Genomic DNA, 72,089 nt, shown 5'->3' on the forward strand with positions numbered 1-72,089 from the left:
TCAGATCCTTATCTGACGTTTACCCCTCGACTTTGGCAGGCCCAGGCTGGCAAACTCTCAAGGTGTATCCACTGTGTGAGATCTCTGTCGGCAATTCTGTTGTTTGCTTCACAATATCAGTGTTTCTATTCTTCAGGCTTGGTCGATGGAGTCCAATAAAACACAGCCACGAAAACACAAAGAGAAAAGATGTCCCCATCCAGTTAAGGCAAAGAAAGTTTTCAGGAGGACAGAGAAAGCAACGGCCTAAAAAATCATGATAGAGGAAAAACTGCTACCATTTTGTTTTGTTTCGCTGTTTTGCTTAAAATGTTCAGAGCTGCAAATTTTCCGAGAGGTTTTGACATCAGGTTGGGTGGTGGAAAGAAATTGCTGGGGCTGACAGATAAATCCTACTTGGAAATGAGTGTGTGTGTGTGTGTGTGTGTGTGTGTGTGTGTGTGTGTGTGTGTGTGTGTATTGAATGTATGTGTCCATGGGTAACATATTAATGTTTAACTATCTTTTGGTAAGCTGGGGCAAGCCAGTGGTTATGTACCTAAAAATAATGATTAAAATGCTTTCAGCCCTGATGTTTTGTGTTTAGTTTAGAAGGTGTGTGTTGCATCAGTGGTGGTTTTTACAGTTTTACCTTCTTCTAAATGACTTTTTTGTTTTGTTTTGTTTTGGGTCTTTTGTTGTTGTTGTTGTTGTTGTTGTTGTTCCTGAAAGGAGAAAGGTCTTAACTCCCAGGGCGCATCTACCTTTAGCTTAGTGAAGCGATTGTCCGCTGGGTAGTTTGGCATGGTTAGTGCTAGAAATAGGCACAGTTTCAGAGTCTGCATGTGGTGTGGATCTCTTAGGAACTTTATGGGACTATGTGATCCCTACTGGAGAAATTCAGCCTTGAAATGAAAACATTGCTTTTTCGAGATATTAGCATATTGTAGTGGGAAGTACTCTCTCTCTCTCTCTCTCTCTCTCTCTCTCTCTCTGTGTGTGTGTGTGTGTGTGTGTGTGTGTGTGTGTGTGTGCGTGTGTGAGTTTTCCTGTGTGCAGGCAGATGTGGGTATACTTAGATCCACAGGTCAACATCAGGTGGCTTCTTCAATTTCTTTCTGCTTCGTTTACAGGACAGCATCTCTCAGTGAATAGGAAGCTCACTTATTCCACTCTCCTGGCTGGCCAACTAGCCCCAAGCGTCCTCCTGTTTTGCCTCCCCAGCACTGGTCTTTTTAGCTGGGTATGGAACTTGGTCCTCATGCTTATAATCAAAAGACCCTACCAACTGAGCCATTTCCCCACCTTGAAGCCAAACTTAAAAAAACACTATTATTTACTTCATACTGATTTTATCGCTATGCCATATGTTTTGGTTTCTCCAGTTTCCTCTGGAATATCTTTTTTTTTTAAATATTGTTTTTTGAGTTTAGGGTATAAAACCTCATTTCCCCCTACTCTGTATACTGTCAAACTCTCCCAGGTAACATCCCTTCCTGCTCTCTTTCATGGCCTCTTTTCCTTAATTATTTTACACACACACACACACACACACACACACACACACACACACACACACACACACAGAGAGAGAGAGAGAGAGAGAGAGAGAGAGAACCATAACTTGTTCAATCCATTTACAATGTTACTTGCACATATGTAACATGTAACCAGGGTGGACCTTTTGATATGGGATATCTTCCCCAACATGGGCAACTTGTTTTTCTGGCTTTGGAGCAATTCCTGCCTCAGTGGGAATCATGTCAATATGGCAGGAGAGCTGTGTATGGGTTGATCTCATGCTGTGCTCTTTGAATTTGATGGTGAGTCTTGTTCTCCAGGAGACGCTCAATGGCTAGAGCATGTGTGCCTAAGTCCTTAAGTGAAGATTACTGTCTGAAATTCTGAACTCTTCAGGGGTCACCAACGCTGTGTCCAGCCTCACTAGCTGGCCTGGGGAATACCAACTACTCTATTTTACTGTCAGAAAGTGGGCCTTTGGAAAGAAAGATGGACCAGAATGATCCAGGTGGACTCGGTCTTTTATCTTGTCTAGGTGGGCAGTTTAGATGTATTAATTGGCAGTGAATTTATTGTATGGATGTATTGTGGATTGAGAAATTAACATGTAAATCTAATTGTAAAGAAAGAAAGAAAGAGTGAAAGAAAGAATGAATGAAAGAAAGAAAGGAAGGAAGGAAGGAAGGAAGAAAGAAAGGAAGAAAGAAAGGAAGAAAGGGTTTTTTTTTTAAAGACATGGATGCTCCTGATGGCCAGAAAAATCTCTTGGGTGTTCTTAAGGTGAATAGGAAGATTTGGACCTTTTGTTTTGTCTGCTTTTGTAGGGTTTTCTGAATCAGGAGAATAATCATTTCCACAGGTCACCTCAGGTCTCTTACAATAAAAGGTATTTACTTAATTACTTACTTATGTTTTTACAATTAATTCACACATTTTTCTCCTCAGAAAAGTTTTAATCTTGAACTTTAGGATTGAGGGCCCTTGTCATTTATCTCTGGAACAATTCCCATGACTTTTTCTTTGAGCAAGGTTTTGAAGTCTTTCTTGAAAGGGGAATCAATAACATAAGAAGGTTTTAAAACAGTGGAGTATCATCGAACTGTAAATATTAGTTCAAACTCGGAGCTCGGTATGCTAATATTTATTTACCTGAATGAACTTCTTTGGAGGAAATCCTTAGGTCAGCACAGGTGTACAATCCAGCAGTGTCCAGCACCTAGAGTGTCAGTTGCCCTGTAACTATTGTCTCTCATTCTCTCACAACCCAGTCAGAGCTCCCTCTTTCTTTTTCCTGTCCTTTCGTTTTCTCTTTTTAGACAGGAGCACGTGTAATCTGACTGGCCTCGAACTCGCTATGTACCTGAAGATGACCTTGAACCTATGATCTTCCTGTCTGTAATTCTAAGTGAAAGCATTATTGGTCATGTCCAGTTATGGTTCTAGAGATCAAGCCACATTCCCCAGCACACCAGGCAAGCATTCTACCAAGAGAGAGCTCTACAGGCCCCTACTCGATTCCTTTTGTTGGACTGGGAGATGGTGACCTTGGCCTTCCTTGGAAGCAGCTTATTCTTTCTTCCCTTGAAGGCATTTAAGGTAACCTTGACTACGGCCAGCTGTGTGTCCTGCTGTGTAGCACGTGCATAAGGAACTTGGGATGGCTTTATTGGTTATGTCTTTTAGCATTTGCTCTTTCTAGCTGTCCACTCCTTCACTGGGAACTTCAAATCTTTATTAACTGGAAGACAAACAACGGACTTTTTCAGACCTCGAGCTCTCTCTACTGAACTAGTCAGTGGGGCTTCTCTTCTCCAAAGGTGGTCAAGACTACTGTGTACAGGTTTGTAGAGCCTCAGAGGCGCAAGTGTTTCCCTAGCCTCATTCTCTTAGGTTCGGCAATAAACCAGGGTAAGGTGAGCTTGGTTCCTTCTGGGTGAGCATCTTTGTTCCCTCATGGCAGGTTTTAAAAGGATATTCAGTATTGCAGCCGAACAGGGTTTTCCATCATTTAAAAAGGGCTCATTAGACTCTGCAAATTGATGCAGCACACAGAACACGGAGAGGGTCTGGGTTCCCACATAAATTAACTCCATTTCTGCAAGATGGAAAATGCTTTGGCCCCAACTGCCAGCACTACAAACACAGCCCGGCTTGGAAAAAAAACAAGGTGTGCCCACTGTGTCTCTTACATCACCAGCAGTAATAAAAGCACTGTAATTAAAACTGAGCTGACAATTTGCTTAATGATGTGTGAGGCAGGGGAGGAGAATCCAAGTAGGGCCCCCATGTGTGGTTGGCTGAAGCTTCTGCCGTTCCAGCCTCTGCTGCTTCGGCAGTGGCAGCTACTAAGGTTCTGTTACACTTGAGAAAATGGTGACTCATCTGAGAGACCTCGGGGAGGGCAAGGAAGCCAAGCCACAGCCTTGAAATCATCAAGACTCTTTTCACCATAATGAGTTTGTGTGAGGGAGAAGGTACTTAAGGTGCTCTGGAGCCATCCATTTATAATTAGCCAGGTAGAATTAAAAAAAAAAATTAAACGATTCTTCACAATATAATGTAGGCCAATTAACAATGTAATTGGTTTGCTACAGTAATATGAGGGAGGACTTCTAATCCACTCTTGCCTCAGATTTACTATTATTATATAAGGAGAGAGTCTTTTAAAGTCTGAGAGGCATTAGGGTTCAATTGGAAGGGACAAAATGCTGAATGCCCAATGTGTGGATAAGCCCTCTAAATCCAGCGATCAGCCAAAAGTCTTCTTTGACCTTTGACCCCATCATTTCATGACCTACAAAATGAAGGGCCCACCTGCCTGCACTCTACACTCGACAACTTTGGTAGCGTTCTAGAAAGAGCCAATTAGCTAGTTGCTCAGGAATCGGAATCAACCATTGTGGTAGACAATTTCTTGAGTTATTCGTTAATAATTTAAAGGTGCATTTCTTAAGTACTCATCAGCTAAAGATGTGATTGGACAGTGAGTATCAGGAGACATTTTCCTGACACAGGATGTTAAGCATTTAAGTTAAAAAGTTTATCCTTGTGCCATTTCTAAAGGCCAAGCTACCCTTAATTCACAGAAAAGCACTCTACGTTTGTAAGCATCTAAATAAAAATAAATACTTTCATGGACTCTGCCGTCCAGTTAAATTGACTAGAAAGTAAGGGGACCATTCGTGCCAACTTCTACCTTATGAGGGGAACTTAAAAGTTACAATCAATATCAGATAATGTCTTAGGCAGGCAGGAGGCAGCTCTTAGGATCTGACGCTCACAATCCCCTCTGTCCCTGTTTTGCAATCTCTAAATAATCGAATAGTATCAATTTATCAGAATGGATTTCTTTCAGACCAGAACTACAGGCACGCCTGTCTCGTTTTAACTGGTGTATTTCTTGCAGACAATAACTGGTCCTTGGAACTCATGAACTTCGAGAACTCTGTCCTCTGGTGGTTTCTGAGACATTGCTCATCTCCCTGGATGAGGCTCTCATCAAGGCACATCTGGCTAAATACAACACCAAAGCAGAAAACGCATCTAGAGTAACTGAGGATATAAATTTTGTTCACCCCTTGTGCAAACTGGGGTCCTATTTGATGAGATTACCAAATAGCTTATACTCCAACATCAAACAATTCCCCAACTCTTCTCCATTCCCAAGACTGGGATTTTCTTTTATTAATTGAGATGCTACACGTGTCCCAAAATTGTATCAGATGTGAAAATTCGGCTATGGTCCACATCTTGATAATCATCTTATATAGTACATTGCTTTAATTTCATTTCCTCGGCATTTGAATGGTTTCCTACGGGGATTTGTGATTCTCTTCTATGATTACTGTTTACCTTGGACTCTTTTGTTTAATTTGTAACTTGATGGCAATAAGTTAATAAATGTGCTTAGCAGAGCAAATCAATTAAGATGATGGCTTTAAATGATGGTGGCTGGTTGAAAGTATAGGGAAGGAGAAGGATAAATTCTGAGACAAAGAAATTTTGATTAAAAAACCCAGTATGGTTCTTGATGAGTAGAGTGGCTTAGGTAAGTTATTTAATGCCTCTGAGCTTTAATTTTCTTATCCACAAAACAGGAGAAATAAAATAATAGTTATTAATCATTGTGTGAGAATTATGTAACACATGGTGAGTTCAATGGCAGTTGATTGGGAACATGCTGCATGCTAGGCACTCACTGTATTGCTGTGGTAAACAATTTGATTCTCTCTCTCTCTCTCTCTCTCTCTCTCTCTCTCTCTCTCTCTCTCTCCCTCTCTGTTTTTCCTTCCTTTCCTTCTTTCTTTTCTTCTTTCTTTCTTTCTTTCTTTCTTTCTTTCTTTCTTTCTTCCTTCCTTCCTTCCTTCCTTTCTTTCTTTCCCTCTCTCTCTCTCTTTCTCTCTCTCTCTCTTTTTCGTGTGTGTGTGTGTGTGTGTGTGTGTGTGTGTGTGTGTGTGTGTGTATTTCATGTAGCTAAGCTAGGCTCAAACTCATTCAAGATGACCTTGAATTTCTGAGACCTATGCCTGTACACCCTGCCTGATGTCTTTTTTTATTCAACTTTGTTTGTCTGATGGTTGGCCTCTCAGCTAGTACATAGTAGCTTTAAAAAAAAGTTCAATGAACAATTAAACAATGCCCTATTTTTAAAAACATTACTATTCAGAGAGGACTCCAATGCATAATCTCATATAATAAAATATACTAGAATAAACAGCCAGCACTTAACTCCAAATCAGTAAGTATGACAAAGATCTCAGTGGGCATTCCTAGGAGAGGCTGTAATTTTGAAAGTTAACTGAGCCCACTTCCTCATTAAGAGAGTTCATTAAAACTTAGGACCATCTAGCAGATTGACTGACTGGCACTTATTAGGTGTCATGAGCCTGTCAAACAAATGGTTGTTCATGTAAGTATGATTTAATCTCTCCAAATTGTTCCCAAAGATGTCTTGTCAGAGGTTTGAAACTATTTACCAGTGAGAAAAAACAAAACACACACACACACACACACACACACACACACACACACACACACACACACACACACCAGTCTGTTCTTGATAAAGTTCTGTTGATGTCAGGGTCCTTCTTTATCCCAGAAATCTAATGAAGTCTCCTGAGCTCTGGAATGAACAATAGGTCAAAGCTGGGTGCCCAAGAAAAGAGAGAGCTGGGTATAAAATGCTCTTATAACGAGCATCTTTGGAGCATCATAATAGTTCAGCCAGAAACACCAAAACCTACGTATGGAATAATATTGGTACTCATTAGCTCAAGCTTTACTGAACATGGTAGAAATGAACAATTTACTTCTTTGTATGATGGATGAACAAAATGGTGGTGGTGAGGGAAGTGGGGGTGGGTGAGGAAGAGGTGACTTGGTGAAGGAAAGAGGGAGGCTACCAATGCCTACCTAAAACCCATAAATTGTGTACACTCTACACAGAAGCCACAGTTTGTGACACAAAAATTGTCATATTTATTTATTTATTTTATATATTATTATTAATCATATCATAATTTTCTCTCTCTGGCATATGCATGTATATTGTGTGTGTGTATACACACTAAGGTACACACACACACACACACACACCTTATACCACATATGTGGAAGTCAAAGGACATCTTTTGGTAGTTGATTCTTTCCTTTCACCAGGATAAAACACTGGCCACCAGGTTTGGGCACAGGCACCTTCACTCGCTGAGCCATTTTACAACTGCTAAAATTCTTAGCCATTTTGATACAGTTTGATGGCTCCTAGAGTAACTCCATGACAGTGGGGCTGAGGCTGGAGCTTGGTGGCAGAACACTTGTCTATCATCCTCCCTGGCCGGTCCTTGGCCCTCAGAACTCTATATAGAGACAGGTCTGGTGGACCTTTGTCCCTATTTTATCTGGGTGGGACTTAGGACACTTCTGAGACTGCTTCTCCCAGTTATAAGAACAGTGTGTGGGAAGAGAAAGCCTTGGTCCCTGATGAAGGCATGCCATCCTCTCTACATTAGACATGCTTCTAGAACTTTCCTTTGTGGACTCTGGGTTCTTCATCCAATAGCTTCTCAGAAGCTTTGACTTTTTTTTTTTTTTTTTTTTTTTTTTTTTACCTACCTCTGACTCCACTTAGTTATCTGATTTCCCAGCTGCATTTCTAAAGATAGATGGACGAGAAGGAAACTTCTGGCAAGAGATGTGATCGGTTGTCTCCTTGAAGGTCTTTTCTGACCTGCTTACTGAGAAATGGCATTAGCAGAGCCTGCCTCAGGTGAGCCTCTCCCCCTGAGCAAGCCACTCCTGAAGTATCTAATATTTAATTTAAGTAGATGGCTGAAGAAGAAGCATGGGCTGTGACTTATGGGGCAGCAGGCACATTTGTTCCTGGTATGCCTGTTGAAGGGGAATATTTTGAGAGGTTAATAGAAACTAATTGATTTTCTTTCCCTTTTTATTAGATATCTTACAAATGTTAAGTCATATATGGATCCGGATTTTGTTATCGGTAGAGGATTTGTTGATGAAATTAAAGGATTCTTGAAGTAAAATATGTTTTAATCTTTACTTGTTGATCCTTTAAAGAAAGAAAATAGGATTTTAAAATCCAGGGCCAATTTCTACTCAATTATTTACAAGCCATAAGCAGACTCTGCCCTCTGTGTTCCTGCATCATCAACTTCTTCCTGTATCCTCTCCTTGCCATTCTCAATACCATACATACCAACACCATCAGCTTCCGTTTCCTTTCTCACATTCTTCCTGCATTCTTTCTCCCCACCCCCTTTCTTCCTTTTTTACTTCCTCATTCAAAATCTACTCATTGACTGTGAATCTACCTTGGGTTGTGTGTGTTTGTAGGTTGTGTTTATGTGCATGAGTGCACATGACTTTCAAAGTCAGAAGGCACTGAATATCTTTCTCGATTGTTCTTCACCATATTTTGAGACAGCGTCTCTTTGTTGAACCTGGGGCTCACCAGTTTTGGTAGACTGGCCAGTCAGCAAACTTCAGAGAGTCTCCAGTCTCCTCCTTAGTCCTGACACTGCAAGGGGGTGCTGCTGTGCATGGCATTTTTGGTGGATACTGGGGTTGAAACTTAGGTTCTCATGTTTACAGAGCAAGTCCTTCACTGGTGAGCCATCTTCCCACTTAGAATCTGCTCTTTTAATGAATCAATTCTGAAATATTTTGATCTTGTTCTTATCCCATCAGCCTCTCAGAGTTCACCAGACTCTATCTTTCGGGTCTTCTGTGTTTTCTGTCATGTTCCTCTCAGGCTTACAGGGAAGATTCTCCTCTACCATAGCAAATGATAAACTTTCAGAGTGGAGTGAAGATCTTCATTCACAGGAATCTGCCCAGGTATGAAGGGCACAATATTTCACATGTGGAGAATTAGTAAGGAATTGTATTTGACACCCAGGGGAGCTTTTATATTGAGCCCTGTGTGTATGTTATTTCGTACTTAGTTTCTCAAAGGAGAAAACCCATTTTTGTGTTGAATCTTGCATAATTTCCCATCACTCATTGGGGGTGTTTGGAGGATACCCACAGGAGTATTGGTGGGACTTGCTTCTTTTGCTTTTTGTCGGACAGTCAATAAATTCATGGCTTAGGGAAGGTATGCAGCTGTGGAATGACTTGTGGCCATTTTCCTTGGAGAGGTTCAACAGCTTCTACAGAGGAAATTGTGATGTGAGTCAGTGTGAAAAAATGACTGTAGGCCAGATGCAAGTCAGGGTTAAAGCTCTCAGGAATACAGGTAAAACACCACCCAAGCATTTCCTCAAAGCCAGGGTAGGAGGAGCACATGGGTACTTGGACTCCTCCATTGTGGATCCCACCTATGAAATGTATTTCAGCAGTGAAGAGTATGGCTTGGTCCACAAGACCCAACCCAGAGCACACATTAAATGCTGGCATGGCAGCTGATGTTTCTAATCCTAACATTGGGGTGATGGAGACAGGACGATGTTTGGGGCTCAGTGGCCATCCAGTCTAGCCTAATTGATGAGCTCCGGGACAATCAGTGACTATCTCCAAAAGAGGTGACTGTAGCTGAGATTTCCTCTGCCCCCCTCACATATGTGACACACTGGGATACCTCCCACAAACATGCGCATTCATTTATTTAGAAGTCCCAGACCAAGGACCAGTTTCTTGGGGGGTTATTTTTATTTGGACATCTGTAAGTTTAAATGTAAGATGTCTCTTGGGAAGATGTCTCCATCAGGGACAGCATCTTTTGCCTAGGTGGCAGCCTTGGGAAGCTCTCTAAAGTGCATGGGAGAGGATTGTTGTCAAACTAGTGATGTTTTCTTCTTCAAGTCTTCTCTAGCTCTTGGTTGAGCATTGCTAGGACATGTGAAAAAGTGAGTGCATCTGTTTGTGTATCTGTGTGTGTGTGTGTGTGTGTTTGTGTGTCTGTATGTCTGTATATGTATGTGTATGTCTGTGTGTGAATTCGTGTGTTTGTGTATGTATGTGTGTGCATGTTTGTGTCTGTACATTTGTATATGTATGTGTGCCCTTCTGTGTGAATTTGTGTGTTTGTGTGTGTATGTATGTTTGTGTATCTGTTTGTCTGGGTATTTGTGTGTCTGTGTGCTTGTGTGTGTGTCTGTGTATGTATGTGTGTGTTTGCGTATTTATGTGTAAGTGCCTGGTGTTTGTACATGTATGTGTTTGTATGTGCTTATGTGTGCACATGTGTGATCACTTATTACTTAAGGTAAATGATGAAAGTCATCTGTTCTTCCCCTGGATGCTGGGTGTAGAATCTTGGATCAAAGGGTGAAAAGAGACTTATTTCTAGGACTTTCTATAGGTTCTTTTTTTTTGCCACAGGAGGACTGAAAGTGTTGCTCAGTGACTGAACATGCATGAGGCCTTAGATTCAGTCCTCAGAGTTCTACACTCCCCCACCACCCCTGCTTTCAGTAATGCTTCAAAAGTGAACCACTGACTACAGAATGCCCCAGTGGAGAGGAACTTTCCAGGCAAAAAAAGCATTGGCTGAAGGTGTAAATAGGATTCCAGTTAGCACAATTTATCCTAAAGAAGTGAAATTAAAAGGTAGACAATGATCTGCAGGACTCTTAAGAACCACCCAGGCACTGTGGTGAAATATTTTAAATGCTAGCATATAGCATTCTAGACACAAATGGACTCAGAGTACAGCGTGATAGAAATGGGTAAATGATATATAATATGAAAGCATAAATAGCCCACAAATATAAAGAAATGCAAGTCAGAGTAAGAACAAGAGCTTCCGGAGAGAAAGACAGCCCTTAGTATTTACTCTGTTCATACTGAATCTGTTGACTGTATGGGAAAAACCCCACTTGTTTGTAGTAAGGGATATTTGAAGCGATATTTGAAGGGATATTTGATCTGGGTCCAGAGGAAAAATATTTTCTTTTCTCTTTTGTTAGAATTAAAATCCTCAAAGCTAGAAATATAGCTCAGTTGGTAAGGCTTGTCTGGTAAACTTAATGCCTGGGTTTGAGTCCAGGGACAACACAACACAAAGCAGGGTTTGGGAGTGGGGGGCATACACCTCGGCTCCCAGCACTCTGGAGGTGAGGGCAAGAAAGAGCGTTAGGAATTCAAGGTCATCCTTGGCTTCAGAGAGTTCAGGCCTTCCTGGGCTTTTTGAGCTCTTATCTCAACAAACAAACAAACAAACAAACAAACAAACAAACAGGATAAGTCTATTTGGATTAAGCAGATTAATTTCTCCCCCCTCTCTCTACCCCAACCCCATCTGTTTAAGTATTAACAGCAATGCCTCTGCTCAACCTGTCTTCCCCCGCTGAGTTATACCCCAAGCCTAGTTGTATTTTCAAGTCTAGCCATCTTTCCTAAAACAAGTGGCAAAGTTACAATTCTACCTTTAAGAAAATCATTTGCTTTTTTTTCTTTCTGAATCCCCAGGAGACGTCACTGACTATACTTGTGTCGTTGGTTTTCATCTTGTGCCCAACAGAACCTTCTGTTCCTGATCGTTTGATACAGGCTGATTGATATTATCTGTAGAACTGTGATTCGTATTCCTTATACACTTCAAGTAAGCCTTCACTAGCCACTCTGCTCAGGAGCTACACGGGTCTTTAGAGTGGGTCATACTCAGAATTGGGAGAACCACTCAACCCTTAAGTTTCTTCCTGACCCCAATGCCATCCCTTACCTGTCCGTTTTCCATGTTCTTATTAGAAATATGCTTATACAGTTTAAAAGGATATTATTAAAAGCACTTTAAAATGAATCAACTATACTGAGTTCAGGAAAAAAAAGAACAAAGTGTTCTAAAAAGGTTTGATAATAAATGACTGGAGGGATAAACAATTTCACTCTAGGGCTATTAATCTAGCACCTTTCATGAGCCCTAAACTTCTGTAAGCTAAATAAAAATAGCACATGACAGCTTATATTTCTATAGGAAATAACAGAGCGAACAGCAAAGACATTGGGAAATTGCATTTTTTTCCGAAGATAATTAAAGGTCATACTATTTAGCCAAACCATAATCCATCACAGTGAGGCATTGATTACCGCTCCAACCATGTGCATTTTTAATTCCATTAGGGAAATAAAAGACAGCCTTTGAATATGCCACTTTCTCGATACATAGCAAGTCCGAATGGCAAATTACTCCGGAATCCAGAATAGCTCAACAGATAAGCTCTTTCTCTTCAGCATCTCCAATCTACAAAGTTTTAAGTAGCAATAAATTTAACAGCCACCTTCCTCACAATGTGTGGTAATAGCTGCTCTCTGGAGATCTGAGAATGTTCAAAGCAAAGCGGTGCTCACCATTTACCCGCACAGTGAGCTCACAGAGACCCACCACTCCACACACGCCTCCCATCCACGTTTGTCCTGGGTAAAAGCTGGTTTCCTCCAGGGCCCTGAAGCTAACGGTTATCATTCAAATGACTGCAGCACCAGAGTGTGGAGTTATATTTCTAGGCACTGGTGTTGTAATGGCTGTCAAAGAGACACACTGGAGTAGGTTATCTGGCTTCCCCATCTTCTTCAGGTGTAATGTTGTCATTCATTTTGTTAACTCTCTCTTTGTGTTTCAACCCAGAGGAGACCACAAACTGAAAAGTATGCACCAGTCTATTTTTGCTTTCTGCTGGTCTGTTTGTGGGTGTAATTGTTTCACACTTAGTGAGCCACAAATGAGCTTATATTTGTAGAAGGACTTTTTAAAGAGAACAGAGGGGCATTATTCTTTAGAGATTGGGGCATGGCAGAGTGGTTCTTTTACCTGCAGGAAGATGGATGTAGGAACCCATTAGCCAAATTCCTCACAAAAAATTCCACTGTCAATTTCACAAGATAGTGGAGACCAGGCGGAGCTGGAGGGTGGGTTTCCAGAATTTAACTTAACCTGGATCATTGCTAGTAAGTGGTTCTAGATAGTCTTCTAAGTGTTTATAATAGTGATTTGTATGAGTAGTTCTTTCTTCCCAACTCCTTCACACACACACACACACACACACACACACACACACACACACACACACACACATACACTCACACACCTCACACCATACACTAAAATGTCCAGTGTATTAGCAGGTAAAGTTCCTGATCTGGGTCAGGCCAACTTTTATGTATCTGAAAGACTGCAATTCAATTTTTTAAACTATCCACTTCTATAGCTTAACACACACTTTCTATAGCGATTATGAATACTTTCTCTCACAGGAGGTACATATATTTTTTTTTCTTGAGTTTGAATTTGGACTCAGAGCATCCAACTGTCACCAAGGACCCAAGGAAAATATTCTATAACTGAATTAAGCCTGTGTTTTAGCACAAGGCCTTTCAGTGTGGTTAACCAGGGCTGTGGTATTTTGACAGCATCACCGAGGAAAGGCTGAGGAGTGGCTGATTAGGAGCACAGCTCGGTAAATTGAGATAATGCTGAGGGGGCAATCACGCATACTTCAGGGCAGAGGTGATTTCAGGCAGGAGCCACAGAGGAATTTCTTCCTTTTGCAGAACCCTCTAGCAAAAGATGGTGATGCAAGACAGTAGCTCTTGGAGTCTGGAAGTCTCTGTCTTGGTGCCCAGAGCAGGAAGCCTTGCATGGGACATTTAAGTTTTAGCCAGAGGCTCCTCGTCCCTTTGTGCTTTCTGAGTACGCAGGCAGAGGCCTATCTGGGTCATGGGGCTGAGGACGGCTGTGTCATGGCTTCCCTCATCTGGCTGCTCAATGGATTAACTCAAAAGTTGGTGCAAGGGATGTTAAAACACACTGGGTTACTCAGTCTTGGACTTCCTGTTTTCCTTCCTTCCTTCCTTCTTTCTTTCCTTCCTTCTTTCCTTCTTTCCTTCCTTCCTTCCTTCCTTCTTTCCTTCCTTCCTTCCTTCTTTCCTTCCTTCCTTCTTTCCTTCCTTCCTTCCTTCCTTCTTTCCTTCCTTCTTTCCTTCCTTCCTTCTTTCCTTCTTTCCTTCCTTCCTTCTTTCCTTCCTTCCTTCCTTCCTTCCTTTCTTCCTTCTTTCTTTTCTTCCTTCCTTTCTTATCTCCCCAGTTATATGAAATACTATACTCTAAACTAAGGCAGTTCCCTCAGAAGATGTTTTCATTACTCTTACACAAAAGAAAAGAGAGTAGATATTATTACCATAACTGCTGGCATCCTGATTTTTTTTGAGTGTGGGAATGTACACAGTACATGTTTCCTTGTCTTCCATAATGCAAGGGCTAAAGACATTTGTAGATTTAATTCAATTGTGTGTGTGTGTGTGTGTGTGTGTGTGTGTGTGTGTGATGTGTGGAGACTAAAGGTTGGTTATTGGGAATCTTTTTTTCATGGGTGCTGTCAATCTTAACTTCTTCATACTTATATGGTAAGCCTGCCGAGCCATGGCCCCAGCTGTTGAATATTTTTTTTTAATTAAACCTTTATTTCAAAGAACTTGCAAACAAAAAACATGACACATGAAAATTAAGCAGACCCAAAGTCTATATATCCCTGTGAACTTTGATGCAGTGAGAACAGCCCTTCTGAAGCTGGGGGGGGGGGGGGCGGCATGTGTGTGTGTGTGTGCGCTTCATATTGGGTTTTACCCTTTCGTCAGACTTCTTAGACTTAATCATGTCTACCTTAAATCAGCCTTTCTCAACCTCAGATTGTCGTCAATGACAAGATGCTCGACATTGTTTGAGTGGCTGCTTCCTAAATTTTCTTAAGGAGAATGCGTCATTAAGACCCACCTGTTCTAAGTATGTTGGTGAGAAGTTAATCTTAGCCAATCGCACTGGTGTGAGGTGAAATCTCAGGGTTGTTTTGATTTGCATTTCCCTTATGACTAAAGATGTTGAACATTTCTTTAGGTGTTTCTCAGCCATTCGGCATTCCTCAGCTGTGAATTCTTTGTTTAGCTCTGAACCCCATTTTTTAATAGGGTTATTTGTTTCCCTGCGGTCTAACTTCTTGAGTTCTTTGTATATTTTGGATATAAGGCCTCTATCTGTTGTAGGGTTGGTAAAGATCTTTTCCCAATCTGTTGGTTGCCGTTTTGTCCTAACCACAGTGTCCTTTGCCTTACAGAAGCTTTGCAGTTTTATGAGATCCCATTTGTCAATTCTTGATCTTAGAGCATAAGCCATTGGTGTTTTGTTCAGGAAATTTTTTCCAGTGCCCATGTGTTCCAGATGCTTCCCTAGTTTTTCTTCTATTAGTTTGAGTGTGTCTGGTTTGATGTGGAGGTCCTTGATCCACTTCGACCTAAGCTTTGTACAGGGTGATAAGCATGGATCGATCTGCATTCTTCTACATGTTGCCCTCCAGTTGAACCAGCACCATTTGCTGAAAATGCTATCTTTTTTCCATTGGATGGTTTTGGCTCCTTTGTCAAAAATCAAGTGACCATAGGTGTGTGGGTTCATTTCTGGGTCTTCAATTCTATTCCATTGGTCTATCTGTCTGTCTCTGTACCAATACCATGCAGTTTTTATCACTATTGCTCTGTAATACTGCTTGAGTTCAGGGATAGTGATTCCCCCTGAAGTCCTTTTATTGTTGAGGATAGCTTTAGCTATCCTGGGTTTTTTGTTATTCCAGATGAATTTGCAGATTGTTCTGTCTAACTCTTTGAAGAATTGGATTGGTATTTTGATGGGGATTGCATTGAATCTGTAGATTGCTTTTGGTAAAATGGCCATTTTTACTATATTAATCCTGCCAATCCATGAGCATGGGAGATCTTTCCATCTTCTGAGGTCTTCTTCAATTTCTTTCTTCAGTGACTTGAAGTTCTTATTGTACAGATCTTTTACTTGCTTGGTTAAAGTCACACCGAGGTACTTTATATTATTTGGGTCTATTATGAAGGGTGTCGTTTCCCTAATTTCTTTCTCGGCTTGTTTCTCTTTTGTATAGAGGAAGGCAACTGATTTATTTGAGTTAATTTTATACCCAGCCACTTTGCTGAAGTTGTTTATCAGCTTTAGTAGTTCTCTGGTGGAACTTTTGGGATCACTTAAATATACTATCATGTCATCTGCAAATAGTGATATTTTGACCTCTTCTTTTCCGATCTGTATCCCTTTGATCTCCTTTTGTTGTCTGATTGCTCTGGCTAGAACTTCAAGAACTATATTGAATAAGTAGGGAGAGAGTGGGCAGCCTTGTCTAGTCCCTGATTTTAGTGGGATTGCTTCAAGTTTCTCTCCATTTAGTTTAATGTTAGCAACTGGTTTGCTGTATATGGCTTTTACTATGTTTAGGTATGGGCCTTGAATTCCTATTCTTTCCAGGACTTTTATCATGAAGGGGTGTTGAATTTTGTCAAATGCTTTCTCAGCATCTAATGAAATGATCATGTGGTTCTGTTCTTTCAGAGAAGTTAATGCCTTAGATAAATAGATACGTTACAGGAAAGTGTAAAGTCGTAGCTGGTACTCAGTTGTCTTGGGCAAGTGTTTTATTGTTGCTGTTTGGTTTTTTTCTTTAAACATCTGTATTTTAATTTTGTGTGTGTGTGTGTGTGTGTGTGTGTGTGTGTGTGTGCATTTGTGCTAAAATGCACGAGCCACAGTATATGTGTGGAGGCAAGAGGAAAAATTATGGGGGTGGGCTCTCTGCTTCTACACTGTGGGTCCTGGGGAGCAAATTCAGATAGTCAGGTTGAGGCCTTTCTTACTGGTCCTTGGCAAGTTTTGCCCTTTTTCTCTTCTAAGGCTTATTCCTGTCACTGATTAGGATGACAACATTTAGTACTTAGCCTCCCACCTGTTCGCAGTTGTCGGTTTAAGCTCACCCTTTGAGAACAATGTGGAGGTGAAACCGGGTCCTACCTGTTTGTCTTCATTGCCTCTCCTTGTCTTTTTTCCAGAGGTCTTGTTATCTGACTATGGGCAGCAGGTTCTAATCAGCAGAGGGAGATTGTGTTTAAGGAAAATAAACTTTCCAATGCCGCTTACTCAATACCCAGCCTACTGAGAACAACAGCAGCAACAAAGAAACACGCTCAGGGTGTTTGTGAGGAAAGCCTCTAAGCTGAACACCTCAGGAGGTCCGGTGGGCAAGCGATATTATTTGCTTAATGACCTGTTTTCAAAACCTAGTGTATGCCTGCTGAGACAGAGACATGAAAGTAACCGGACTGGTGTCTCATGCATTTTATAGTCACCTGAACGAGACAAATACAAACCAATGCCAAGGTCATACCGCAGCATTCAACCGTCTTCCAAAATTGATGTGGTGGAGGGTAAAGGGTTTAGCATTGAAGCATCACAAGAGTATTAATCATTCTTCGCCAGACAATTGGGTTCTAGAAGGCACATGAAAGCAGGGCATGTAGAAGGTTTAAGAAATCATCAAGGGCTGGAGAGGTGGCTCAGCGGTTAAGAGCACTGACTGCTCTTCCAGAGGTCCTGAGTTCAATTCCCAGCAACCACATGGTGGCTCACAACCATCTGTGATGGGATCTGATGCCCTCTTCTGGTGTGTCTGAAGACAGCTACAGTATACTTATAAATAAATCTTAAAAAAAAATTAAAAAAATCATCAAAATCATCTGGATACAAGCACTGGTGATGGGGAAGAGGCTCTAATGAAAACGAAAGGAAAGAATTTTCTTTTTGTAGCGAGAAATTGATGTAAGGTGAGATGGCTTGATGAGTAAGCGATCAGATACGGGTATCGAAGATGAGAAGGAACTGTGCGGCATAGGATAAAAGATGGCGGGCCCATTGGTGATAAGGGAAAGCCTGGAGCAACAGGTCCTCAGGAAAGAGAGCACGTTTAGTTTTGAGTACGTTGCATTTACAGAGCTGTGTGGCCTTCAGACAGAGATAAAGGATAATTGCGTTAGGGTGCATATTTGAGAGTCAATCCTGTGTAGAATATGGATGTTGATGAGATAGTCAAGAGGAGTTAGTGGAGAAGAAAAGAGATGTGAAGGATGTCCTGAGGGAAACAAAAGATGGCAAAAGAAGGCACTTCAGAGGAGAGGTAAAGGCACGGGCTGCCAGTTGGTGCTTGTTCAGTAAGTAAGGATCAGTCATCCTGTAGGATCGCTGAAGGAGACGGTGGGGACTCCGCCTTTTCGATATTAGGATCCTAACACTTCACATTGTTTCTCACACTCATGGCAGATGCTCAGTGATGCTGAATAATGGGGCGGGGCCTGTGAAGGAAATTCCAAGAGTTGGCCATGGCCACAGTGTCTTATGTCATCAAAAGTGAAGACAAGGACTGGGAGTTGTCCATCAGGTCTGGCTGTCCTGTTATCTGTGAAGGTAGGGGGAGCAATTTCCAGCAGAACGGTTTGGGGAGAGACCAGAATACACGGTGAAGAGTGAATGGCTCAGAGAAACATGTCGACGGAACTTCTCTGCTCTCTCAAGGAACAAGACTGCAAGGCTGTGGAGGTCTGGCAGGTGTTGTTTACCTGCTCTAGTGTGGATGAGGCCCTGGTTTGAACTCCTCCCCCATAATGCATAAAACACAGCATGGCGGAGGAGGCTTGCAGTGACAATACTCAAGAGGTGGAGCAGGAGGATCAGAAATTCAAAGTTGTCCTTGGTATAGTGAGTTCAAGTCCAGCCTGCTCTGCATGAGGTACTGTCTAAAATAAAGAGGAGGGAGGAGAATGGAAGGAAAGAAAGGAAGCCAGAAAGAAGAAAGGGGGAAAGAAGAAAAGAAAGAAAGGAGCTGGATGTGGTGGCACATGTTTGTAATCCTGTATGTAGGAGACAGGTTGTTGACTCTGAGATCAGACTAGTCCACAACAGCGAGCTCCAGGCCAAGGTTACAGGGTGACACCCTGCTTCAAAAACAATAAATAAACAAAGCAAACATTAAAAACTGTACACAAAGAAAGAAGATAAAGAGAAAGAGAGTGGACTAGGAAGAGGAGACACTTATGTCAGCAAATGGCCAGCGGCCCTTACACTGCCCAGGATGGGAGTTCCTAGGACTCCTCTTATGGCCCAGATGACTGCTGCCTTCTTCCTGGATGGACTAGGAGCCCCAGGCTGGCATTGCCATTTGTTGCTCCAGCCTCACAAGCTCAGATTTTATAAAGTTCCTATTTGTGAGTTCCTACCTCCCTGACTTCTAACTCCTGTTGCTTTAGCTCCTCGTTCTTGAACCTCAAGGCAACTGACTACACAATCCTTTGGTTTTTAGAACCATGAAAGGGCAGGAGAACTTAAAAAAAAAAAAAAAGAAAGAAAGCAAAAGCTGCATCTGGAGACACAGTTTCTTTCTCATTATATTTTTATCTCCTTTTCTCCCCGTGTTTTTTCTTTTAATCACATGAAGTCCTTTGAAAGCTGACAACCAAAGTTGTTCTTTCAGAATCTCCAGTGGTTGGTGACAAGTAGAGAAGGTGGGAATATCTTTAGTTAACACAAAATCATAACCCAAAACATAACTTCATTTGAAGATGCTTTAGAGTGTGGAAGAAAATCACCACAAAGTTGTGTTTATTGAAATAAATTTTCAATATCATCATTGTCCTTGTTGTTGTCATTGTCGTCGTCGTCATCATCATCATCATCACCAATCATGGCTACAGAAAGTCACTTCTGCACAATTATATATTGAATTTTGAGCACATTCTTCACCTTTGCTACATTCCTCTTCTCAGCCTTCTCCTCTCTCCTAGTCTCCCTCATTCTCCAGAAAGTGAAACTAATCTATATAAATTATTAGGACATACACACACAAAAGTAATAAGCAAAACAGAACAGTGTACTTTCCCTCCTCCCTTTAATGTTTTTGTTTGTGTGTTTCTAATTTGGGAAGAAAAATAAATTAAAAATTTGTGTGAGTGCCTGTGTACGTTAGATCCCTGTGAACTGCAGGAAGGATGGATGGTGGTGAGCCACTATGTGGGTGCTGGGAACTCAACCTGGGTCCTCTGCAAGAGCAACAGGTGCTCTTAGGTGCTACGCCACCTCTTCAGTCCCCTTGAGTAAACTTTTAAAAGCTAATCAATCTACTAGCCATAGCCATCTACTTAATTAACTGCTAATAACTTCAAAACAGTGGTTTATTTGATTTGATACTGTGTATTCATTGCCACTGTAATTTTAATAGTGGATAAGTTATGGTGTCTATAAATTACAGCTTGGGAATTATTTTCAACTTCACTTTCAGTATTTATTGCTTGTCTGGGCTCATCTAATTGAAAGTCTTTTGAGCCCAGTACGTTAGAACAGACATTACGAGTGGATCTGTTTTAATCTGAAAACACTCCCTTTGCTTCTTTTTTTTCCCTCTCTTTCTTTTAATGTTCAATGAAATATCAGAAACACAGACTTAAGACGAAGTGGTTAAAAAAAGGTACTCTGGTTGTCAACATGATTTATAATGGTAGCTGTCTGTAATTTTATACAATTGAGTCTTCATTGCCCTAAAAACAGGTAAATTAATGTGTGGTTTAGTTCTAACCACAACTCTTACCAGGCCCTAGTTCCCAGGGTTGTTCCATTTCGCTGCCGTCGTCTTCTTCTTCTTCTTTTTCTTCTTCTTCTTCTTCTTCTTCTTCTTCTTCTTCTTCTTCTTCTTCTTCTTCTTCTTCTTCTTCTTCTTCTTCTTCTTCCTCCTCCTCCTCCTTCTCCTCCCCCTCTCCCTCCTCCCCTCCCCCTTCTCTTCCTCCTCCCCTCCTCCCCCTCTCCCTCCTCTCCTACTCCTTCCCCTCCTTCTCCCCCTCCTCCCCCCCCTCTTTCTTCCCCTCCTCCCCCTCCTCTTCCTCCTCCCCCTCCTCCTCCTTCCTCCTCTCCCTCCCCCACTTCCTTCCCCCCTCTTCCTTCTTGCAGGTTTGTTTGTGGCTATGAAACAGCATTGGTCTTAGAACTCTTGATGAGAAAATGGGATTGCAAGCCTGGGGAAGCCACTCAGTTGCTAGAGTGTTTGCCTATCAGGTATAAAGCCCTGAGTTCTGTCTTCAGCATGACAGAACTGGGTCTTGCACAAGTGTAAGTCCTGGGCTTGAAAGGTGGAAGTTGAAGCTAACCTTGGCTACATCACATATTGGAGGCTAGCCTGGGCTACATAAGACCCCCATCTTTCTCTCTCTGTCTCTCTTTCTCTTTATTTCTGTCTCTTTGTCTCTGTCTCTGTCTCTGTCACACACACACACACACACACACACACACACACACACACACGGAGACAAGAAAGAAAAGAAAAGAAAGGAAAGGAGAAGAAGAATGGGGAACAAGTTTACACACTGCCCAGCTGCAGAAGTCCAGTATAAAGAAGCCTGGTTCACTCAGCAGTGGGTACTTTCCTCACTTGGCAGAGGGAGGGGGCCTGTTTCTGCAAGCTCCCAAACCTCACACAGGTCTGGGAACCAACTCCTCCCTTCTCACTCACAGGGCTCAGAAACCTGTTCTCCTGTGGTTTTTGAAGCAGCCAAGGATGGGGAACGCAAAAAGACTTCCCAGAGGAAGTGGTATTTGACCTGGCCCTTGAAGGGTGCAAAGAACTCCATGATGAACAATAGAAGAACAGCTTTGCAGGGCTGCTGGGAAAACAAGAAGTGTCACCAAAGTTTAGGAGAGAAGGTCTCTGGGTGAGGTTAAAGAAAAATGTTATGTGTATGCATCATGCTGTATGTGAGTGAGTTCCATCTGTATTCCAATATTTATGAGAAAGTAAGTACTAGGCAAAAAATCAAATGTCCAGTAGGGATCTAACATTTTATTTTATTATTTTGCTTTGCTTTTTAAAAATGTATTCTTTAGAGACAATTTGTTTTTGTTTTTTGCTTTTTTGTGTTTTTGGTTTTTTCTGTTTTGTTGTTTTGTTGTTTTCTGTGCAGCCCTGGCTGCCCTGGAACTCACTCTGTAGAACAGACTGCCCTGAAACTCGGGGATCTGCTTGCCTCTGCCACCCACGGGCTGGTATTAAGCGTGTATGCCGCTATGCCCCACAGGGATTTTACCTTGTACATGTGAATTACTTTTCAGTGATAAAGTCCCAGAATCCCACCCCACTGTCTTTTGTGCTGGGTTTCATAATTTTATAAAGCACAGCCATCAGAGGCAGAATGCTGGGTCTTAATTAAGGGCATATTCTAAAGGAGACCTCCACGGGATGAGGAAGAAAATGCCCTTTGGTTCTGAAACCAGTCGATCATCAAACACCACTAAGGAAAACAGTGAATCTCTCCAACGCACACTGTGTCATTCTCAGCCAGTCCGCATGTTTAATTCTCAGTCTCGCCTCTTCCTTGGCTGGGAAATAGATCTTTCCAGAGCTCACACTTTTTTGTCTTTTTTTTTTTTTTTCTGGAGCTGAGGACTGAACCCAGGGCCTTGCGCTTGCTAGGCAAGCGCTCTACCACTGAGCTAAATCCCCAACCCCAGAGCTCACACTTTTATATGGGGAAAACAGGGACAGAAAAATAGTGGTGCTCTATCTTGCCAAGATGACTGGGGGGGGGGAGTTAAGATAACAAATCTGACATCCCTGATACATTTATAGTTAATAAATGGTAGTTCTAAGTGGGTGGTGGATTTTCACATTCTATATCTCTAATAAATTAATTACGCTCTGTGTGTGTGTGTGTGTGTGTGTGTGTGTGTGTGTGTGTGTGTGTGTGTCCAGAGGATAGCTCACAGAAGTTGATTCTCTGTTACCACCGTGTGGAGTCCCTGGGCTGAGTCAGGTTCTTATGCCTGACTGCCAGCATCCTTATCTGCTGAGTCAGCCAACTGGCCCTGATTGTCCTGTGCAAAACACTCATCTTCACATTGTGTATGTTACATGTTTGCTAAGTACCTAATGTGACCCTGAGAATGTGTGACTCTTACAGTGGCTTTCAAAGGACAGAGATTTGGGAGGTGCGCGAAGTGAGGACTCAGGTGTTAGAGTCAATAGCGTCACACAGAGGAACAGCATCATCCATAAAGTCCACTTGATAACCGTGTTCCACACGAACCGGGGCGGTATTGGAGGGGGTTCCAAATGGACCTTGACTGATGAAGCTCCGTGTAGTTAAAACTACAAGGAGGAGCTGACCTTGGCAGGCATGTAGGCCATGGGTATCCCATGGAACTAGAAATAAGGAACATGACGACTGGGATTCAGTGAGTAATAAAGTTTAGGTAGCCTCTTTCCTTTTATGGTATTTGAAAAATATATTGATATCCACAATTGCTACGACAAATGATCCCTAAGATGGGTAGCTTAAATAAAAAAAGAATGCAGAGTGACCTGGCGACGCCATTAGAGCTAGCAGCCATGGACGCAGAAGTGATCCCACGTGACTTTCCATGAGTCCACAGTGGAATGCTGGGAATGGAACCCGGAGCTTTTAGTTAGAAGTGGGCATAGACTGCTCTTAGGAATCATCAACAGGCTGGGGGCTTAAGGAAGAATATTTCAAGATGGGGCATCCTGGAATATCTGCATGCATGGAGCTGAAACAGTCTAGGAAAGCAAGGTTAAGGCAAAATAGAATATTGGATCTATACACACAGTGATGGAGTGATGGGGAGAAAATGCAGCTCTGGAGCTCAGGTAATAGAAGGAACTTCAGGGATACAGGGAGAAGCCTGCTTCAGATAGCAGCTGCTACTGCTTCATTATGGTCTGGGTATATGTGCATACCTGTGGTGGTCCTAAAAGGCAACAGAGCCTTTAAAAGGTAGTGCTAGTGGGGGTAAGTCATGGGGGTTGAGCCTTTGTGAGAAGGCTAAAGCATTCCTATGAGACCCTGAATTTGTCGGTGCAGGATTCAGTTGTGATGAGAGAGAAGTTGTGCATTTCTGAGTCCTTCTCTGTCTTCCAGTCTCTCCATGCACGGCTCTGTCACCAGGTTGCCATAAAGGTCTACAAGAGGATAAACTAAGTCTTGAACTTTCAGCCTCCAAGACTGAGCGAAACAAACCTTTTCTTTTTCTTCACAGAGTGCTCGTTTTAGTGTGTTTTTCTGTTGCAATGGGAAAGGGACAAATATCAGTGTGACTTGTGCAAATGTGTAGGTGAACAGGAAGTTCTTCGTGCCTCTAGAACACAACTCACATCTACTTGTGTAGGAAGCCTTGCTCAAGAGCATTCTGGGTAAGCACTGTAAGCTTGGTCCTCCTATCATTGCGTCCCCTGGAATTTCCCAGCAGCACTCATCTGTGTTCACTTTGCTCACCGACATCCACCCCTTCCCCTCCTCCCACCCCTGCCCCATCCACACACGTACCAGAGTGGCTTCACATGGCTGGGAGAATCCACTGGGTACTGTGGATTGGGCTCAGATGCCCACTCAATCCCTGGGCGATCCTACAGAGATCTTGTTCTTTGGTCTTTACTCCTCCCCATCTATGTAAAAATCTAGCAGCCTTATATAACACTGCAAACCAGGGAGCATCCTGGGGTCTGCGGGCCATATCCATCCTGAGGCCTGCTTTTGTATTGAGACGTTTTATTTGATGATGTGCACATGCCTTGATTCACATGTTAAAATACTAACTCCTCACAGAGTAAGGAAGGGGACTATGTGTTAGGTTGAGTTGAGTCCTTCCAAACCAGTATCTCAAAGCCATAAGCCTTGGTTCAGAATGGGACTGTATTTGGATGTGGAATCTTCAAGGAGGAAATTAAGCTAAAATGAGACCCTTAGGGAGCAGTCTGATGCAACACGAGTCATGTTCTTACATAAAAAAAGGAAGTCTGAAACTTTCATTTTTCATCAGTGAATAATATTTGACTGTGTTAATATACCATTTTTCCTGTCTACTCAGCCATTTGCGAGCTGCACAGAGGGGCCTTGGAAGGAACAAATCCTGCTGGTATCTTTACATTGGGCTGCCAACCTCCAATGTGGACCAATACTGTTTTGTTGTTTAAACCATGCAGTCTGTGGTATTTTGTTATTGCACTTCTAACAAACTCAGATTTTGAATAGGACTTTGTGGTATAGTGGTTAATGTTTCAGTGAACACAGGCATCTCCTTGAGATTCTGGTTTTGGGGCTCAGCATATTAGAACCGTACAGCACACACGTCTGGGGACCTGAGTTCAATCCTTAGAACAAGTGTAAAGGCCAAAGGAGAGAACTAACTCTGTAAACTTGTCCTCTGACTACCATATGTATATTATGGGATGTGGGCCTTCACAGATACATCAGAGAGAGAGAGAGAGAGAGAGAGAGAGAGAGAGAGAGAGAGAGAGGAAGAAGGAGGAGGAGGAGGAAGAGGAGAAGGAGGAAGAGGAGGGAGGGAGGGGAAGGGAGGGAGGGAGAGGGAGAGAGGAAAAGGAAAAGAGAGGGAAAGACAATAAGTACAGCTATTGGGTCATTTCCTTTGATTGTGGCATGAGAAAATACTGGATCATATGCTAGTCCTGCCATTCTAATTTTTAAGTTTTTGTGGAACCATTTACCATCATGTGTTTGCTGACTTACATTCCCACTTCCAGTAGATAATGATTGCTTTTCTCCATATAATCAGACAATATTTCCTGAATAGAATACCTCTTGCTTCATGATCCTCCACAACATGGTAATTCTTCTGCCAGTGTGCGCAGGGTAAGCATCAGTTAGTGCACAAATGGGTGAAGTACCTGCTTTGGTTGTTTCCTAGCTGAGAGTTGCTGCTGTCTTTTTCAATGGCTTTATACCAGGCCTCTGAAGCTTGTCCCGGCCTGATCTCTTGCTCTCAGGGTGGCAAGGACTCAGCTGAACAGCAGCCAGTTCAGGCTTTCAGAGCTGCACCTGGAAGACGGAAATTGCCAGAAGCTCTTTCGGCATCACCTGAGAAGTGCCTCCAGATCCACCCACCCTCTGCCATCACCTCCCTGTCATCAGGCAGGACAGGCAGGTTCCTCCCTTGCAGCTGCCTCCTTTCGTGCAGAGGCCACATGAGTTTGGAAGGTGTCAGAGCTAGCAATCCACCAAATGTGATCTCCGACATCCCTGAGGCAGGGTCTGGTGGAGCAACCAAAACCCATCTGGGTTTCAGAAGCCAGAGTTTTCTTGTTAAAATATGAAAGGAGAGGAGGAAGTTGGGGGAAAAAGACAGGGACACACACACACACACACACACACACACACACACACACACACACACGAGAGAGAGAGAGAGAGAGAGAGAGAGAGAGAGAGAGAGTCAGAAACAGAAAAAAGAAACAGAAAGGGACGAAAGAGCAAGAAGGAGAGCGACAGAGACAGAGATAGACACAGAAAGAGACACACAGAGAGATACGTACAGAGACAGACAGAGCTAGACATAAAGAGAAAAATAGAGACAATCAGGAAGAGACAGAAACATGCAGAGAGGTTCTGGCATTTCTAAAACTCAGTATTTGTAACAGGGGAGATAGTTTAGCTAGTAAAATGCTTGCCTTGCAAACATAGGGACCTGTGCTTGATTCCTAAAACCCACATAAAAAAATAGCAGCCAGCAGTCCAGCGCCTTACCTACTTGTCATCCTTTTACTGGGGAGGCAGAGAGAAGTTGGATCCTTAGGTCTTCCTGGGACTAACTTGTGAGTTTCAGGCCAGTGAGATATACTGGCTCAAAAAACAAAGTGACAGCATCTGGGGGATGGCACCCAAGGTTGGTTTCTGGGGTTGTGTGTGTGTGTGTGTGTGTGTGTGTGTGTGTGTGTGATATCATAAATATATATGTATGTATGCACCATGTTGACTTCTAGCTCAGGTATACACAAACATACATACATACACACACACACAGAGTTGCACAGGTACCTGCATACTCAATACGCACATATCACACACACACACACACACACACACACACACACAAACACACACACACACACACACACACAGAGAGAGAGAGAGAGAGAGAGAGAGAGAGAGAGAGAGAGAGAGAGAGAGAGAGAGAGGATTTCTTCTGACATGAAATTAGGTATTGTGGCACTGAACACAGAGGCTTAGTTAGAAACATGGCAGCCACTTACAACATCCCGTGGCCTGTGGCCTTCAGCAGTGGAGTGTTACAGGGAGCTGTGAAGCTTGTCAAGGGGACTTATCTGACCTTTGGCTGGTAAGCTGGAATTGCTTTACGCCTGGCTTCTCACAGACTAATAGCACTTTTGAGTCTAGCTTAGGTTATCACTTCACATCCATGAAATCCATTTCTAAGGTAAAAGGAATGCTTAATTGGAGGAGGTGTATATCCATTTTTAATTAAAGAAGTAAAATAATATAAAACCCCCGATGTCAGATTTTGCTATGGCATCCCACCAGGACCTAGCCACCTCATTGGAACAAAAGGTAGGCATTGCTTCTTTGATTTAGGTCTATCTTGCACGATCCTATAATGGATTGTGAAGACCATGGGAAAATGCCTTTGTCATAGGCTACTCATCTCTTTCAGCTTCTATTTTTAATTTAATTAATTTTTTTTCTTGAGACATATTTTACCCCAAGTGATCTGGTCTTTCCTGACTCACAGTCTTCCCGTTTTTGCCTCTTAAGTGTTGGGACAACAGGTGTGTGTCTCTGTGCCTTACACTATTCTTGTGACCTGTAGATGAGAGATGGTAAGATGAGTAAGAGACACACTTTCTTAAAACTCACCAATTTCTGTATTTAACAAGTAAGGTAAGACATTTGAAAGTTTGCAGCTATAGATGTATCAGGACAGGTGATTACATGCTTGTGAAAGCTGGAGTCTTCTCTTGGTAAATAAACTGTCAATGAAAATTGACTTCTAAGCCAACTGTGTTGACTCAGGCCTGTGATCCCAGCACTCAGGAGGCTTGGGTATGATTGTTGAGAGTTGAAGGCCAGCCTAGGCTACAATAACTCTTTCCATGTCAGCTAGGCTATATAAGAAGACTTTGTGTGTAAACAACAATAAAACAAATCAATATAAAAAAACCCTCTCCCCAAACCTCCCACCATTACCACCAAGCCAAGCACAACCAAGAAATAGGCCATCTGACATCTGTCAGGACACATGAATTCTCTCCAGAAGTTTTCTGGACCTGAGAAAGCTAAGCTGGACTTTTGGTGGGGGTCCTGGGGTTCATTTTCTAGATAGAATTATGCTGGTCGACTCTGCATGAATCTAATCTCTTCTTGTAAAAAACAATGGATCACTGAGTTTCATAAGATCTACTCACCTGCCCACAAGTCTATCCAGCTGCAACAGAGAATCTATGTCCTTGGCGTTCCTATGACTGGTCGATTCTCAGTGACTCTCGAACAGTTGTTGGCATGGTATAAGTTGTGGTGGAGAGAGAGAGTGACACACAGATTTTATTGGTTGGTAAATCAAAAGGACAAACAAGAAAACACTTGGGGCTGGGAAGGTGGCTTGATTGTAAAACGCTTGCCTCACAAGCATGGAAATTTGAGTTGGGCCCTCAAAGCCCACATTTAGAAAGCCAGATAAAGTGGCCCACTCTTGTAATTCTAGTCATGGGGAGATAGAGACAGGCAGATTCGCAGGGCGTGCTGTCTGGCCAGCCAGCCTAATCAGTTAACTTCCACGACAAAGAGACCCTGTCTTAAACTACAAAATGGATGGTGCTTGAGGAGTCACAACTAACATTGCCTTCTGCCTTCCACATTCTGGTGTGCCTGTTCTCTCCAACACTCAACAGCTTCCAAACAATAGTAAAACCTTTTGATCCCATATTGGGATGATGTGTAACCTTTGTCTGTGTAGGAATCGATGAGATAAAATTCTGCAACTCATTGGAGCCACTGATGTCCTTGGTTCAAACATCAAGCCTTTTGAGAGTGGCCCAATTCCTCTCTCATGATTAATGTGACATTTACCTCGAGGACAGACAAGGCTAAAATGGAGCCTACACATACCATGCCTCAGAAGATTCCAAAGAGGAGAAGGGGTTTTACTATCTACATGTAGCCTCTGTATCCATTAACAGGAAAACAAAAGAACAACTGGAGATTTGAGGAAAGATCCATTAAAAACAATTTGATTTTTACTGAGTAAATAGAGAGTAGGCAGTCCCAAGTTCTCTATGGGAATAATTCAGAAAGTGGATCAAAGAGTTAGAGGTGGACTCCCCAGAGAGAGGCAGTGTTCTTGAATTAAAAGTCAAATGATGGTGTATTGTATACTTTTATTGCTGCTGTGATGTGTTATCTGACAGAGGCCACTTAAGGAAAGAAAAGCTTGTATCGGCTTAGAGTTTGAAGGCATAGTCCCTCACGGCCGTGGATGTCTAACATCAGGGTGGCAGACAGCTGTCACGTGGCTTCCACAGTGAGGAGGCAGCGAAGCTGTAGTTGTAGCCGCTTAAATAGCATCTACTTTGTACTTGGAGATAGTCCTTGTGGCTAGCTCATCAGGTTGGCTGGCTGGTAGGCAAGAGGTGAGTGCCCGTAGTCAGCTGGCCACCTCTCTTTACGCAGCCCAAGGCCCCAGCTCATAGAGCCACCAGTGGGTGCCCCAATCCTTCCTCAGTTAAGATTGTGTGGGAACAACCTCAAAGGCATCCAGGGGTGTGACTCATGAACAGCAGTCAGGTTGACAATAACCACAGATATCCATATTAATAATAACTTTTAACATTGTTTTTAAAGCCCCTGTCCTAGCCTGTAAATAACGGAGTCGTGTATTGTTCATGTCTGGTGTAGATCTTTTAAAATTCAGTTTATTTTTTAATTTTTTATTTGCACGTGTGTGTGTGCATGCATGCCTGTGTGTGTGTGTGTTTGTGTGTGTGTGTTTATGTGTGCGCATGTACGCGTGTGCGCATGCGTGCATGTGTGCGTGCCTGCAGGTGCCTGAAGAGGCCAGAGGGATGGTCAAATGCCCTGAGACTCTAGTTACAGGCACTTGTGAGCCATCTGACATAGAGGCTGAAACCAAACTCGGAATCTCTGTCAGAGCAGTGAGTGCTCTTAAAGGCTTAGCCATCTCGTCCGCCCCTCATGTCGCTCTTGTTGATACTAAGGCTTGCTCAAAGCCAGAGAGATTCTGACACACACACACACACACACACACACACACACACACACACAAAACAAAACAAGGTACACAGCAGTCTAAATGACTGCCAGATTTTCCTCTGGCTCCTACAGGTATGCACACATGTACAGGCGCCTGCACACACACATACACACGCATGTACACACACAGACACGCGTGCGCCACAAAAACAAGCCCTAAGGCAAGTTACTCATTTGATTTGTGTATGGAGACAGTGCTAGGCGGCCCAGCACTTACATTCTTGTCTTCTCCTACCTTCGCCTCCTGAGTGCTGGGGTTACAGGTATATGCTGCCTCAGCCAGCTAGATTCACTTAAAGAAATGAATAAGAGAAAATGCACACGTGTACCCACCCACCCACCCACTCACCCACCTCCACTAACAACAACAGCCAAGCACTTCTAAGTGGGACAAGGTGCATTTGGGCTTTCCTCTCCTAAACTGGTAACACATTATCCCGAACCATGTACGGAAACGTGCGAGGTTTGCCTTGATTTCTTTCCTGGTTTGTACCTCACCTCAGTGGTCATGCTAAGAGGAAGGACGACCAACTTCTTGAGTTTTCCGTTACGTGACTCCGTTTGTCTGAAGCTTTCGGGCTTCTGTCCAGTTGCACAGCTTCTTTTCCCATAGGGCAACCAGGGATTTATGAAGAAAAAGACATTTCCACCCCCAGTGTCGCCATATCGCTTCACTGCCGAAATGCTGGGCCACTTGTGCTAAAGGGCAAAAGCCCATTGCATTGCCCACAGTCCAGGGCTTTGGTGGTCCATGAGGAGAATATTGCAGCCTCTGGCAATGGCTGAATTCAAGGGACCAGGATCTCTGGATGTTGCTCAGTTATCCCAAGTCCCTAGTCACTTCACTATTCCCTTCTGAGCTTCTCCTCATGGGGGGACTTCCTCAGAGTCTTGGCTCCTGCACAGGAATGTGATGTTTAGAAAGTCGTTTTCCTGTCCTTATAAACAACTCCATCATAATAACCTGGCTTCTGGCACCAGAGGTTCATTTGAATTTTGCTCAGCTTGGTTTACAATTAAGATTTAATTAGTAAACTCGTCACAAAGACAGGAAACCTCCAACTCTCCCCTGATTCTCTCTCAGGTCTCTTCGAGGACCCAGCCCGTCCTCTGGGCTGCGAGACATTGGCAGAAAGGTTTCTCCAGACGGGGTTATTTATATTACAGCAACTCCAGCATAAAATATTGTCCTTTGCCTTTTGAAAATAGAAGCCGGTAGCCTCAGAATTTGGGCTTGCAATGTCTTTATTTAGAAAACGTGCTCCGGTCATGTTTTTAAACTCTTGGGCTCAGAGAATTGGTTTGGATCTTTTTAACTTCTTCTAAACAGCAGGAACAAGAATTAAGACTAGGAGATGGAGGAACAAATGCCAAGGGCAGACAAAGGGCATTTGGTTTTGTAGTCACGCCCTCAAACCATTTCACAACATAGACCTGTTTCACTCTCATGAACAATGCAAGGAAGATGGCACAACCTTACATGAGAAGGAATAGATTCACTTTTTTTCATTTATTTTTTTATCTGTGTGATATCTGCACTGGAGTCTGTACAGAGTGTGAAGTTTGAGTGTCCATGAACACACATGGGAAGGCATTATGACATTTTCTTATCTATCTACCTACCTATCTACCTATCTACCTGTCTACCTGTCTGTCTACCTATCTACCTGTCTACCTGTCTTCTTGCCTATCTGTCTACCTGTCTACCTGTCTACCCGTCTACCTGTCTACCCGTCTACCTGTCTACCCGTCTACCCATCTACCCATCTACCCATCTACCCATCTATCTATCTATCTATCTATCTATCTATCTATCTATCTATCTATCTACTCACCTATCTTCCTTTCTTTCAGACATCTTTTCTTATTGAACTAGAAGCTCATTCTTTGGATCAACTGGCTAACTGGTGAGCAGAGGCTACTGTGTCTCCCCCTCATTTCTGGAGTTCCCGGTGTGCACTGCCATGCCTGACTTTTCCATGGGTGCTGGTGATTCGACATCAGGTCCTCTTGCTTTCACAGCAAGTGATCTTACTACTGAGTTATCTCTCTAGGCCAAAGTGTAGGATTCATGTCTTCCTAATAATGAACACCAGGAAAGGTTGGTGTGATGGCTCAAGGGGTAAGTGCTTGCTGCCCTGCTATGAGGACTTGAGTTCAGATCCCAGTACTCAAGTAAAATCCAGGCATAGCCATGGAAGAGCAACAACAAGAGGATCCCTGGTGGCCATTTGCCAGCCAAGCTAGCTGAAAGAGTGAGGTCCAGGTTCAATAAGAGCATCTGTCTCAAAAATAAGGTGGGTATCAACTGAGGAAGCATATGAAATTGTCATGTAGCCTTCGCCTGTGCATGAACAGATGAGTAGTTCCCATACACAGATACCCACATACACACACTCCCCCATACTCTGCCCACCCACTCAATCACATACACACAAACACAACACACACATACATAGACATACATACACATACATACATACACACATATACATACATACACACACACTCTCCCACCATACTCCCACATACACATACATACATAGACATACATCCCCCATACTCTGCCCACCCACTCAATCACATACACACAAACACAACACACACATACATAGACATACATACACATACATACATACACACATATACATACATACACACACACTCTCCCACCATACTCCCACATACACATACATACATAGACATGCACACACACACACACACACACACACACTTCCACCATACTCTGCCCATCCACTCTCAGACATACACACATACACAAACACATGTACACTGCCCCGTACTCTGCCTAACCACTCACACACACATACATAGACATATACACATACATACACACACTTCCACTGTATTCTGCCCACCTACTCTCAGACACACACACATACTTACACACACATACATGCACACACATACTCCCCCGATACTCCCACCCACACCTACATAGACATACATACACATATACACACTTCCACCATACTCTGCCCATCCACTCTCAAACACACACACACACATACACAGACATACACATGCATACATACATACACACTCCTCTATACTCTGCCCATCCTCTCTCTCTCTCTCACACACACACACATACACACACACAGAGGGGGGAAGAGAGAGAGAGAGAGAGAGAGAGAGAGAGAGAGAGAGACTACTATGTGGTAATGACATAAGGACAAATACATAGAATTCAGAGATAACTCAGAAGAAAATTAGGAGGAAAGCATTTGCCAGGGAGCTCAGCAAGAAGTGGATGTAACAAACCTGCAGTCACCTCGGACTTGTGAACTTTACAATGGTGGTAGCCCAGGATAGGATATTTTAGCTGGTAACATTTTTTTTAAACTAGGTAAAAGCTGAATAAACTAATCCAGAGGAAGCCAGTGGACCAGAGTTAAGAATTATCAACATGACACTCATAGGACATTGACTTTGACCACATAATCATAACTGCAAGGTTCTTAAAAGACATCATATTTTCTTTATGTTTACTTTGTTAGCTTATGTCCTGGATAGTCTCATTCAATTTCCAGGTTTTTTTAAGGTTAAATATCTAATCTCTTTCTAGAAATCCAATCTCAGACTTACCCGTCACAATCATTTTTAATTTTTAAAATTATTTTGTTTTATTTATGTGTATTGGTGTTTTGCTGTATGTAATGTATGTCTATGCATCACTTACGCATCTGGAACCCACAGAAGCCAGGAGAGGGTGTCAGATTCCCTGGAACTAGAGTTACAGACAGTTGTGAGCTTCCACAGGGGTGATGGGAATTGAACCCAGGTTCTCTGGAAAAGTAGCCAGTGCTCTCGACTACTGACTTGACTCATTTATTCAGCATATATATATATATATATATATATATATATATGTGTGTGCATGTGTTTGTGTATGTGTACATATCTTTATCTTATAATATATTTTATATAATACAAAATATTTTATAATAGATCATACGTAAATCATATAAATATATTCATACAAATAAAACATAAAATAAAATATATTAATATATTCATACTATTCATATGATATATTGAAATTTTAATATCAAATTCTTTACATATAGAGATAGACATATAAAATATATATAAAGAATTCAATAGTTTTAAAACTGTCACTGGGAGGCCATATTCTCTGTTTCTGTGACTTTCCTGGAGTCACACAGCAAGCTTGTAAGCTAGGTAGACCTAAAGCAGAGCTCTGGGTAAACTCAAAGGGAGATGTTATTGGAAGCTGTAAAATCTAGCTCATGATGCTTAATAGGTGTTTCTCTTGGGCAGTCTGTGTGCTTGCTGACCCTGACAGCTTTTATAAGGGCTTGGAATGTGTCAGTAGATAGCACTGTGACCCTAAGCAGAGGAGAGTACAGACCAAACTCTTTCCTGTGGGAGCCTCGTCCACCTTTCTGTCACAGAGAAAACTCAAATGTCACTGTACAATGGCTGGGAAAGCATTGCTGAATGTGACACTCACAACTATTGGCTAGAAATATAGCTCAGCTGTAGAGTACTTGCTGTCGTAGTCAGGGTTTCTATTCCTGCACAAAACATCATGGCCAAGAAACAAGTGGTGGAGGAAAGGGTTTATTCAGCTTACACTTCCACATTGCTGCTCATCACCAAAGGAAGTCAGGACAGGAACTCAAGCAGGACAGAAACCTGGAAGCAGGAGCTGATGCAGGGGCCATGGAGGGATGTTACTGCCTTGCTCAGCTTGCTTTCTTGTAGAACCTAAGACTACCAGCCCAGGGAAAGCACCACCCACAATGAGCCCTCCCACCCTTGATCACTAATTGAAAAAATACCTTACAGCTGGATCTCATGGAGGCATTCCCTCAAGAGAGGCTCCTTTCTCTGTGATGCTCCAGCTTGTGTCAAGTAGACACACAAAACCAGCCAGTATACCTGCCCAACAGGCTTTAGGCTCTAAGTTGAATTCCCAGCAAGGGACAAATTGAGGAGTGTATTAAGTGTTCCAGCCTGCCTGCCTCTTTCTGTCTTCTTTGCTCTGGGTTGGTAAGAGTTCCCACGTCAGAACCCCAGGCTTTCATTCACACTCTAGGTGCTGAGTGTGGCAGCTGATGACGCTGGACCAAGCAGATAGGAACTTTGTAAGGAGAGGGTTCTGTCTACAATGAGGTTGCTCTTCCTGCTGAAGGGGGGAAGGAACCAGAAAAGTGGGGAGCTACATAAAGAGCACAAAGTAAGGAAGGAGGCAAAGACAGAAGTGCAGAAAGAGAAGGCTGAGGGGATGGAAACCCCAGGAGAGCTCGAGCAGCCACTGGTCCTCAGGGGTGACTGTTTTCAATCAAGTTTTCACTTAATGGAACAGCAACCATTAGAAATCTCAGGAGACATCCCTCTGAGCTACCAAGGCATCAGCAGTGAATTCTACAGCAGAACTCACTGTATCCACAGACAACAATGGGGGTAAAAACTTACCTCAAGGAGTTCAGGGAGGCAGGGTGGAGAAGATTCAGACACAGTAACCTGAGGGTTCCTAGGAGTCTGATGTGAAATCAAAAAGAAATTTGGAAGGATCTGGACATAAGAGGGAGGTCAAAAGATGTTTTATGGCATTACCCTTAGTCAAGGAGAAGAAAGAACGTGATTGCCAATCTTTAACAATGCAGGAAACTTTAATGATTCAGTGCAGAAGAGAGCCGTTGGATGGGGCAGTGCTGTGATATATGGCACTGAAGCCTATCACTTGGCTAAGGGGTTTACTGAGCAAACTGTAGACGAGGACCGGGGTGGGGCTCAGCAGTGGGGAATAAAGAACAGAAATCTTGTGTGGGAATTGGGCTGGACTGTAACTTTCTAGATTTACTCCCATAATCCTCTGTCTGTCTAGACCCTGTGCCAGGTCCAAAATTTCTACAATCTCCCAAAGCAGTATCATAATTTGAGGACCTAGTTTTCATGAACGTGAACCATCACAGGTAAGATGTGGAGAGTCACTGCTCTGAACCCCACAGGTCAGCGGTGAAACCACTGAAACCTTGTCCCAGAGAAACAACCTCTCTGAGTCAAGGGACCACTCTTTGTTCAGGGATCTCTAAGTCACTTAATTTCCATGTAGGTTTTTAAAACCCATTAGTAAGGAGTTATCAATCATTTCCTCATTTCAATCATTCAGGATGATTAAAACTGAATGGGTAAAAATAAACAGTGTTTGGCCGCCAGCAAATGACAATAAGAAATATTAATACTAGGATAATTTGTTTAATAATATGGTTATTGGCTCCAGTTACATTGTATATCTTGCTCAAAAAAACCAATACAAACTATTACTAAGAGAGTCTTTGAAGTATTGAATAGAGTCATCAAACTCCCATTACGATTGTAGATTCAAAGACCCACTAGGGAACCACCATGAATAATAGCAGTGGATAAATAAAATGCTTGAGTTTTTTTTTTCTCCCATTACCAAGGAATAGAACTTTAGATTCTCAATTACCCTGAAGGGTGTGGCTCTGTTAGAGACTCAGCAGTATGTGTATTCAGGGGTTGGAAGGGAAAGGGATTTCAGAAAGACATCAAGTCATTAAGGGTAGAGTTAAAACAGCATTGCTTTGGTAACAAGAGGACACCTACTACTGTAAAGGTAGATGAACGGGCCAGTTCCACCCACTTTATCTGCTTCCCAGTATTAGCAGTTTATTCCTAGGCTTGAGAGCTAAGGGAGAAGGAGGAGAAAAGGCTGATGTTCTGTTTGCTTGATTTCTCCCAGCTGGTTACCAACAGCCACAGATTGTGTTTCTGTGCCACTCTCTGTGAATCTGGACACTAAGGGATTATGCTCAGAGCCCTAAAAGCATCTTGATATACCCTGATTATCTTTGGAAAAGGAATACTGAGGTAGCACTTCTGTGTGGGGCAGCACACTGTAAAAGGTATCCTGATTCCTGGTCCAGTTAGGTCAAAGTCCTGGGCACCCTAAGGGATCCTAGGAGATCAGGCCCTTCTCACATAGCTACAGACCTCCCCATCCCAGTTCCCTGTAGAGAGGTTTGAGACAGATCAGTCACATAGGGCAACGCCCCAAGCCCCTCCTCCACAGGTGAGGACATGACCACAGGTCACATAAACTCAAGACAGATCAGTCATAAAAGCAGGACCACGCCTCCAAATATGTATTCCCAAGCTCTCAGGCCAAACCAATAGGAAGTACCTACTGTCAGACCCTGACCTATCCCCAAACTGTATATAAGAATCCTATTCAGAAGGATTAAAGGTGTGTGCAGGAATTACTCCGTTGTCTGAGATAGTTTTAAGAAGCAGTCTCTTTCTCCAGCCTTAATTTCTTAAGTAATGCTTATGATGGTAACCCCACAATTAAGACTGAAGATTTGAGACTGGAGAGATGGTTCAGTAGTTAAGAGCACTTGATTCTCTTCCCAGGGACTGGAGTTCGATTCCCATTACTCACAGGCAGCTCCAGGGAATCTAAACCCTCTTCTGGCCTTCATGGGAATCCAGAACGCATGTGCACATATAGAGATGCATAAATGACAATAAGCTTAATAAACTCAATATTGAAGACGTTTATTGCTTCAAAGTTGCCTTGCATCCTTTAAAAATTCAATTTTTTGCGTTATTCCAGTAAGAACATTAGCCATGTGGAAATATATTCTACTGCACTAGGTAGAGGCACTTGGTATGTAGTGGATCTCCAGCAATCATTGAGGTTTCACAATTGGCATTTTATATCATTCTATACCATCTCTTGCTTGCCAAACCTCGATGCACCGATGTCATCTTGACAGAAGTCAGAGCTGGTTGTGATACTCTCAATTGAGAAAATATCTCGGTAAATTTTCCTGTGGACAATTCTGTGGTACGCTTCTTAGTAACAGAGGTGGAAGGACTGGGCCCACTGTGCAGGGTGCTATTCCTGATAGGTGGTCCTGGATGGTGTAAGAAAACAGGCTGAGTACGCCATGCAAAGCCAGCCAGTAAGCAGCATTCTTCTATGGCTTTTGATTTAGTTCCTGCCTCCCAGTTCCTGCTTGAGTTCCTGTAGGAACTTTCTTCGGTGATGGACGGTGATGTGGAACTGTAAGCTGATATAGATAAAGCCTTTCCCCTCAAGTTCCTTTTGGCAATGGTATTTAATCCCAGGAATGGAAACTTTGGCTAAGACACATCATGGCAACTACTGCTGTGGTTCCTACTCTGTCTCAGGTAGGAGGATCACACAGTATTTGCTTTCTGAACCTGGGTTTTTGTCCCCCCCCCCCCCGAGGGATGTCTTTCAGGTTCATCCATATTGTTGCCATGTGGGATTTCCTCACTTTTAAAAGTTGAACAGTTTCCATTCTGGCAGAGTAGCACTCGAACATGTATCAGACCTTCAATTCTTGCCAAGTGTGAAGAATGCCACAGGAAGAGAGGGGTGTGAAAATCTCTTCAAGGTCCTGCTTTCAAACTGGTCGTGGTTGTGCACACCTGTGATGCAAGCGCATGAAGAGTGGAGGCAGGAAACCAGGAGCTTGAGATCAGCCACAGCTGCATAGCAATGCCCTGCTTCAAAATGAGCGAGCAAGCAAGCGAGTGAGCAAGCAAGCAGGCAAGCAGGCAAGCAGGCAAGCAAGCAAGCAGGCGAGCAGGCGAGCGAGCAAGCAGGCAGGCAGGCAAGCAGGCAAGCGAGCAAGCAGGCAAGCAGGCAAGCAGGCAAGCAGGCAAGCAAGCAAGCAAGCAAGCAGGCAAGCGAGCAAGCAGGCAGGCAGGCAAGCAAGCAGGCAAGCGAGCAAGCAGGCAAGCGAGCAAGCAGACAAGCAAGCAAGCAGGCAAGCAGGCAAGCAGGCAAACAAGGCAAGCAAGCAGGCAAGCAAGCAAGACGCAAGCAGGCAAACAGGCAAACAGGCAAACAGGCAAGCAGGCAGGCAGGCAAACAGGCAGACAAATGGATTTGCTTTTCATTCTTTTGCATATTTCTTGTATGCAAGTGGAACTGATGGGTGGTACAAACATTCTATTCCTAGTTTTTTTGAGTGAACTATTTTTAATAAGGGCAATAAAATTTTTTCATTCTAACCAACATCTCTAACATCTTTATGTCTATGAAAATATACATTATCTTTCAGATAAATATTTGTTTATGTGCACATGCATGTATAGGAGAGAGAGAGAGAGAGAGAGAGAGAGAGAGAGAGTGTGTGTGTGTGTGTTTGTATAGCTAGAAGACAATCTCAGGTGTCATCCAATTTATTTTGAGACAGGGTTTTTCATCACCCTAAAGTTCACCTTAAAGTCTAGTCTACTGGACAATGAGCCGTAGCCACCTGGATCTGCTTCCTTCTGCCTCCCTATCTCTGGGATTCCAAGCTTGTGCCCCACAAAACTTTTTATGTATGTTCTGGGGATGGGACTTGTGTCTGTGTACTGCAAGGCAAGCCCAACTTTACCAGTGCCCTAGTCTGAAACATTCATTGCTCGTGAAAATCTCCCATTTGAAATAAATGCAATGTGGTAGAAACAAGTTATGACTTTCCGCTTTGAAGTTATAGACCCAAAGCAGCAAAAGAATCAACACAGGAAAGTGTGAGATTTTTTTAACTCTATAGAAAGTTGTTTTATTTTAAGTTGAGCAAAATAGAGCTAAGAAATGACAAAATTTCCTAACAGAAAATATAAGAATATGTGCATTTAGTATGTATCTTTGTTTATAGCATATAGTATATGTATGGTTTATGTATATGAGCACATGCGCATGTGCTTGTGTGTGTGTGTGTGTGTGTGTGTGTGTGTGTGTGTTTATGTCATGGTCTAGACTGTTTATCCACAAGAAGTGGAGAGAGACCAACCTGAAGTATTCAGATGATAGTATTGACACCCGGGCGTTGTCTGGAAGCAGAGTAAGTCATCAGAAACCTATCAATCTGTCAGTGGTTTTGAAGCACTGAACTCTTTGGAAATATACGATTTGGTTCATGGCTAATTGGGGAAAAGTTTCAAACACTGAGTGTTTCTGCACTGTCTTTGAGTGCTGTTCATTCACAGCAGTATTGACTGGTCAAGTAAGCATATTTAGCTCAAAAGAACCGTGTGCATTTTCAGGTAACATAGGTTTGGCTCATGGAAAATCCTGGAAAGGATTGTACCTGATCTCATGCCCACGCACGTTTGGTCTTGGACCTTCAGCATTTGCTTTGTTTTCTTCCTTTGAGTAAATATGGGCTTTATCTTACATTTGATTTCAGGCACAGACAAAGGCATGGGTTCAAACCTGCTTCCCATTAATTCTTAATTAATTTTATTTAATTTTAAATAAAATTCCTTGATTAAAAACTTTTATGATACTGACTATTGACAATTGCAGGTAAGGACACACAGTTTATATGTTCCTTTTAATTGACAATGAAGAAAATTTATTGGAAAGAAAAAGAACTCTCCAGTGGATAGATTGGTGTGCGCATTGGTACCTGATGATCAATTTATTTAAAGTAAGTTGACCCCTTACCCTTGAAAAGAAGGAGGTTGGCAGGGAGGCAAGTAGGGACTTCCTTCATGTGCTGAGTAAAAAGTTCACATCTGAGGGGCCTGTGCTCCCTTCCTATGTGAGACCAGCTCTCAAACAAAACAGCCCCAGCCTGAAGTTTCACAGCAGACAATGACTGCCAGGGGTTTCCTCCCCACCCCCCACTTTTGTCTTTTTAAATCTAATCCTGTGATAAACCTCTTGTTTCCTACACTTTACATGCATCTCCTTTACTGGTCCCAAATCCATCAGGCACATTGTGGCTGGCTCACTGTGAGCAAACACAACTGACAGTTTCCTTCCTCCGAGTAAACAGTGCGGGCACTTAGACACAGTTCAAAGGGTTTATCACCCCGATGAGTCTGTTCTCTTTAGCTGGGCAAATAGGGCCAGCTCTAACTAACTTCTAATTAGACAACTTTATTCTCTACAGACATTCCTAATTTTTACAAGTAAAATACTGTATAATGACTCAACCAATGGCCTGTTTTTATACAGCACCCATTTCTCCTGTTTCCCCTCCCCCAGTCACTGCGATAACCATTAGCCCCTCATCCTCATTTAATTTTGTTGCTATTTATGAACACAGCACTGAACATTTAATAGAACGGGTGGTCCTCCTGGGGTCCTGTAATGTTGGATTTCTTATTGCTTGCACCCTGGCTAAATTGTCCCTAATCTACCTAACAAGTGTTTCCCATCTTACTCTTTGGGTCCTATTGTCTCTCTAGAGGGAGACTCAGTAAGTGCAGTGGCCTCCCCTGGCAGAGCAGAGCAGAGCAGAGCACAGAAGGCATGTGATGTCGTGCCAACTGCGGGGAAAGACACTCTGTGAAAACAATATCCCACCAGCAATGGGTATCCCGTGGCAGCCAAAATGTGGACAAACTCAAGCTCTCCGAAAGACAAACCATTCATGTTTCCCATTGTTCCCACAGATACTTGCTTCCCTCTGTTTATTCCAGCTTTAATAAACCAATGAGTCACACCGCTTGCTTCTGAGTCCAAGTGATTTCCCACTTCAAGTTTGTTCCAGGACGAGTGGGCTCAGAGATTGGAGCAGAGGGCTGGTGCAGGAGCCTTGTTTTGAAGGTTTGTTCTACAAGCTGGCCTTTGCTTTACAACTCCTTGCTGGAAAGCATTGAAACAACATTGTCTGTGCTCATTTTGCACCCTTAATAGCAAAGGTTCCAGAAGCACCAGACCACACCCCTGTCACTGGTTCTGGATGCTGAGAACTGTGTTTGGGATCTCTAACTGAATTGTAAGTTCACACTACTGGGGGTTTTACCTACACAGCCTTTATTAAAAACAGTCACCGAGCAACCTCTAATTGAAGTACTGTGAACAGCCAGGAAGAAGAGGGTTATTTCTGTGATGTGCCCCTGTATCTGATTGTCTCCATACCCTACTGACAGAGGTCAAGGACTCTGGGCTACATACACTGCAGGGGACCAAGGCACATCTCTGTTGCAGAGGGCTCTGCTGTAGTGGGGCTCTGGCTTCTTGGCTCATGGTGGGAAAGTCCTGCACAGAAAGTAACAGGTGAGAAGAAAAGAGAAGGGACACTTTGTATGCTTTGTTGTCTTTAGGAGTGGGAGAAAGACTGTGTATTTGGAAAGGTAAAGTGCTTGGGTATCCTCCAAGGGTGCAAAGGATTTCTCCGAGCTTACCACAGCATAGATAATAATTGTTAAAGACTTTATGTCCTGATGGTTTGGAGCTTTGGCATAGAGTCCAGGACAGGCAGGAGAGTGCCAAGCCTTGTTGGTGGTGTAGGTGGTGTTGGTGGTGGTGGTGGCGGTGGTGCTGGTGTTGGTGTTGGTGGTGGTGGTGATGGTGTTGTGGGTGGTGTAGGTGGTGATAGTGATGGTGGTGGTGGTAGTATTCCTATTTTTAACCCCTTACTTTACTTGAACTCCATCCTATCTTATCTCTGTCACCTATTATACTCTCTGTGATGTAGGAGATCAACCTGTGGGGGAAGCTCAGAGGTGACAAAGTGGAAGTTGAGATATTTGCGGTGTCAGGAGGAAGAGCAAAGCTTAGCCAGAGGAAGGGGTTAGAAGGAAGGCGAAAGGCAGACAGAATTCTAAGCTAAAGGCCCATGCAGTGGGAGAGGAGGTTGTGAACAGAAAGAAGCATGGAGGACAATAATGAGTTGTGGTACATGTCGGGACATAGTTTGCATGGTTCATGTGGGGGCCAGGCAGTACTGAACCTCACATGGGAGACAGAAACAGAGTCAAAAGCTATCTGTAAAGTATTTTGATACTAATTCATAACAATGAAGAGCCCAAGAAGCATGTCTATAGGAGAAAGTGAGAGCACAGTAGGACTCCATCTTCAATATGAGCCAAAAGAGGCTGACGAAGACACGTGGATGAATGTGGATGTTATGACTCTAGGATCGATATTTTTATTTCAAGAGAAGGCAATATATTGCTTTAAGAATGTCAAAAAATATTGTCATCTTTTTATTGAAAAGGGAGAAGACAGTTTGGATTATCTAAATTTAATTAATTTGACTTTATGAATAACAACATTGCTATTGACATTCTTTGTTTTGGACATAAAAATCTTTTGTGTAATGGTATATGAGAAGCATTGCATAGGTGATAAGCTCATTGGATAAAGAGGGAGAAGTATGATTTATGGCAGAGGAATTACTCTATTGGATTTGAGCACAGTTGAGGATGAAGGGAAAGTGGAAATCAAAGTCTTTTAGTAATGTCTACAGAGTAGCAGTCATAAGGCAGCAATGCTTGTTATCTGAACACTGTAGACAGGCAGGAGAATCACACATCAAGGGCCAGCCTGGGCTCCATAGCAATTCTATCGAATGAGATTCTGGCTTTAAAAATAGAATACAACAATGGACTCCAAACAAATGAAAGTCTAAAGAACAAAACAAACAAAATCCCTCAAAAAAATCACAACAGCAAAAATACTTCAGAATAATCAGTGCTCAGTAGTCAGTACCCAACAATCAGTACTCAACAGTCAGTGTCCTACAGTTAGCACTCAACAGTCAGCACCCAAGAGTCAACATTCAACTGTCAGTATCCATTAGTCAGTACCCAGCATTTAGCATCCAACAATCAGTATCCAATAGTCAATACCATATACCATATATCATATATCACATACCATATACCATATATCACATATCATATACCATATACCATATATCATATACCATATACCAATATCATATACCATATATCAGTTCAGGCTCATCTCAAATTGTGAAATAGCAGAAACAAATAATCCTTGTATAATGAACAATTTTGCACCCATTGTTAAGGTCATTGAGAGCTAAGGAAGGAAAGCAGGACTCTTCCCAGTTTTTGGGTGAGGGAGTTATATGGGAGGTTGAAAGACATAACCACTGAACCACCTCTTCAGTCTCATATCCTAGAAATATGCAACAGGAATTTTATGTAAAAATATTACCTTGTATATGCTGGGTTACATTTCAGGCCAGCTATCCTTTTTCATGTTGCTGTTGGAAATTTAAAATTACATTTCAGTGTCTCACGATACGTTTGACAGCACGTTGTTTCTTTCCTAGCATTAGAACTGCACACATAGAAATCCCATGTAACCATGACTCACACTCATGGTTGCTTCAGTTGCTTTTGGGCACTGTGAGATGACCAACATTGACAACAGATTTAAAAAAAAAAATATCTTAATTATGTACAGATATTCTTCCACCAGCATTTGTTGAAACTATATTAAAAAAAATATAAAGGAACCAGATCAAAATGTGAAAGAGTGAAATGTGACAATGGAAAGATTATCAGCATTTTCCTGATTACTGTCTCAACTGAGAACATTAAAGAAAGTGATAAATGTGCTGTCTCTTACTGTGGGAGAGTTGTGGATACTCTATTTTAATTAATTCTCTATGTTCAGATACTGGCTAGAAATTAATACATTTCCTTTGTGACCTTTATATTTGATACATAGCAAATTACTCCCTCATCAATTAAAAACAATTGACCTATGCATTAGTCTCTATCCCTAATTTATCATGGTGTTGACAATAAGCAATCCATCCAATTAATTATTATTCATTAAGAATGCTCAAGAAGTCTATTTCTTTTTTCTCACCATCTATGTTCAGAAGTGATAGAAAGAAGTCAGCCCACTGTAGGTTGGTGAAGTGACTTGGCACTGCCAAGCCTAACAACACAAGTTCAATTCTTAGGACTTACGTGACAGAGGAGAGAACTGACACCTGCAAGTTGTCCTCTGACTGTCATGTGCATGCCATCATACATGTACATAGCCCCCCCACCCAGATATATACAATAAATAAGTATATGTAAAAAAGATTAACAAAGACATTATTTGTGCAAGCTTCTACTTCAAGCAGTGATTTTTTTCTTCCTTTTAAACATTTTTTTTTGCTGACAATTTCATACATGCTTATACCACATTTTGATAATATTTATATCCATTCCTGTATTAAGGTCTACTCACTCTGGAACTTTCTCCCACATGCCCTGCCTACACTTCCATGTGTGTATGTCTCGGATGGACTTTTCTCTTCTACCTACATATTGGTATTTCCCATCTTCTAGCTCCAGTTTTCTCTTTTCATTGTTGGTGTATACTCATGAGCTTGCACGAAGAATAGACACATTCTCATTGGGCGACTAATTTAAACTCTTCTCTAGTTCCAAGTGGAGAAACAGAGCTGCCAAGCCAAGCAGATAGCTTCAACTCATTTACTCTGTGACCACAGATTCTAAAGCCCACCATGGGAATAGCTCAGGGTAGACCATGTGGTTAGCATGCACAAGGCCTTGGATTCAGTGTCCAGCAACAAAAGTTAACCTGAAGTTATTGACAATTCGTTTTTTCCCCTTGCTGTTTTTTCTTCTTTGGCAATTGGCATCATGATTGCACCTCCGCTCCCAAACATGCCCAAGCAGAAATTGAGTGATTAATCTTGACTTCTATGTTACTTACCACATGTATTCTATCACCAAGTCCCTCTAGTGTCACCTGAAATGTATGCATCTCAGCATCACGTACCTCTTGCTTCTCACGTCATACCTTCACTCTCTTTTAAATTGTTATCAAAGGATAGACGCTATAGCACAATATGAAGTCGTTTGGGAAACAATCCTAATTTCTAAGCTGGTCATTCATAATTTGGCATGCCCTTGCGTATATCTCTGGCTTCATATTTGATTCTTGGTTTCCCTTCATGAAGTAGTTATCTGTGCTCCAATCTTCATCTGGTCCCTGCTGGTTTTCCTTTCTTCTTCCCTCCCTCCCTCCCTCCCTCCCTCCCTCCCTCCCTCCCTCCCTCCTTCCCTCCCTCCCTGTCTGCCTGCCCTTCTTTACTGGTTCCTCTTCCCTTCCCTCCGTTTGCTCTCCCTCCTTTCTGTCTCTGTACTTTTAGAAGGCTCCCATTCCAACGTTTAGTTATAGCTCCTGCCACAGCACGGAGGATTCTCACTTGTTATTTATAATTCCCCGAGCATCGTCTCCTCTGGGGAGGCTTTCTGATCCTCTCATCTTGAGTTGGGTTCCCTGCCCCTCTTCTGTGGTCCCATACCTCATGCATATCCCTACTTAAGGTCTTACTATGGTCGATCATAAATATCACTCTCCTCAAACATGAGCTCATCAAGGCCGTCTCCGAATCCTCGGTATCCTGAGAGCAGCATAAGACACACACCTCATGATGGTTAAAGGGGTAAATGGTGAGCAGCCCACGCAGATTTGTGGTACGTGGTCTGGGAAGTGGTACATAGTGGGAAGTGATCAGAGAAAAATTGTTAAATCTTTTCTCTTATGTTTATGAGGAATTTGGTCAGTGCTCTCCATTGTATTGTATGGCACCCATGAAAAGCATTGGTAAGCCCTGATTTCTGTCATGTTTAGAGGACAGTTGACAAGGGTGGCTTCACTTTACACAACTCTAGGTAGACTATAGATCTGGTTACTTCTGGACTCTTGGGATCTATTTTGGGCTTCATCCTGTTTGTCATCTATTTTTTTTTAAATAGAATTATTTGTTTGTTTGTTTTATGTGAGTACACTCTCCCTCTCTTCAGACACACCAGAAGAGGGCATCAGATCTCATTACAGATGGTTGTGAGCCACCATGTTGTTGCTGGGACTTGAACTCAGGACCTCGGGAAGAGCATTCAGTGCTCTTAACCGCTGAGCCATCTTTCCAGCCCCTGTTTGTCATCCTTTATCCAAATATAACCTACCTCCTCCTATGATCATCTTAGGACCAGAGTACAGAACTCTCTTAATCCACTCAAAAAGAGTACCTTGAAGGTTCAGGTTTGTGTGTGTGTGTGTGTGTGTGTGTGTGTGTGTGTGTGTGTATGTGTGTGTGTCTGTGTATCTTGTAAAAACATGTGTAGAGGGAAGAAAGAGAGCTTAAGATCTCCGTCCATGTTCTTCCCTACTTTTACTCTATTTGCCTTATCCTGATTACTAATTAAATGCTCGGAATGCTACTACATCCTTTGTACAGACCTTGTTAGCACGTGGATAACACTTATCTAGTCTTCACAAAAATTTTACACTAACGTTTAGGACATAGCACAGGAGAATTTAGGGGTGGGTGGACATGGACTAAGCAGGAGGGGTTTCCCCAGTAGCCTGAAGGGATGGCTCGTTGCTGTGAGTGGAGCTCCTTCCTTTGTCTAGAGTTGTGAGCAGATAAAGGCAGAACTGCTGAGCCATTCAGACGTCAGACTCCTTGGCCTTTGCTCTTGTCTTGGGGGTGATGACAAATTCCCCTCTCAGCTCCTCTAGGCCTTTGGTTGGAGGTAAATGGTGTCTTGGATAAAGTCTCCTCTGGTGACAAAAAAAAAAAAAAAAAAAAAAAAAAAAAAAAAAAAAAAAAAAAAAAAAAAAAAAAAAAAAAAACAGGGCTGAGGCGAAAACCATTTGGAATGACTGAGCTGTTTGCTGGAGGTAAGAGGAAGAGGAAATAAAAAAGGTTCCCTGATTCCTGTAAACTTGTTTTGGTTTCTTTTGAATGTTGAAAGACTGGAATCTCTTGCTATAAACATATTTTGTTATGTAGATGTATCGTCAGCCTCTATTCCCTGTCCCTCACATCTCTTCTAGAAGTTAGAAGGAAGGTAAACAGTAGTTAGAAAATGCTTTAGTAGTTAGAAATGTCCCATTCAGAGGACCCAATTACCCCACTTCCAGTCATCTTTGAGTAAAAACGAGGCACTTTCTTGCACTAATATTTGTACAAAATCCAGTGAAGATTTTCCAGTTGCATATTTGTGTCAACTATTAGATCAGTGATCGCTAGGCTACCTGAATAAGGCTGCCAGAAGGGGACAAAAGGTATCCCAGAGACCTTTCCCCTGGAGGACCTTTCCAGACTCAGAGGAGCCGTGCAGTCTACCCTAAGAGACCTATAGCCATTCAAAGGTTAGGTCTGTGTTATGCAAAAGCTTGGTACTCTCAGTACCAACAGGGGCTGGCACCTGAGATGTATTTTTGGTACATAGTTATGATTAAGGAATAAATGCCATCCCCAGTGAGAAAGAGAGTCTATGCTGAGCGCCTCTTCCTAGACGGAGGGAAAGGAAGCAGGCTCAGTGGAGTGATTAGAGAAGACCAGTTCAGTTAGTTCTTGCAGCAGATGGAGATTAAAAGGAATAATGAGAACATATTCCCTGGGGCTGAGAGAAGCTTGATAAATTCATATCTGAGCTTGAAGGAGTTTATGTTGAAGGGAAGCAAGAGAGATAACAAAGCCATAAAACTCCTGGAGAGTAGCACAGGCTGGGGAGCTCTGCTGGAGGTCAAGGCCAGAGTGGAATAAGTCTCTGCTGGTTCTGGTCTGACTGATCTCTTTCCAGTGGTTGGAAGGTAAGGATGCATGATTTAATGAAGATCATTGCCATTACTGGGAATAGAATAGAAAGTTCACCAGGGGTGTAAGGGCACGGTCTTTCCCTTAAAGGGGTGTCCCATTTCTTTGGGGGTGCTTTGTTAACTATTCAAGCATATTTTGTTATAATTGATTCTACTCTTCCCCTCCCCTCCCCTCCCCTCCCCTCCCCTCCCCTCCTCTCCTCTCCTCCCCTCTTCTCCTCTCCTCCCTTCCATACCTCTCTCCTCCCTCCTATCCTTCCTTCTCAAGTAGTTAGAGCTTTAAGATGTGCATGGTTGGGACAATGAAAAAGCTCAGAAAACAAAGGCCTTGGTGGCAAACCTGAGCTCATCCTAGGGACCTACATGATCCAATGAGAGATTTCATTCCTACAAGTTGTCTTCTGACCTACACATGTGCTATGCGGTATCCACACATGTATACCATGTATACTCCCTCACACATGATTTTACATATATTACACACACACACACACACACACACACACACACACACACACACAAGCAGCTTATGTTTCTAATGGCATAATATTCATTTATACACCAATCACTTAGCTGCGACGAACTATGCAATTTCTAACAGAACCCAGAGAAACGAGATAAAACACATGTTGAGGGAAACACCTCAAACATACAACAGCTTGAGTGACATGTCTTTCTGTCAGGACATTTGGAGGTCAATCCAGTATGACTCAGAGCACAGCGTGAATAACTACTGTATGAGTAGTGGACTCATTTCAGCCAACTCACCAGATAGGGTCCTGAGCTTGAGGGAGGCAGGAAGTAGGTGGTGTGCTAGCTGTGTAGAACCTCTGTGGAGAAGCAGAGGGGTTCCCAGCAAACTTTCCTTTCCCATTCTGTTGGCTGCCTCCAGTCATTCTCAAGGAGTCATTCATGCCAATGTTTCAAAGTTAGGGAGAAAAAGATCCAAAGAGAGAAGAATATTGGGGGCTCTTCTAGAGCTCACTGGGTAGACCTTTGCTGATGATAGCATTTCTTATTTAGCTTACATGATGCTCTCACTAACTGGGAACATTTCATAGACACCATCTCATTAATTCTTCCAGCCTCCCTGAGAGAGAGGTAATACCAGAAATTATTTGTTATCTCTGTGTGGATTCAGAATTGGAACAGATTAACTGTGCATGTGTGTGTGTGTGTGTGTGTGTGTGTGTGTGTGTATGTGTTTTACATTCACACATGACACATGTATGTCTGGCGTGTGGGCCTGTATACAAAGAGAAAAAGGGTATTCTGCTCCATTACTTTCTACCTTATTTCCCTGAGATAAGCTCTACTGAATCTGGAGTTAGACTGGAAGCCAGCAGCCCCAGTGATCTAATATCCTGTCTCCATCCAACAAAGAGGTGCCAGGTACAATCTCACTTGGTGTTTTATACGGGTGCTTAGATTCAAAGCAGGCCCTCAAATGTGCACAGTGAATGCTCTTATCCACTAGCTTTCTCTCTAGCCTTTTAAAGCAAAGCCCTGTAACGTGCCTATGTATGATACCAGTGGTTTTTAAGAGAGTAACTGACTTTCTTAGTCCATTTTCTAGAAGCTTCTTGTAGAGTGCTTATCTTTTCCGGTCCCTTTGACCAGATGTCTGAAACACTACTAGGAAGAACGGATACCTTTTTCAATAGATTATGATCTTGGGATTTCAGCTTTGGGTTTACTTGGAACTTGAATGTTTGGACAGAAAAGCCTCTAACTTTCAGTATTGTCTGTGTCATATTCAAACCCCAGTGTTTGGGAGCTAATCTTCCTGTGAGTATTTGTGTCTAGGTTTTATATTCTAACTGAAGGTCTTCCTTTCCAGAACTTTCTTTGTTGACTACAATGAAAGTTCCATGAGATTACAAATCGTGGGATCTTAATATTGTACTTTGTGCCAGCATAGTCCTCGTGAGGAAGGCTTTTCATGGATACTGATATTTGAAGGGGTAGAATAGGGCTGCTAAAAATTATGAATTTCTGATTTAACTTCTTAAAAATGTGTGTGCATGTTCCTGTGGGTAGATGTGTGTGTGTGTGTGTGTGTGTGTTTGTGTGTGTGTGTGTGTGTGTGTGTGTGTGAATGTACATGCATAAATATGCCCGTGTCTGGAAGCTACAGGTTAACCTTTAAATATTATTCCTTGTGAGCATAGTCTCTCTCTCTCTCTCTCTCTCTCTCTCTCTCTCTCTCTCTCTCTCTCTCTCTCTCTCCCTCTCTCTCTCTCTCTCTCTCTCTCTTTCTCTCTCTCTCTCCGTGTCTCTCTGTGTCTCTGTTCCCCCCCCTTCCTTCTAGGATCTCTGACTAATTTGGCTAGGTTGGTAGACCAGCAAACCCTAAAGATCTACCTGTTTCTGTTTCCCACCCCCAGCTCTGACATGGCATGCGGGGCCTTCCATGCCTCGCATTTTATTTGGGTGCTACTTATCAAGACTAAAGGGCTGGGAGCTGAGACTTCCTTCGAAACCAGTTTAATTTAGTTGATTTGAACAAAGAAGAATGTTGGGTCCCAGTCAGTTGTTCCTATCATAGCTACAAATTCAGAAGGGACAGGCTGGGTAACCATGGAGCCCCCTGCTACTACTGAAGCCACAGGCTTGTCCAATCCAGCCCCCCCCCCCAAGCTACTATTCACCAGGTAGCCCAGGGACAGTCTTTCCCTGGATGACTGTCATTGCGGATTTAGCCTTCTGGGTTTTCTTAACCAAAGGATGACAGCATCAGTTTTTCTCCTGTTCGTCTACTGTTCTGACTTCAGAGGATTGGTGGGAAATGAGATGTACTTTTTTTTTTTAAAATCATGAAATCAATAGGCAGAAAGAGACTCCTTTATGATATTTCCGTTCAGATGACAGGTGACCCTTGTCCAGGTTAGAGTTTCCGGAGCCTGGTGACTGTCATCCAAAAGGACAGCTGTGCTTGTCAAAGCGCCATAAAAGGTGGGACTAGGATGCCTCCTGGGGATCCTGAGGGCTAGCCTGAAGTGCTTGCCACAGTCCTCTTGCCTGTCCTTTAATGGACATGTTCGCTCAACTGACTTTCTAGGCTAGGGTTCCTAAACTTTTGCTATGCAGTAGAATTAATTGAAATAGGTATGTGACAGTAGAGGAAGAGTCTACAGGGGGAAAGAGCCATCATCTTTAATTTCTGAATGCTTCTGGCATCCTGAAGAAACATATAAGTTTGTAGAAACCCTGGTGGCATTAAAAGGAGAATGACTTCATCCATGTCTTTTCTACTGGGCTTGAGAGATTTCTTTCTTCCCAAAGTATGGGAGAGTCGGTTGCTTTCAGCTTGGCCCTCCAGGAGACTCAATTAACTGTGCTAGGCAGTATTCTTTTTTATTTTGTTGGAAATTTCATTTGTGAATTTGTAGTTGAGGTACTGCTCCCCTAGGGGTTCTGGGTACTCGTAAAACTTTTACTTCATTTAAAGTTAAAAACTGTTTCGATTTTTTTTAAATATATATAAATGGGTGGTATGAGCCTTGACTCTTTCTAGTGTATTTTTCGAAACTTTTAGTTTCAGTTTGGAGTCTACCTTTCAAGCCACACTCATCTCCCTGTGGTTCACACCACCTTTGCAGCGGCTGGATGTCACTCTAGTTGCCAAGGCAATGTGAAATATTTGCAGGAAATAAAACAAACCTCTTAGTTTTATTTTTTTCCCCTTCACTTTACAACAACAACAAAAAAAGTGAATTCAGTACATACCTTTCAGAAGTAGAGATGGACTCTTTTTTTTTTTCTTCCCCACCCTGCCAAATGAGAATAGATGGCTCTACGCTTTCATTTGCTTAATATCAAGACGGGCCCGTCAAGATGGCTCAGTGGGTGGAATGCTTTCTGCACAAGCAGGATTCCCTTTCTGTCTCAGACCCTCCACGTGAAAAGTCAAGTCAGTGATGCGTGCCTGTTACTTCAGTGCCGGGAAGCAGAGACAGAAGGATCCTTGGAGTTTGCTGGCAGCTTAGACAAATAGGGGAGTCCCAGGACCCTGTCTTAAAAATTAAGGTAGGCAGTGGATCTCTGCATCTGTTTCCATCAGAGGAGAAGGGGAGGAAAGAATAGAGGGAGGAGCTCTGTGAGGGGAAGACTGGGAGGAGGGGGAGGACTGATAGTGAAATGTAAAGGGAATGAATAAATAAATACATTAGTTAATTAATTAATGAGAAAATAATCTAGAGGTTGCTGTGAGACGGGACCTGCCATTAAGCCTGAGGAATTGACTTCTATCCTTAGATGTCCTATGATAGAAGGAGCAAATTGAGTCCACCGGTTGTCCCCTAACCACCATGTGTTACACCCACAGCCACACCTGCCTACTCACACCCACACAAAATAACAGTGGTTTACCTCATCTCCCGAGTTCAGCTGAGGAAGTCCTCTTTGCCTCTTCCTCCTTCTCTCCTTCTCCCTCTGTTCTCCTCTCTCTAGTTCAGAGAAGTTGAGGAATTCCAGTTGAGCAAGAATGAGCAGAAGTGCGATCCAATTTTCCTGATTTGATCGACAAAGCCAGGCAGACGGATTAGCAGAAAGATCAGCGGTCTGAATGATTGGAAGCTCTGATCCTGCAATCCGACCTGCCTACTTAACCTCCTTTAGTTTTCTGTCTCCTTATAAAAGGTGAACCTGGTCATTGAGGAGACATCATTCACTGAGAGCCAGCCCGCCAGTACCGTGATGGGCCTGTATCCCAGTTCTTACGACTTGGGGGACTGAATCAGAAGGATGGCAAGTTCAAAGCCTACGTAGGATAACCAGTGAGCTCAAGGCTGACTTAGGCAATTTAGTGAGGAACGGCGTCAAACTAAAAAGTAAGCAGAGGGCTGTGGATCTAACTCAGTGGCACAATGTGTAGCCAGTGCGCATGAGGGCCTAGATCCAATCATTTACAGATATAATTTTAAAAACATTATTGTTTAGTAGTCTACCTGGCACAGAAGCTCCCACAAAGCTTTACAGTGCCATTTATGATTTGTGCTGACACTAACAACAGCAGCGACACCAGTTATGTAAACATTAGGAAGTCCATTAACTTTCTTTAACCCAGTATTCACCACCATTGGTTAATTTTTTTTTTTTTTTTGCTTGAAGCAAAATTACTGAACTGAGGAAACCCTGTTTTCCTTTGCTGGCTGAGTTCTTTGTTACCAACTCAAAGGGATGTTGAATCTCACCTTCTTCACCACTCCTTTCCGGTTATGACAGGAGGCCCTGCCAGTCCTTATGGAATTGATTAGATGGGTTAGCAAGAGACGAACGCTGTAATCTGAAAGACAAAGCAAAGCAAAGTCACAAAGCACACGCTCATCTGAGAAACCCGGGCGAGCATCAGGAACGGAAGGCCCTGCCGTGGCATGATGGTGTGATGGTGTTCTCGCCTCCGACTCTTTAACTTTCTGAAATGGTAATCTGGACATCTTAAGAAAGATGTGCCCCAAACACCTATTGATTCTCCCCTGATTTCTACATTCTGATGTGACTTTGAAATCCTCATTATGGAGGTCAAATGTCAATTGTACAGGCTGGTGGGATGGCTCAGTGGATAAGAGTACTGGCTGCCTAGGGTTGGGGATTTAACTCAGTGGTAGAGCGCTTGCCTAGCAAGTGCAAGGCCCTGGGTTCGGTCCCCAGCTCCAAAAAAAAAAAAAAAAAAAAAAAAAAAGAAAAGAGTACTGGCTGCCCTTTGGGGGACCTGGGTTTGATGCCCAGCACCCTCATGGCGGCTTACAACTGACTTTAAATCCAGTTTCAGGGTGTTCAGTGCCCTCTTCTGGACTCTGTGGCACTAGGCATGCCCACAGTGCATGTGTGTGCATGCATGCAAAACATTCATACACATGAATTCCAAATAAATAAGTCAGCAAGAAAATAAGAGCTATATTCAGAAGGTGTCCCTCCTTGAGGACATAGAGGTAGTTAAGGGCCACCAAAGGGAAGAAGGCATTGGGAGGTCTGCATCAGTCTTGCGTAGGCCCCAGGGACATGCTGAGTCATGAGGATGACTCAGTCCTTCCCTTTGACTCAAGCATTCCTACTGTGACCCATATATGCAGATATACAGAAACATAGCGCTGGGCAGCCAGTCCTACCTGATGTGTGAGCACTTGCTTTACAAGGCTGGTACGTTCAATCCCAGAATCCCATGGTGGAGGAGAGAATCAATTCCTGAAAGTTGCTCTCTGACTCCATGTGTATGCCTGCACTCATGTATGCACATCACACACACACACACACACACACACACACACACACACACACACACACACACACATACAAAATTCCACTGACTTGGGCCTGTGGGACCCAAGAGTAAGGCAACATCCACAGTTCAAGTTAAATTTCCTATCTACAAAGGGGGTAACTTTCTTTTCTTGGGTATTTTATCTGTTTACATTTCAAATGTTATCCCCTTTCCCAGCTCTCCCCTTTCCCATTCCTCCTCCTCCTGCTTCTATAAGGATGCTCCCTCTCCCACCCACCCACTCCCACCTCAACACCTTGGCGTTCCCCTATACTGGGGAATAGAGCCTTCATAGGACCAAGCGCTTCTCCTCCTATTAATGCCAGACAATGCCATCCTCTGTTACATATGTGGCTGGAGCCATGAGTCCCTCCATGTGTACTCTTTGGTTGTTGGTTTAGTCCCTGGGAGCTCTGAGGGGTCTGATTGTTGATATTGTTGTTCTTCCTATGGGGTTGCAAACCCCATCAGCTCCTTTAGTCCTTTTTCTAACTCTTCCATTGGGATCCCCATGCTCAGTCTGATGGTTAGCTGCAAGCATCCTCCTCTGTATGAGTAAGGCTCTGACAGAGCTTCTCAGGAGACATCCATATCAGGTTCCTGTCACCAAGCTCTTCTTGGTATCAGAAATAGTGACTGGGTTTGGTGCCTGCATATGGGATGTATCCCCGGTGGGGAAGTCTCTCGATGGTCTTTCCTTCAGTCTCTGCTCCACTGTCCCCGTATTTCCTTTAGACAGGAAGAATTCTGGGTTAAAGTTTTGAGAAGGGTAGGTGGCCCCACCCCCCAACGGGGGTCCTTGCCTAACCTCTGGATATGTTCTCTACAGGTTCTGCCTGCGAGACAGAACTACAACAAAAGCTGGGAGGTAGAAGCAAGTGGGAGGGCTAATCAGATCTGAACCAAGATTAGAGTCTAGAGGGATCTGAAAAAGGAGGCAGGATAAGGGCTGAGATGTACTACAGGGTGTTTGTGGTGGCCTCTGTCTGTAATCCAGGTACTCACGAGGGTAAGGCAAGAAGGTTGTGAGTTTGGAGCCCATCCCAGCCACCCAGGGAAACTTGTCACCAACATACAGAGGAACAAATAACTGAATACACAAACAGTGTAAGCCCATGAAAAGGTGCCTTTTCTCCAAGTGATTCCCTTTCAAGTTAATCTCCCTGAGTCGCCGAGGAGCAAAGAGGATAGCCATTTTATTTCTGGGACAGTTCCCGTTCAACATATGGCATTTTCTTGTCTCTATACCTTTGGCTGTATTACAATCACACTCTCATCTTAAGTGAAGACACGTGGGCAGGAGTCTGGAAATTCAGTCTTGTCCCTCACAGGCTGAGTGGCACCTGCTGATCACTCCTTGGAGCTTTTGTTTGTTTATCTAGAAAATCAGGGCTTTGTTTAGGCCATTTCTGTCCTCTCTTACAGAACAAAGATCTACTACTGCCTGGCCCAGCAGATGACACAGGATCAGATCACTTTCAAATCACTCACACAGGCAGAGGAACTGCTATTGGTTAACTATTTCCTATGTCCTCTAAGGTGATTTTGTATGTTCAGAGTGGCATGCATTCGTTTCAGCCTCGATGCCCCACCATACAGTTGCAACTAGCAGACTGAGTGATTTTTAACTTATGCCAAAGTTGCTATAGTAATCCCCCTGCCCCTTGTTTAGTCAACAGCAGTGTTTAGTAGTAAAAATGTCAAAAATTTAACAACCCACTTGGTCCTTTGTCTAAGCTGCCCCAAAGGCAGACAGGGCCAACTGTTATCAGTTTAGATCTACCAGCTTAACCCAAGTCCTCTGTGAGAGCAAGGCTTGTGTTTGCATCTGACTGTGGGAGTCAGGTAGAGGATGCCTTCTTTTGTCAAAGGAGGCAGACTCAGAGACAATATAAGGGGAGCCTGATTCCCTACCTCTTTGTTTTTCCTTGTGAAGTTTTGTTTGTCCTGCAGTTCTGCAAACAAATGCGGGCAAGAGGCTCATGTAAATGAAGGCTGTGGATTTCTTCCAGGGAGTTTACAAACAGAATCCTTAAGACAGAAGCTGGTCTTTGGGGGCTATTATGGTGAATGTAAATTGGACTTGAAGAGCACTTTTAGGCCATAAGAGTTAAACATCTGCAAGGCTTGCCTTCTAAAGCAAGAAGGGATTCTTCTCTTTGGACAAATGGTAGTAATTGAGTTGAATACTGCTCTTTTTGTGGACTAAAATCTAGGCATAGCTTGTTTTCTTTGAGTCATCGAAAGCAGTTGAGACCCAGAGCTGAGCTAGAGTGAACAGGACAGGTGGAGATGAAGGGTAAGAAGTTAAGTGCAAACCTTCTAAAAACAATTAATCAAACAAACAAGAACAAGACAAGAAGAAGAAGGAGGAGGGGGGGAGGAGGAGGAGAAAGAAGAATAAGAATAAGAATAAGAATAAGAATAAGAATAAGAACAACAACAACAACAACAACAACAACAATAACAGCAACACTCTTTCCACCATCTTGGGGTGATTCTCAGGGCCTGTAGAGTAGTTTAGTTGACAGATTGCCTAGCACTAATAAAACCCCTGGGTTTGATCCCCATCACTGCATGAAGCTATGTATGGTGGTACATGTCTGTAGTTCCAGAATTCAGAAAGTAGACACAGGAGGATTAGGAATTCAAGGTCATTTATCAGCTTCACAAATTCTAAACCAGCCTGGTCTTCTTGAGATGCTGCCTCAACACCTCCCCTTCCCTAGCGAGTTACTTCTATTGAAAATGCCAAGGTCATTATTTTCCTATTCCCGTCAGAAAAGCTTGAGTGTAGTACAGCATAGAGCGGCTGGTGAGTGAATGAATGGTGGGTGTGTGAAGGAATGGGTGGGTGGGGATCCATGAGATGAGATCAGTCCGGAAAGTGTTGCTTCAGGAACCCCAGTTTTCAAGTGTTAAGAAAAACATTTACTTTTGATTGGTTGACTGATCGCGTGGTGGAAGCAGAGCACAGCCTGCAGGAAATGGTTCTTTCCTTCCATCGAGCAGGTTTCTGGGGCTGAATTCAAATCATCAGGCTTGGCAGCAAACACCTTTGCCCACTGAACCGGCTTGTCAGTCCCACAGTGCTGATTTTTCCCCTTGTAGAATTGTAGAATTCCCCTTGTAGAATTTGATGCGTTTCAACCTCATTTGCAATTATGAATTGAGTGTCTTGACCACTAAGATTGACCATGAAGGACAGTCAAAGGTCCCCTACTTACTTTCATGAACTCTTAAGATATGTGTAAGACACAAACTCGAACGATACAGAAGAGACCCTTTTGTTTCTCTGTTAGGCTTTTCTGTAGGTAATGGCTTGGTTTTCATTTACTCTTGACAATGTGGTCCAGTGAGTTTGGTTGTGATTATGCTGAAAAAGTTGATTTTTGTACTTTATTTTTATTTACTGAGTGTGAGTACCTGTGTGGAGGCCAGAGGTAAACATCAGTGTCTTCCTTATCTTTTCTCCACCTTATGTTTTGGGACAGGACCTCTCATTATCTAGACCTAGAGCTCACTGATGGGGCTTGACTGGCTGGCCTGCAAGCCCTGGAGCTCTTCCTACTTCCACTGTGCTGCCATTCACAACTTTGAATATGGCGCTGAGGGCTTGAACTCAGTTACTCACACTTGTTTGGCAACTGTTTTAACTATTGAGTTATCTCCTTGTCCCCAAAGGAATTTCTTCAGCGCTTTAAGACTCTAGCACCACAATCCAGTTCTAGAGTGTAAAGGGTTGCCTATGCTCCAGGGTAGACCCCACTCCCAAGATGCAGTGGGCAAAATAACCTGAAATAATAATAAAATAAAAAAAAGAAGAAGACATCTCAAACTTGGGGGAGAAGGGAGAGGATGGTCATGGGCGGAGCTGGTGGTATATGAATATGTTGAAAATACATTGCATGGCTTTTCAAAGATTTAATAAAACTATTGTTTTTAAAGTGTACAACTCAGAGCCAGGAATTTGATTTCAAATCTTTCTTGAAATTGACATTTTAATTTAGAAAATTATATGTGTGAATCCTGCAGCATGGAGAAGTGTTATAAATGAGATAGCATGCACAGGATACACACATGTGTTTTGAAAGAACACCATGCAGATGGTAGACCGAGGAGGTTAGAGGGCAGAAATCACACCTGGAACAGGCACTCACTTAAGCTCTATTTGTACAAACAATACATGGTGAGCTTTCAGATAATATCCTTCTGAAGGTTCATCTTACTCCAGCCGGATTTAAATATTTAAACACTCACTTAAATATTGAATGTTTAATGGGACAAAACCTCATGCAATATATCTGATGGCATACATCAAAGGAAAAACTCCAGAACTCAAGTTTATAATAATAATAATAATAATAATAATAATAATAATAATAATAATATTTTACTTTCTGTTCTTAACTTAGGCATCCCTTAATGTCTGCCCTAGGTCCTGTATTTTTTAGCAGGTCATGTAAGACTAATCCATCACTAGAATCTATGGAACCATAGAATTGTATCTGAAGTTGTGACAGTATAATATGGGAGGATATGTCCCAGAAACTACAGAAGGTAGGTTTAGACCAAGTGATAAAGTTCTGGCCAGGGAGATGTAGTTAGATACAGTGTATATCTAACTAATTTAAGGCCTTGAAAAGTTGCGTATGTGTTCTTCATGTCCAGTCTCTGTGAACTTGAGTGGCAGCAAGCTGTTGACCAGCATTGACCATGCAGTGGTCATATACATCCTCTGGAACTGCGTAGAAATACTGTAGGAAGAGGCTGGGCTATGGATGACCATTTGTAGTAGAACAAGCCTGCCTGCTTGCTCTGGACTGTGATATGAGAGAGACGCAAGGCTCTGTTACTTAAATTGCTATCTTATTCTTCTAAAGAAGCTAAATCGTTGGCTGTTTATTTAGGATATTGGCACCAAAAGAGGAGCGTTATTGTCACAAATCTGAAATAGGAGTCATTGACTCTGAGGGTAGTTCAGCAGCTAATGCAATAAAAGCAATATGTGCATGTAATGGGTTGTTAGGAGACGCAGAGTACTGCTTCAACAGCTTGACCAATTACATAAGAGCTTGGAAGAGTCAAGTTAATAATACTGGAGAGGTTTGGAAGAGGCAAAGTTGATTGAAATTGAGACGAAGGCACGTACTAGTTCATGTAACAGGGATGACAGATGGGCAAGCCAGAGAATAGAATGTCAGGGCTTGAAGACAGGGAAGAGCATATGAAAACAGGATGTAGGGGGCTGGAGATGTAGTTCATTTAGTTATGATACTGCACAACACACATGTAACCCAGGCTCAATACCCTGCACCACCTAAATCAGGTGTGGTGGTGCATTCTTGTTCTTTTATGACTAGAGAACTAGAGGCAGGAATACCAGGAGTTCCAGGTAGCAATGAGAGCCTGGATTACATGAGATCTCATTTTCAAAGTTTATAAATGATGAATAAATAAAGGCCATTCTGCTACTTAAACAAACAAAAAATGGACTCGGGGCTTGTTGGAGAAATGGAGGGCGAGGGGTAAAATAAACGAACTAAGTAGATTAAGTGTAATTAAAATAAAAGCATGAAAATAGCATGAAATAAAAAGGAGATTAGAGTTAGCATTTCTGTGGGCTTTGTTTTCATTGCCAACTCTGATCTGACATACATGAAGACACTGATATATTGAGTCTGTTAATACATTGAATTATTTCTGCAGTGGTGGGATCAAACCCGGTGCCTTGTCCATGCTAAGCAAGATTGGTGGTACTAACTGAGATACAGGTCACTGTCACTTTCCCACCCCCTCCACACAGTATTGAGATTTAAATGGCAGAGAATCAGGGCAGTGAGATGGCTAAGCAGGTAAAGGTTCTTGAAGACAGAACTGACTCCTGAAACTTGTCCTCTGACCTCTATGCATGCATTGTGATGTTGCCTGCACACACAGACATGAAGGACTAAATGTATAAAAAATATAAGGGAAGAGAGGTCATTGACGAGGCACTGACTTATTCCTATGTATGAACATCTGAGACTCATGTGGAAGTGGAATTAAGTCTGTTGTGATTTTGCAGCCTATAGCTGGGGGTACAAACAGGGCATGTGCAATCTTCCAGCCTCTCCCTGTACTCCTGCCATAGTGAACTGTCTCTAGTCTTTCCTCCCCTTCACCTTGGCATTATTATTAATAGAACCAGTCCTGTAAGTGAAAGGAACGGTACAAGATTTCTTATACTTAGCAATAATAGCCATTCAAACTTAATTTCCTGTTGAAGAAGGTCAATGAACCTGGTACCCACAGTTGGATTTGAGGCTAAGGAAATGGAGTAGCTGCTTGAAACAAGTGTCGGCTTCTGACAGCTTGGTAGACAAGAGCTGTTAGACAGGAAGAAATGGGCTTGCTCCTATCTGGAGAATGGGGTCCCCCTTATAGTCCCCTTGTTTCCCATTGGTTTTGAAGTGTACCGAAAGAGTTCTTTCCTCTGAGTGAGTTGGCTTAGATTATAAGGCTATCTGGTTTTCTGCATCTCTGTTTGACTCTAAGTTGACCTCTGCTCACCTCATACTTGCTAAAAAGAAGCAAAACTAAGACCAATCACCTTGGTGATAAGGCTAAGAGAAAACAAACAGCCCTTTATAGATACATGATGGCTTTCTGTTAATTACTAGGGCTGTATGACCAGGCAGGAGGCTGGGTGCATGTACCTTGGGCTTCTCGCTAGTGTAGAAGCCAGTGTCTTTGGACGAAGAGGTTTAGTACTTTGGAGTAAGAGATATAGGCTTCGCTCTGGCAGTAGCTTGTCCTGTGTGATATATTTAATTGGAAGGGAGAGTGAAATTTAGTTTCTTTGCTGGTGATTCTGTTTCAAGTCATAACTTCCATGTTTTGTCTTGGCTTAGATGACTTGAACGCCATAGGTTGGCCAGGTCATTAGAAAGTACAGGCTTTATGGCTACCTATCCTCAGGGACCAATTCAAGTTATCATTTACTGTCATCAGCCCTGCTATCAGTTGGTTTAAAACAAAGTACCCAGCCAAGGAAGATGTCATACATTTCTAATCCTAACACTCTGGAGGTTATAGCAGGAGAATTGCTCTGAGTCTGAGGCTAGCCCAGCTTGGGCTACTTAGCGAGATACTGTCTCAAAAACAAACAAAATTCAAGCAAGCAAGCAAGCAAACAAACAAACAAGTGAACAGAAAGTAGCTTAAGGTTACTTGAGTATTTCTCAGCTATTCTAGAAATAGGAATTCTGGCCATTTCCATGATTTGCGATTAAGACAGAGAGACTCAAATCAGAATGGCTATCATCAAGAAAATATATAATGACAAATGTTGGTGAGGATGTAGGGGGATAAAGAAACCCTCACATAATATACTGCTAGGAAAGGTTCAAATTAGTCCAGTCACTATGGAGATCAGTATGGGGTCCTAAAAAGAAAGAAAGAAAGAAAAAAGAAAGAAAGAAAGGAAGGAAGAAAGAAAGAAAGAAGACTATATGATCTTGCTATACTATATCTCAGCATATACTCGAGGACCAAAGTCAGCAAGTTGTAGAAATACCTGTGTATCACGCACGTTGCTGTGCCACTCGACACCGCTGCCATGTTACTGAATAAGCCTAGGTGCTCATTAATGCCTGGGTGAATGAGGAAAATGAAATGTGTATTTGTACAGCAGAATCTTATTCAGTCATAAAGATGAATAGTATTACGTCATTCTAAAGGCAAATAGGTAGAACTGAAATCATCATACTAAGTGAATCCAGCCAATCATGAAAGTAAAATGATGAAATGGTTTCCTTCAAATGTGAAATCAGGGGAAGAAGAGGATATAGAGGTGATGGGAACGGTGTATTAGAATCATGGAGGGAGATGGAGAGAAGGGGTGATAGAATAAGAGAGGGTGTGGATGTGATTTCTGTGTGTGGAAATGTAATGAAATTCCTTACTTTGTACTATCAAAGAGAAAACGGAGAAACAGAGGAGTATTCTACAACAAGCATATATATATATATATATATGTATATATATGTACATTATATACATACACATATATATCAGAATATATATACACACATATTTATCAGAATATATATTTATATATCAGAATATCTATCTATCTATCTATCTATCTATCTATCTATCTATCTATCTATCTATCTATCTCCTTCTATCAATCTCTTATCTATCTCTATCTCTTTATCTTTATCTATTTCTCTATATCTGTGAAAAATAATTTAACACCTTGGGGAAATAAAAACCATTTATATTATGTTCATCCATGCCATAACAAGAAATTAACTGAAAAACTGCCTTAGTTCAAAGGTCATCTACAATGGTTTTAGGTCTGGGAAGCCAATGTGAAAATAAGGGAATGCTTTAGAGGGTATAATGAAGAGGAAAGGAAGTGAAAAACTGCCCGGAAACACGCATAGAACAGCCAGAGAAACACTGTTTTCTTCATTAGGTGGAATGCAAGGAAGGAGGTCTCATCTCCATCACTATCGTTCACCCTCTGTTCTGTGCCCTCTCCCTTCTCTGGGGGCACACTTCAGTGAGCTCACATAGACACTTGACAGCAAACACCATCTGGGTGCTGATGACCTATCTCGTTATGTCTGCCCACACACATGAGGGTTCTTCAACTCCCTTCTAATCTTTCCATGTGGATATTCAAGAGGCATATCCAAATCAACATTTGGAAAAGCATTTCTATTTCTTATCACTCCTAATATTGTTTTGGGACTTGAGGCAAGGGACTTGGGGTTGTTGATCAATGACTCTATTAATACACTACACCAACAGTTGTAATATTCTTTTAGCTGGGGGTTTAACCATTTCTTTGTGAGCCGAGTAGCTAGTACTGGGCTAACCTGGTTGTCAGGTATAAAGAATCCTTGTGTTGGCATTAAGGAATAGACTGAGGGTGGCAAAAGTTCATGTAGCAAAGCTTTGAGGCGACTAAAGTAATATAGACAGGACTGTAGTCGAATAAGGTACTGACATGCTTTGAGCACATAACGTAAGAAGAGACACACAAGTGACCAAGAGTGGACATCTCCTTAAAGTTTCTATGTATTCCACCTTGTCCAGCTCTGCTCTGGTTGGAGACAACAGATGTTTGCTCTGGATAGCAGGGAGAAATGTCAACATGTTTACTAAGAAACCAGAGCTATGGTTTCCTACCAGACTGTGGAAGAAAAGTGAGAAACACTGGCTGGTACCAGTTAGCTTCAGCAAACATGGAGCTACCATCATTATCTGGAATGGGAAGGGCCTCGAGAGCCAGATTTTGGGTGAGAGGAGGCATTGACCTTCTGAAGTATGGAATTTGAGTTATCTTAGACACGTGGGGTGGTACACCGTTGCCATCCCAGTTCTCTGGAGGCAGAGGCAGGGATATCATAGGCTAAACTTCATTAGGAGATAATGTCTCAAAGGACACAGAGTTCAGTGGTAGCCCTTTTGCCTAACATGTGTAAGGCCTTTGATTTGCTCTATGAGAGAGAGAGAGAGAGAGAGAGAGAGAGAGAGAGAGAGAGAGAGAGAGAGAGAGAGAGAGAGAGAGAGAGAGAAGGAGGAGGAGGAAGAGAGAGAGAGAGAGAGAGAGAGAGAGAGAGAGAGAGAGAGAGAGAGAGAGAGAGAGGCGGAAGAGGCATAGACACAGAAAGACAGAGACAGAGAGACACAGAAACACAGAGAGAGGCAGAGACAGACAGACAGTCAAAGACAGAGACAGACAGATAAAGAGAAACAGATACAGACAGAGAGAAACAGGAGCTAGAGACAGAAAGAGAAAGAGCCAGAGAGATGGGGTATGGATTTTAGTGGCCCAGTGGGATTTACACCAGCAGGATGTTGGAGACTGAAGAATTGGACAGACGATGGGCTCATTCATTTTAGAAAGTGTGCAGCTTTTGAGTTGATAAGTATGATTTTTATCTGCAAGTTCATAAGAACACCCAAATAAATGGACTGAAGCAAGGAAGAGAAATGATTGGGTCTCACAAGACATTGCCTGGTAGGATGGTTAGAGCTTCAGTTGGACACCTTCCTCAGAGACAGTATTACCTTCTGTATTTGCCCCGCGTCTAACCAGTTGTGTTAGCTTGGTATTTTGCTTCTGAAGCTCATTACTTTTCTTCTTGCTTGGGACACAGTAACTAACAGAAGCAGTACAAGGTGGGAAAGGTTCCTTTTGTCTCACAGTTTGAGGCTATCCCAATCTTAATCCCAATTATGACGGGTGGAGTTATGACAGCAGGAACTTGAGGTAGTTGGTCACTGCACCTAGGCAGGAAGCAGAGAGATGAGTGCTGCCGCTCAGGGTGCTTTCTCTTCTTCACTCTCTCCCAGACCCCAGTCCTTGGGATGGGTCTCTACAGTGATAAATGTAACTCAGCCTCTAGGTTAGGATACAAAATCATTAGAAAATGTGGCAGGGTGACTTAAGTTAATATTTTTTTAATAACCAGGGATGAAAACAGAATATTCAGGAAATATCTTCTGTGATGTTTCTTATCTTCTGGACTGGATTATTTTTGCCACTTCAAATATTAGTGGCTGGTTCTTTTATCGGGACTTCATTTTATATCTGAGGAAGACTTGTGCTTTCTTCCTCTGATGTTTTTAATGATAGCATTTTAATCATGGCATAGGATCATGTAATGCCTCAAGCATATTGGCTGGAAAATGGTTTATAAATAAAATTATTGTTATTATTGTCATCTTTATCTCTTGTAACAATGCTCATTATATTAAGATTATATCTAGGCTGGACGTAGTTCAACCTGTGTGATTATATGTAATCAGTCTATTTTTCTGCTTTTTAAAAACCATCTTGTTCTCACTAACCTTTGTTCTTATCGCTGAACAAACTATTGTTTGCAAGCGGTGGGAGACTCCCGTTTGCTTTGAAGAGTAATTCTTCACAGGTTTCAACAAGAGTTTGCTACCGGTAGAACTGGGATCCAGAGAGACACCTTGTTCCCAGTGCTCATGAGTTGATGGCTGCTTCTGTGGTCCATAGCAGTCAGATTGCCAGAACTTTCTCCCAAAGCTCAGAGCCTTACCCCTGGATGCCAGGACTCTGATTTATGAGAACAACAGATAGAGAACTGATTGCTTGAGTGCGATAATAGCATTGCTTTGAAAATACTGAAAGTGGCGGACTACTCTGTGGGGTTATGACCTTCCTACTCCTGTAGCTGTTCTAGAAGACTTCAGGCCTCTTGATTGGGATTTTTGAAGAGCATTCTGATAGTACTGAAGCCACTAAATTCCACGGTGGTTGTTACTCAGCAACTCTCATGCATTTTGCCTACCAAAGACTTCTTGTGTACATTAAAGGGCCTTAACCCATCTCCATTGTATAATGAGATCAGATGATTCCAGTACCATTTCTCCAGTGCCCTTCAGGGGAAAACCATGGCTAAATCTTCTGTTTTCATTTTGAGTCAGAGATCCCTCTGCTTCAGCCTTTCGGATGGTATTACACGTCTGTCCTGCCGTGCCCAGATACAGTACCCCTTCTTTCAAAAGAACTAGCCGCTAATACTCCTTATCCTTTACAATTAGCATAGCTTGATGTGTTGCAAGGGTCATCACATAGCTCACTAACTGGGTCCTGTAGGTGGTTGGTTTTCAAGGTGAGATGCCTTGAAATGAAAACATCTCCCTCTTCATTTTGCACACTCATTTTTTTTAGATGATTTTAAAAAATCCAAGTGAAAAGCTACACAGTTAAGAACATTGCTATTGTGATTGTAGCCAGTGCTCTTTCCGCATGAGTTTTGTGGAAAGATCATGTTGGTTTTAAAACTGACCAGGTTGGAGCATCAACAAGGCAAATGAATTACCAGAACCCAAATACCAACCCATGAGGCCAGATTGCCAAGAGTGGTCCAACCAGAGGAGGCACTTTAAGAATGATTGGACCATTGTATGAAATCTGGAGTTAAACACTTGGCAAAATGTCTTCTTTAAGGCAGCAGTGTTGGTGATTCCCGAGATTACTACATTCACTACAAAACAATACAAAGGCTATGTTTCTGTTGACATTCAAGCCCAAGTCCCACGTTTTCTATGAGTTCTTCCCAGGTCATACCTTGACAACTTGTGGGTCATAATTGCAGACAGGATGTGTACCTAGTAATGAAGTAGGTATTTATTTAGTTGCTATGAAACTCTAGCAGTCTCATAATCCTGATATTTTTAATTATTTGTTTTGTGAGTATGTACATATGTGTGCAGATATGTGTGTGTATCAGTACATAGTGTGTGTGTGTGTGTGTGTGTGTGTGTGTTTGAACAGAAGTGTGCTTTCATATGCGTGCACATATAAGTGGAATGTAGATGACAACTTACGCATTGTCCCTCAGGTACTATCCACCTTGGGTTTTTGTTTGTTGTGAGAAAGGGTCTCTCACTGGCCTCTCTGGTTGACTGGCCAGCATGCATCAGGGGTCCACTTGTCTTTTGTCCCACCCCAACACTGGGATTACAAGCACCTGCCACCATGCCTTGGCTTTTAAACACAAGTTCTCAGAATGAAACTCAGATCGCTTTTCTAACCAATCTAACTCCATATTTTTTTTTTTTTAAATAAAACCTTTACATTCTGTGGTTCTTTTTGGCAGTTTTCAAATGACAAGAAAAAGATTATGTTTAAATATGCAACTAAATTCTATTACTCTCCTTAATGTTTGTTTATCTTGAAATACTATCAGTGAATGGCTATAGGTTTCTGTGGTCCCAATCTTGTGATACTCATCTTCCTTGCAGTGCTGATATTCTCTGGGGAGATTTCCGGAGAGGCCCTTGCCTACTGCATGCTCCTCTTCTTTCTTCAAGAATAGCTGAGAGGTAACAGCTGTTGAACTCTGCCACTTACGGTGTTTACTCATGAGCCAAGCAATTGTTTCCGTTTTCCAGTTGACTTTAAGTGTGCAAACAAGAAATAACCCTGCACTAGGCAGTCAAGAGCCAATGTGCGTCTTTGAGGCAGCTTTGGGAGGTTTCTGAGCTGTGGTGTGTTCCCATCATGGGCCAGCTGCAGACAATGAAAAAGGCCAAGAACTTCCTCTGCACAGATCTGCCATATTGGGTTTTTATTCATTTCCTTGTTGATGAATGAGGAAACGTCAGTGACAGCCCCAAAGCCCTGCACCAGTGCAATGCTATTGCATGGAGCCTACGCTTCTTGGGTTTGGTTCCTAATCTTCCACTCAAGTGCAGTGTCGGTCAGGTAAGATACAGAGCAACAGTCGACCATCCCTGGCCTGACACATTCCTTACATCTGAGCAGCCACAGCAATTTTCACCAATCCAGATCAGCCTTGCCTCGTAAAGACATTTCCAAAGGAAATCACCAGCTTCATTTCACTTGAGTGAATGTTCTCTTTGCTCTAATTCTTTTTCTGGTACTGGGCACTGAACCTAGGATTACACATAAGCTAGGCGAGCACTCTACTACTGAGCTGCATCCCCGGCCTTGCTATAAAGTTTGGATGCCTACCCATGTAGAGCATTTATAGTCACTAAATGCATCAGGTAAAAAGGGAAGGATCAACTGCAAATGTGCAAATGCTGTTTAAGCTCCATATTCAATAAGTATAATCAATAGGTTTGCTGAACCATGGGAGAGCCTTTCCCACTCACGTCAGCTCTTTCTTCCCTGCCTAATTTTTAGCTTTGGTTCCTTTCACTATTTGGAATTCAGGAGACTATTTCATTTCCCCCTTTTGTATTTAATTAAAATATAGTTATCTTCCCCCTTTCTATAGTTAATTAAAATATAGTTATATTGTCTCTCCTTCCCAATTCCTTTTGTGTCACTCCTCCCAAATTAATAGTCTTTTTTAATTTAATTGTTATTGCTATATGTATATAGGGATACGTATGTACAGCAATCTATGTCCATTTAGTGTTGCTTGTGTGATATTTTTTTCTAGCTGAACATTTGGTCTTGGCAAACCAAGAAGGGGGATCATTACTAGGAAAGGCTAATTCTTCCTTTCTCAGTAGTTGTTAACTGCCTGTAGCTCTTCATCTAAGAGTGGAGTACCATGAGATTTCCCCCATTCATGTTGGCATGTCAACTGGTGTTCAGATCTGACTTAAGCAACCATATTGTTGAGATTTCATGGGTGTGTGTGGCTGCCTTTGAACCAAATGGAGCTAAAAGAAGAAGGAGGAGGAGGGGTAGGAGGAGGAGGAGGAGAGGAGGAAGAGGAGGAGGAGGAAGAGGAAGAGGAGGAGGAAGAGGTGGTGGTGGTGGAGGAGGAGGAGGAGGAGGAGGAGGAGGAGGAGGAGGAGGAGGAAGAAGAAGAAGAAGAAGAAGAAGAAGAAGAAGAAGAAGAAGAAGAAGAAGAAGAAGAAGAAGAAGAAGAAGAAGAAGATGGAGTGTTCAGTTTCTACTTTGAAAGCACATCCTATTAGTCACCAAATTTGCCGGTTCTTTCTAGCATCATTCAAAATCTGTGATTAAGCCCAGAGGACATCATTCCCCTTTCCACACAATGCTCTGGGCATCTCACTGTCTTTTATTTTATTCTTTTGTTGTCTTTTTTAACTTTATTTTTCTTGGATATTTTATGTATTTACATTTCAAATGTTATCCCCTTTCCCCCCTCTCTTATCCCCTGCCCCTCCCCCTGCTTCTATGAGGATGCTCCCACTCCCACCCACTCCAACCTCAATGCTCTGGCATTACCCTACATTGAAGAAATAAGCCTTCAGTGCTACAGTTAAGTGTGTAGGAGACTATGACTGGCTTGTTACATGGGTGCTGGGTCTTGAACTCATGCCCTTACTGTTGTATAGCAGATACTCTTAACCCTGAAGCCACTGCTTTAATGCGGATGCTTCTTAGTAGAGTTTTAGAATTCTTGCCTGTGAGCAGCACAAAGATGAGGATGTGCTAGGCATCCAACTTGTCAGCGCAACCCCGGATGAAAATATCTCATATCAACACGTTATCACAAAGTTTCCAGGTCTCCATTACTTGGCAGGAGTGATTATTGCTGTGTCTTTTCATTTGAAGAATGTGTGGAATTTTCATTCCCTTTACTAGGGCAGGATTTTAAAATGGTGGCAATTTTGAGCCATGTTTCTCACACAGAGAGCTGTCTGCACCTAGTGGCTTAGCAGTGTGCCTGGGTGCCAATAGTAGGAACAAACAAAACTTCTATCATAAATTGCTAAATGTCTCCTGGAGAAAGAGAACCAAAGTCACCCTACCTCAGGGGCACCATCAATCACACTTGGAATCATGTTTGCTACTGTTGGCACTCAGAATGTGATACTTGAAAATGTGTCACTTTGGTCCACTGCCTGTCACGTACTCACTCATGGAAGACCTGAGAAGCAACGTCAGAAACACTCTGTCTCCTCCCCTAGTATTTCCTGTCCTTTCCCCCTGCAGCAAGCCATAGAAGCCAGAAATCTGCTTCAAAATGAGTCATAGGAACTGGAATTCCTCTTCCCCAAAGCAAGTCGCAACCACCAGAAATGCTACTCAACCTTCCACAGCCTCTCTGGGTAGAAGCCAGCCATAAGGAAATCCTCTGACGAACCTTTGTCCGGCAGTAGGTCACAGGACCCTTATTGCAGAGGCATTAGGCTTTATACCCAGGAGGAAGGACTATTCAACAGGGAGGCTAAGAAGAATCTGCACAGACAGGCCCTGCTGGCTTCTCCTCCTCAGGCATACATGAGACCTTTCTCTTTGTGTCTAATCACATGTCTCTTGGGTTACTATTCTTCACAGCTCCTTGGTAGAACAGTAGATTCTCTTTATGGACTCTTTGAGTCTTTCTGAAGAAGCCTCTTGGTCATGTAACACTTGGATTAAATAAATAGTGCTTCTTCCTCCTTTTTTCTTCCTTCATTCTTTCTTCTTTTCCATTTCTTTCTTCCCTACCTCTTTCTCTCCCTCCTCCCTTCCTCCCTTTCTTCTTCCTCTCCTTCCCTCCCTCCCCCATACCTTCCTCCCTCCATCTTTCCCCCTTTTCCTTCCTTTCTTTTCTTCTTTGTATTGGAGATTGACCATAAGGCCTCATGCCAGCTAGGCAACCTATCCACCACTGAATTATAGCCTCAGACCTCTTTTACTTTTCATTTAAAGACAGGATTTTACTGAGTTGCTGTATTAACTCACTCTATAGTCAAGGGTGCCTATGAACTAGTGATCCTCCTGACTCAGGGTCTCCACTACCTGGATTACTGATTGCTCTACCAGACCTGGCTGTGATTAATATCTTTTTCCTTCTCAACTTTTCTCTCTTTACCCTTCCTCTCTTTTGCTACCTTTCCACTCACCTCTTCCTTCTCTTTAAAAAATTATTTTATTTTTTTTAAAAAAGTCAAAAACACATTTTATTTTAGGTATAGAATACAGTTTACCTATTAAAATAACACTACAGTAGGATAATTTGATACAGCTTTAAATGCAAGGGAAAAGGTATAAATCTCAGTTTCTAAATCCTTTTCCACCAGAACAAAATCACAATAACAAAAACAAAACCACCCGTCTCCCTCGACTTTTTCTAAATGGGCCAATGTAATAAATGTATTCAGTGAGTCATCATGTCTGGTTCCTATTGCACTAATGATCAATGGAATTAAAAAAAATCTCAGCTTTCACAATCACAAGATTAACAGGTCAGATTCCCTTGGAATGCAAAAATGCTACTTTAATATGCAGACAGTTAAATTCACATATCTACCTCCTTGGAGGTGTGGTGGGAGAGGGTGGGCAACAACTATGGGCACAGAAACTAGAAAAAAAGTTTTATGTCTTCTTTCAAGACTCTTCCTTCCTTCCTCATGACCTAACATTACCCTCTTTCCATCTCTTTTCTAAATGCTATACTTTACTCTCATTTACATATATGCAAGAATACTACAGTCTGGTATCCATAGATGAAAGAGAGCTTGCAGCACACAGCTCTCTCTCTCTCTCTCTCTCTCTCTCTCTCTCTCTCTCTCTCTCTCTCCTGGGCTTGAGACATCTCACTTAGTGTTATATATTTCAGGTCTATCTGTTGTTCTACAAATTTCATGATTCTATTTTTCTTTATAGCTGTATAATATTCCATTGGATATTGGGACAGAGGAATCCTTATTCACTGCTGGTGGGAGTGCAAGTTAATATTAGTCATGGAAATCAGTTTGGAGGTCCCTCAAAACATTAAAAATACCCTAGGACCTAGTTATGCCCCTCCTGGATGTTTACTCAAAGAACTCTACATCCTACCACAAAGATACCCAAGCATATTGTTTGCTCCTGCTCTATTCACAATAGCAAGGAAAAGGAAGGAGCTCAGATGTCCATCAAGAGAGAATGGACAATGAAAATATGGGACAAATACACAGGGGAGTATTATTCAGCTGTAAAGACAAACAAAATGTTTTAGAAGAAAGCTCTTGCTGCTCTGTGTGCAAGGCTAGTTTAGAACTCATGGTCCTGGTTTAGTCTCCCAAGTGTAGGCATTCTAGGCCTGTACC

At 42.5% G+C, this 72,089-nt stretch overlaps 2 long non-coding RNA genes across 4 annotated transcripts; one reads left to right on the forward strand and one right to left on the reverse strand.

Annotated features, from left to right (window-relative positions):
- Positions 1-7,602: 7,602 nt before the first annotated feature.
- On the forward strand, positions 7,603-41,428 carry LOC120097778 (uncharacterized). Of its 3 annotated transcripts, XR_015641851.1 has the most exons (6): positions 7,623-7,768; positions 11,434-11,566; positions 23,891-24,044; positions 25,638-25,791; positions 40,280-40,403; positions 41,170-41,428. It is a non-coding gene; the product is annotated as an uncharacterized LOC120097778 (long non-coding RNA). The 3 variants fall into 3 exon arrangements; XR_015641852.1 differs by lacking the exons at positions 23,891-24,044; positions 25,638-25,791 and having other exon boundaries at positions 7,603-7,768; XR_015641850.1 differs by lacking the exons at positions 11,434-11,566; positions 23,891-24,044; positions 25,638-25,791 and having other exon boundaries at positions 7,603-7,768.
- LOC102546657 (uncharacterized) lies at positions 23,065-30,788 on the reverse strand. The gene is made up of 3 exons (XR_015641849.1): positions 28,071-30,788; positions 25,539-25,689; positions 23,065-23,913 (listed from the first exon to the last, which is right to left on the reverse strand). It is a non-coding gene; the product is annotated as an uncharacterized LOC102546657 (long non-coding RNA).
- Positions 41,429-72,089: the final 30,661 nt, after the last annotated feature.

This window comes from Rattus norvegicus, chromosome 17, assembly GCF_021556685.1.
Source record: "Rattus norvegicus strain SHRSP/BbbUtx chromosome 17, alternate assembly SHRSP_T2T, whole genome shotgun sequence".
NCBI classification, from domain to species: domain Eukaryota; kingdom Metazoa; phylum Chordata; class Mammalia; order Rodentia; family Muridae; genus Rattus; species Rattus norvegicus.